Source organism: Theropithecus gelada, chromosome 3 (genome assembly GCF_003255815.1).
Source record: "Theropithecus gelada isolate Dixy chromosome 3, Tgel_1.0, whole genome shotgun sequence".
Classification (NCBI taxonomy): Eukaryota; Metazoa; Chordata; class Mammalia; order Primates; family Cercopithecidae; genus Theropithecus; species Theropithecus gelada.
In genome coordinates this window covers 103,860,129-103,932,217 of record NC_037670.1, presented here as the reverse complement: position 1 = coordinate 103,932,217, position 72,089 = coordinate 103,860,129, and the positions used below count along the sequence as shown (strand labels likewise).

The 72,089-nt window shown below is 35.4% G+C and overlaps 1 long non-coding RNA gene across 1 annotated transcript; it reads right to left on the bottom strand.

Annotated features, from left to right (window-relative positions):
• Window positions 1–17,107: 17,107 nt before the first annotated feature.
• Window positions 17,108–63,615, bottom strand: LOC112621760. The gene is made up of 3 exons (XR_003118765.1): window positions 63,308–63,615; window positions 46,319–46,409; window positions 17,108–17,778 (listed from the first exon to the last, which is right to left on the bottom strand). It is a non-coding gene; the product is annotated as an uncharacterized LOC112621760 (long non-coding RNA).
• Between the last annotated feature and the right edge of the window lie 8,474 nt (window positions 63,616–72,089).

Below are 72,089 nucleotides of genomic sequence, written 5' to 3'. Positions count from 1 at the left end.
ATTATGAATAAAGATGCTATAAACATCTGTGTGCAGGATTTTGTGTGTATTTAAGTTTTCAATTCATTTGGGAACCAAAGAATATGATTTCTGGATTGTATGGTAAGAGTATGTTTAGTTTTATAAGAAACTGCCAAACTGTTTTCCAAAGTGGTTGTGCCATTTTGCATCCCCACCAGCAATAAATGAGAATTTCTATTGCTCTGTCTACATCTTTATAAGCATTTGGTATCGAGTGCTCTGGGTTTTGGCCACTTTAATTGGTATGTGGTGGTATCTCATTGTTATTTAAATGTGCAGTTCCCTAATAACATATGATGGTAAGCATCATTTTATGGCTTGTCATCTGTAGATCTTTGCTGAGGTGTCTGTTTAGATCTTTCACCTATTTTTAAGTTGGATTGTTTCTTACTGTTAAGCTTTAAGAGTTCTTTGTATATTTTTGTTGATAGTCCTTCATTAGGTATGACTTTTGTAAATATTTTGATCTCAGTCTGTGGTTTCTGTGACATGTCTTCCACTTATAAAATTTGAAGCAAATTTTAATTTACAATTTTATTATGGCAAATGTCAAATATATATGAAAGTCAAAAGCAAGGGAAGCCCATTGTATATCTAATATCAACTTATGTTTCATCAATGCACCTTCATATTCTACCCTCCTCCTTACTCTATGAGATTACTTTGAAAATGCAAGGCTTAATTTTAATGTCAGCTGTAAAAATTTCAGAATTTATCTCTAAGAACTTTTTTGAAACTATCATTATTATATAATTACAGCTTATAGAAACTTGACTAAATTCTTTATATCATCAACTATCTAGTCCAGAGTTCTCTCATAAGTATCTTTTTGTTTGCTTAACTTTTCAAAAATATTTGATTATTTCAAGTTGGTATTCAAAGTTCAAACATAAAATTTAATAAACATGTCTTCTAAGATTATCTTAATGTATTCATTCCTGCAGTTTTTCCTGTCCTCTTGCAATGTATTTGTTGAAAACAACTTGGCCGTTTGTATTTTGTGTATTTAGATCTAGAAGCTCTATCTGATTCAGGTTTGGTTTCTTTTTTAAACAAAAATACTTCAGGTATAGTTGGATGCTGGTTAATAAAGAGCACCAAAATTTCTAGTTATCTCTCCTTTTAGTAATGTAATTTTCAATTTCTCATCATCAATTAATGAAATGGTGAAGCTATGTATTTTGTTTTTAATTATAAGATAGACTATATGTGTAGAGAGAAACTTGACTTCACCAATCATTTTGTTACTGTGACATACATTCATACAGGAAATAATAGAGTGATTACTTCCTATTTTTTGTGTTTTCAGAATACTTCGCTGGCTTTGTAATATCTTTGAAATGTGACCATTAGTAGGTTTTTGTTTGGTTTTGTCTATATGATCATTAAAATTGTAATATATTTAACATGTTTCAACTCACTGCAGTGATTCTTTCAATGAATATTTAATTTTTTTTCTTTTTTGATCATAAGGGATTTCTTCAAGTTGGCTCCTGAGTCCTTTTGACTCAATCCTAGTAGTTTTGGAAGCTTCTTTGGTTTCTGCTATGAAAAAATGAACAGGCTTACCTTATATATTTCATGCCTGGAATCAGCCATCTATCCAAGGAACTCTGGCTACTTTTAATGGAGTATGGTATTTAAATGCCAGTATTATTACACCGATGCTCATTGTTACTAGGTTGGTCATTGTGTTTAGGATTTTTCAATAGAAAAAAACTAAGAAATAGGTATTATTGTTATTTTTAAGACAAAATAATTAAATTCACATTTAGGAATTTTTCATTATGTCTTTGATTCAATATTTATATTTTTTCTCTTGAATTGAAATATTTCCCAATGACACTAAAATTATTACTTACATATTTTATTATTTATTTTTTGAGACAAAGTCTCACTCTGTCACTTAGGCTGGAGTGCAGTGGGGTTATCTCAGCTCACAGCAACCTCTGCCTCCCAGGTTCAAGAGATTCTCCTGCCCCAGTCTCCCGATTAGCTGGGATTACAGGTGCCCACCACCATGCCCAGCTAATTTCTGTATGTTTAGTAGAGACAGGGTTTTACCATGTTGACCAGGCTGGTCTCAAACTCCTGACCTCAAGTCATCCACCTGCCGTGGTCTCCCAAAGTGCTGGGATTGTAGGCATGACATTACTTACATATTTTAACACAGACAAATATTTTTCACACACAAATAAATTAGAATGACTGTACCAATATTATTACAACTTAAAACAACATATATTTATTCTCACAATTTCCATGGGTCAAGAGCCTAGGCATGGCCTGGGTGGTTCCTCTATGCTCAGAGTGTAACAGGCTGTAAAAACTATTAGCTTGCCTGCATTCTTATCTGGAGAGCCACTCACTTCTAAGCTCATTCAGGTATCTAACAGATTCTTTATCTTTCAGCTGTATGGAAAAGAGCCCAGCTTTCTTCTGGCTGCTGCCTGAAGGCTTCCTGATGTTCCTTTTGAATTCATAAAGAGCAAATGCAGAGTCTTCAACTTCATGGAGAGCCCAGTCCTTTTTTTAAAGAGATTTCATTTAGGTCAGGTCTACTCAGGATAATCTATTTGATTAATCTGAGACCTTAATTACATCTGCAAAATCCTTTCACTTTTGCCGTATTCTATCTCTAGAAGCAAACCATAGTTTCCACCCACATTAAAGGAAAATGGATTATTCAGGATAATAGCACCAGGGGGAGAGGATCACTGGGGCCACTTTAGTACTCTATTTGCCCCAGGGATAATAATATCTAAAAAGAAATTATTGTTATAATTAAATAATGTAGCATAAGTAAGCACTTGTCAGAGCCTGTACCTGAAATACAGTTCAGGTATGAAAAATATTAGACCATGTTGTGGTGGGGGTTGGGCAAGGGTGGAGGCAGGGGTCTGATGGTGAAGAAGGAATTAAAGATAAATATAACACCTCCTGGAACTTTGACTCAAATTTCAGAAAGAGAGATACAAAGAAGATTTAGTGTAAAATAGATCAGAATATATGAGATAACAGATGTCAGCACACAAGACATTTACACCTTTCAAAAATATTAACTCAAAATTAATAACAGACCTAAATATAAAATGCAAAATAAAATTCCTACATAAGTGGAGAAAAATTTTGGTGTTGTGATGACTTTTTAGAAATAACACCAAAGGCAAGATCCATGACAAAAAGAATTAGACTTCATTAAAATTTAAAAATTCTGCTCTGTAAAAGATACTGTCAAGAGAATGAAAAGACAAGGCATAGATTAGAAGAAAACATTTACAAAAGATATACCTGGTAAAGGACTATTACCCAAAATACACAAAGATCACCTAAATCTCAACAATAAGGAAAATATCCCTGTTAAAATATGGGCCAAATACCTTAACACACACTTCACAAAAAAGATACAGAGATGAAAAGTAAGCATAGGAAAAGTTGCTCCACACCATATGTCATCAGGGAAATGAAAATTAAAACACTGAAATATCACTACATGCCTATTAGAATGGCCAAAACCCAGAACCCTGACAACACGGAATGCTCACAAGGATGTAGGGCAACAGGAATTCTTATTCATTGCTGCTGGGAGTGCAAAATGGTACAGCTACTTTGGAAAACAGTTTGGCAGTTTGTCTCAAAACTTACCATACTCATATATATAATTCCGAAATCATGCTTATTACTGTTTACCCAAATGAGTTAAAAATTTAAATACACTAATTGGCGTGGCAGTGTCCAGGGCTGGTGTCCCCCTTGGAGGCAGGGGGAAGCTGCGTATGATGTCCTTGTGTTTCAGAAAAGCACAGAGCAACATTTTGTAGAGAAGATTGAGAAGTACTGGAAAACAGTACAATCAAGTGCTTTTTATAAATGTTTGAATTTGTTCCTGCACAAGTCCTGTGGGGTACTTAGCTCTAATCTGATCAAGCATTTTTATGGATGGCTCAGATATAGACATACCAGGTGGTTTCATGAAGCAGGGGCAGATGATACTTGTTAGATGATCCTGCTACCAGGGACAGAGCTGGTCTGGAGGCTGCTACAGCTCTACAGACACTTGCTGCTGGCAGCTGTCCACCAAAGGCATCCAGAAGCATTATATAAGCATGCTGTCAGGCAGAGTTTCCAGCTTCATTCAGATGAAGACAACCCTGAGAGAATCCAGTAGATGATTTAAAAAGCCATTGAAGATGCTGACTGGGTCATGAACAAATATATATATACACACACACACACTATATATATATATATAATATATGTTATATAAAATATAAAAAACTGAGAACCTAGAGAGTGAGCTGTGCTAAAGACATTGGAAGCTGAGAACCCTCTCTTCTGGAGCTTACCAGCAACAGTGGCAATTTTGAAAGGTCCACTGGCATTGTCGCAAGAAAGAGGAAGAAATCATGGGAGGAGAAGCTGACCTTGCTCAGAAGGTCCTTCTCACCAGAGTCTTGTTTCCAGCATCATTTATGTTTGCACTTCTAGTTGGTTGTGATGTGAAATTTGAGGAAAATGTGGTATTTTTTTGTTTTCTTTGTGTTTTTAAAGTTTTTTTTTTTTTTCTCTTTTCTCTGAAAGTGATTCATTGATTCTGGAGGTCTCTTTACCATTCTTTGAGTCCCAGAGCACGTGTCCTCTCAGGTGTTAGCCTGTACAAGGAAAAAAGCATAGATAGGTTTTAGAACCAGAAAGATCTGGAGTTGAATCCCAGCTCAGTGGCTTTTCAACGGTATTGTCTTCAAACTCACCTTCCTCTGTGAGAATAAAATAAGATGAAGTTGAAGCGCCTCACACAGAATATGGCACAAGGTAATGCCTGTAAGTGTCCTCTCTCAGGATGCCGCCCTGCCCTGCCCCTTCCTCTGCTCCCACAGTGTTTTGCACATCTCTGCTCCAGTGTGCACTGTGTTGGGTCTTAGTTATTTGTTTGTAAGCTTGTCCTGTTCCTGCTTGTAGCCCCTAAACCCTCAGAGTTGTCACACACCAAGCAGTCTGCCAAGGAGCTGCTCTTCCTGACCACTGTATCTCCGTGCCCAAGGAGGTAGAAACCCTGGGCCTTGCCTTCTAGGAGTTAACGGTGTCCTTGAAGTAGTGCAATACATACTGTGTGAATCAAGGAAGGACGCCAGAGCAGCTGTGGTGGACACTGGCCTTTTCAGGTTCCTGTGCACCTGTGATCTGTCTCAGCCGGATCTTCCCTGCCTTGCCACCATGGTGGAAGAATGGAAGGGAAAGAGAGTAGGAAGGTGGGCTCAGGGAGAACTGGACAGAGTCAGCCAGAAGATACAGAGAGAAGCCTTGAGTATTCCCCAGAGGCACTCAGCCGCAGGGATGATCTAGCATGTGTTTTTAGCCTTGCAATTATATGACTTAAAGTGACTCAGAGACATCTATATGTGTGTATGTACTCCACTGACTAACAATGAAGTAAATATATGAATTTCTGGGAAAAAAACTTATATACACACAAAAGTCTGCACACAGATAATTATAACATCTTTATTCATAATTGTCAAAAAATAGAAGTAACCAAGATAAGATGTGCTCCCATAGATGAATGTTTTAAGTTAAAATAACTTAGGTACATCCACACAATGGAATTTTATTCCGCACTAAAAAGAGATGAGATACCAAGCCATGAAAAAAACATAGAGAAACCTTAAATGCATATTATCATGTGAAATAATCCAACAATAAAAAGATTCATACTGTGTAAGTACAATGGCATGACACTCTGGAAAAGACATTACAATGATTGGTGTTGCTAGAACTTAGTGGGGAAGGAGGAATAAATAGGTGAAGTACAGAAGATTTTCAGGGCAGTAAAACTATTCTGTATATTACAATGGTGTATGTGTCATTATATATTTGTCTATACTTACAGAATGCAGAATACCAAAAGTGAATTCTAATGTAAACTAGACTCTGGTGATAATTTTGTGTCAATGTGGGCTCATCAAATGTAACAAGTGTGCCACTCTTGTAGAGGATATTAATAATAAGGTTATGTGTATCAGGACAGTGTTACATGGGAAATCTCTGTACTTCTGCTTAATTTTGCTGTGAACCTAAAAGTACTCTTAAAAAAGTCTATTTTAAAAATTAAAGATACGTCATGCTAACATAATCAAAGAAAGCTTGAATAACCATATTTCAGACAGAGCAGATTTCAAATTAAGGAAAGTTATTAGGGATATAGGGGATATTACATAAAGATCAAAGGGATGATTCTCCAAGAATACCTGACAATCCTTAATAGGTGTGAATGTGAAAACAGGTTTAAAATTCATGAGAAAATATAGAACTGCAAGAAGAAATAGATAAATCTGGAGTTTCACACCTCTTTGTCAATAATTGATAGATTTAACAGGCAAAAAATCAGTAAGGATATAGTGAAATGAATGACGCCATTAATCAACTAGATCTATTTGACATTTATGTAATACATCATTCCCAAACAGCAGAATACACATTTTTCTCAAATCTATATGCAACGTTCTCCAAGACAGACCATATTTCTGGGCCATAAAACACCCTTTAATACATTTAAAGAATAAAAATTATGCAAAATATGTTCTCAGATCACAATGAAATCAAATTGAAAATTAATAACTTGAAAATATCTGAAAAAATCCCAAATATTGGGAGATGAAACAACACACATTTAAATATCACATGGGTCAAGGAAGAATTCTCAAGAGAAATTAAAAATATTTTGAAATAAGTTAAAAGAAAAACACAATTTGTGGAATACAGAAAAACAGTGCTTACTGGGTAATTTATAGAATTGAATACATATACTAGGAAGCAATGATCTAAACCTCAATAACCCAAGCTTTCTGCTTTAGGAAACTAGAAAAAGAAGAGTCAATCAAATTCAAACGAAGCAGAAAAAAATAAATAAAAATTGTGGCACGTATCAATGAAATTGAAAACAGAAAATTAATAGAGAAAAATCAAGGAAATAAGGCAGTAAAATTGCTAAACCTGTAGTCAGGCTGTGTTAGTTTGCTGGGGTTGGTATAACAAAACAGCAAAGTCTGATGGCTTAAACTGTTTTTTAATTATTTGATATTTATTTTCTCATAGTTGTGGAGGATAGAGGTCCAGGATCAAAGAGTCGGCAATTTTAGCTCCTCCTGAGGCCTTTCTCCTCGACTTGCACATAGCTGCCTTCTTGATGTGTGCTCACATAAATTTTCCTTATTGTGTGCAGAACCCTGATGTATCTTTACGTGTCCAAATTTTCCCGTCTTATAGGGACCTCAATTAGATTAAATTAAGGTCTATCCTGATGGCCTCATTTTAACATAGTCACCTCTTCAGAGCTGTCTTTCCAATTGTAGTCACATGCTGAGTACCAGGAATTAGAACTTTAACATATGAATTTTGGGGGCACAATTCAGCCCATAACAAAACCTAACCAAAAAACAACATAGGGAAAACACACATTTGTAATATCAGAGATAAAATAGCTGCCATCACCACTGTTCTACTGAGTATTAAGAGAATTTTAAAGAAATAGAGGAACAACTCCATACCCTCAAATTTGTTAATATAGATTAAATGTACCAATTTCTTGAAAACACAAACTACCAAAAATAATACAAAGATAAATAATTTGAAAAGGGCTATATGTGTTAAAAAGATGAATAATGGCTGCCAAAGGCTGAGAAGGATACTGGGGAGGTGGGGGAGAAGTGGAGATGGTTAACAGGTACAAAAATATCATTAGAGTGAATAAGATCTAGCATTTGATAGCACCGCTGAGTGATTACAGTCATCAATCATTTATTGTATATTTAAAAATAACTAAAAGAGTATAATTGGAATGCTTGTGACACAAAGAAATAATAAATGTTTGAGGTGATAGATACTGCATTTACCCTAATGTGCCTATTACCCATTATATTACTATATAAAAAAAATTGAGTCAGTGATAATAACCTTCAAAAACTGGAAATCACCAGGCTCAGATGGTTTCACTGGTGAATTCTGCTGAACATTAAAAAATTCTGATTGTGTAATCACTTTTTTCAGAAAATTAGAAGCAGAAGGAACACTTTCTAACTAACTCTGTGAAGCCAGAATTATCCTAACATCAAAACCAGGCAAAAACATTATAAGAAAGAAAAATTATAGAGGGATCTGTTACATGAACACAAATGAAAAGTTTTCAACTAATTATTAGCAAATGATTCTGAAAATGTATAAATAATTATATAGCACTACCAAGTATTATTTATTTCAGATTTTTCAAAGATGGCTCAACATTAAAATAATAAGAGGTAAACAAACAACAATTACACAGAAAGGGCTAAAATAGAAAGGACCATTTTTCCATGGAAAATTGCTAAACAAGCAAGATAGAAAATTTTGATAGATTTGGCTAGTCTTTTTCTGTGGCCTTAGCGGGAAAAAAAAAAAAAAAAAAAAAAAAGCTTACTCCATTCAGGTTTCTGTAAAAATACACCATAAACTTGGTGGCTTACAAATAATAAATATTTATTTCTCATGGTTCCGGAGACTGGGAAATCCAAAGTCGAGGTACCACAGAATTTGTGTGTGGTGAAGGCTTGCTTCCCAATTAAAGGCCATTTCTCACTGTAACCTTCAATAGAGGAAGGGTAATGGAGCTTTCCGGGGTCTTTTTTTTTTAAGGATATGTATCCCATTCATAAAGGCTCAAGACTTCATCATCCCTGAAAAGCCCTACCTCCTAATACTATCATCTTGAGAGTTAGGATTTCAATATATACATTTTGGGGAGACATTGCAGGGCAGGTATCCTTAATTAAATTTAAGAATGTAACGTAAATGCGTGATAGGCTATAGAGGCTTCTAGAATCAAGTTAAGAAAAACAGTTTGAATGCAGTTATCAAAAAGCACCAAGAACAGTAAGTTCACTCATAGTAACACTCATAGTGCAGTGTAAAATGGGGAACTGTATTTTAGGAAATATAAATAGGAGGAAATTCTTACAGAAGGTATCACTGAATTAAGAAATTTGGATATTATCTGCATTATTCAAGTGATATTTGTATCTTCCTGGTACATATTTTGTGGAAGAAATAAGCTTATTTTAAAAAACTGGCCTGGGATAGAAAATTATGCAGATCTTGCCCAGTTCCTGTCCTACCCCAAAGACTGTTTAATTCCTTATTGTGAGCAAAGTAACTTTCCAGTAGAGCCTTATTTTTGTTTTTAACGAATGCCTATTATTATTAGCCAAATTCTAAATTATTGACGCACATTTTACATTAAGGAAACTATTCTTTTCATTGGAAAGAATTTCATACAAATGTCAAGAAATCTTACTTCAGACTTCCTGGCCAATATGGATGACTAGAAGCAGCTAGTGTATGCAGCTCTCATGGAGAGAAGGAAGAAGGCTCTCATGGAGACTAAACACTAGCTCTTCAACTGGAGCATCCAGGTGGATACATTGGGATTCACCAAGGAAACAGCTTGACCCACAGAGAATAGAGACCAGCAAGATGGGACAACTGCCCATCTGTGAGTGACATGGAGCCAGGTTTCCCCCACCATGGAAAAACAGTGAATGAGAGTCCCCAAGGACCTACACTTCTGCAACCCTGGGCTCAGGAGATGCCCCATGACCCCTCACAACAGAGGCCTCCAGACCTACATGGAGAGCTATGTGGGCAGAGACATTGCTTAATCACAGGCAGAGTCCTTGGAGCCTTGGATCCCCAAGAGCTCCAGCACCAACAGCTGCAGCTCCAGCAACAGGGGAGGCTAGGCTCCCTTGCATGCCCCCCAAAAAGGGGCCAAATCCACGGAGCTGAGCTGTAATGGACTATGGGCCTTACCTACCCTGCATCTCACAGGATAAGGCCCACTTGCCTGAAACCCTAGCCAGGTCACCCTAGCTCTGCCTGAGTAGAGGCCAGAACCACCTCTACACTTCCTTGGGACAGCAGAGAGAAAGCAGGCAGGCTACAATTTTGGCTGCTCCACAGCCCTTGCTCCTGTTGCCCTCACGCTCAGGAAGGTTTGTGGTAATTAGGAACTAACGTGGACTCCAAGCATAGTGTAGCTGCCTTACAGAAAAGTGGCCAGACTCTTCCGCTTGAGTCCCCACCTCTGCTACTCTTCATGGTCAGTGCCTCTCAACCTGGTCTCCCAGCACAACCACCTGCCCCCAGCCTAAACACTTCAGTCAGTGGTCCCTCTGCATTTCTCTGAAGAGGAAATTGTAGAGAAATCCCGCCACTCCTCTGCCATTGCAGCTGCAGTGGTACTGCCCTTGCTGTCCTTGGGCTGGGGAAGGAACAAAGGACCTGGCATCTTCAGTACACCACAGCCATAGTATGACAGAGGAGCCCAGTCTTTCCTCCCTATGAGCCACCCCCAACTCTTCACCAAGCAGGGGTCCTGGCTTAGAACTGCAGAAGAGCTTTCCCATCCCTGGGTGAGCGTACCTACTGGTAGTGGCTCCGTGATTCCCTGGGGAGGGGCTCCCAGAGGTAACCAACGAACCCTGCGCCTCTGTCATGGCCACTGTTCTGCTTCTGCCCTCAAACTGGGGAAGAAACAAAGAGCCTGAGGGCTTTACTCATGCTTCTAGCACTACACAATCACCATATAAAGAGGAGCCCAGCCTCTCTTCCTTGTGAACCCTTGACCCCCAACTCTTCACCAAGTGGGGCCCCCAGCTTGGGACAGCAGCAGAGTGGCTCCGCCCCAGCTGAACATCCCAGTCCAGCTGCTCTGTGTTTCTCTGAGGTGGAGCTCCCAGAGCAACTGAAAGCCCCTCTGCCACTGCTGCTGTAGTGATACTGCCCTTGCTCCTCTTGGACTGGGGAAGAAGCAAAGACCCTGAGTGCTTTAACCACATATCCAGCAAACCACAGCCACCCTAAGGAAAAGAGGCCAGTCTGTCTCCCAGAAAAATCCCCTGCCCTCTTTGCTTATAAAGACGGGGCCCCTGGCTCGGGCTTACAATGTACACCAATTGGTAGCAGCTCTGCATTTCTCTGGGATGAAGCCCCAAGAGACAAGTGAAAGGCCTTCTGCCACAGCCATTGCCAAGGTCTTTCATTAAAACTGGGAGAGAACATAAAGCCTGAGCTCAGCTTAGGGATGCAGAGTGCAGCTGAGGAGTGTCAAGTAGGGATCTGCAACCAGCACTTGAGTGGGAGAGGAGCCCACACTTTCAGAGCATTGTGAGGGAGCATGGTTGCAATTGTGAGGAAATAGGAACCATGTGACTGAGCCAAGAGCCTTTAACTACTGGCCATTACACTCGGGCACCATCTACTGGATTACATCCCAAATTTCAACAACAAAATTATTTTGCTGATATACCCCCCTGTGAAACCAAGAGCAAGAATTGAGTTCAAAATAAAGACCTACATAAAACCTTGATCTTCTGAAAACATCCAGAAAAGAATTAAACTGATTGTTTTCAAATTATACCACAGTTAAACATCAACCTACAGAGATGAGAAAGAACATCAACCTACAAAGATGAGAAAGAGCCAGCACAAGTACTCTGGCAACTCAAAAATCAGGGTGTCTTTTTTTCCTCCAAATGATCACGTTAGTTCCCCAGCAAGGGTTCTTAACTCGGATGAAATGTCTGAAATGACAGAAATTGATTTCAGACTGTGGAGAGATCTGAATGGAGAAAGATCATTGAGATTCAGGAGAAAGTCAAAACCCAACCCAAGGAATCTAAGGATTATAGTAAAATGATTTAGGAGCTGAAAGATAAAATGACCATTATAAGAAAAAAAACAAACTGATTTGATAGAGCTGAAAAATACACTACAAAAGTTCCATAATGCAATCACAACTATTAATAACAGAATAGGCCAAACTGAGGAAAGAATCTCAGAGCTGAAGACTGATTCTCCAAACTAAGTTAGACAAAAAGAAAAAAAATGAACAAAAACCTCTGATAAATATTGCATTATGTAAAGAGACCAAATCTATGACTCATTAGTGTCCCTGAAAGAGAAGGGGGATAGAGCAGACAACTTGGAAAATGTATGTTAGTATATTTTTCATGAAAATTTCCCCAACCATGGTTAGAGAGGCCAACATTCAAATTCAGGAAATGCAGAGAACACATTTGAGGTAATATACAAGAAGACCATCTACAAGACATAATCATCAGATTCTCCAAGGTGAAGATGAAAGAAAAAATAATGTTAAGAAGCAGGTAGAGAGGAGGGGCAGGTCATCTGAAAAAGGAACCCCATGAGTAGACCTTTCAGCAGAAACCCAACAAGTCAAAAGGGATTGGAGGCCTATATTCAAGATTCTAAAAGAAAATAATTTCCAACCAAGAATTTTATATTCAGCCAAACTAAGTTTCATAAGCAAAAGAGAAAAATCCTTTTCTGACAGGTAAATTATAAGGGAATTTATTACTACCAGACCTGGCTTACAAGAGGTCCTGAAAGGAGTGCTAAATATGTAAAGGAAACACTGTTACCAACCACTACAAAAACAAACTTAATTACACAGATCATTGACACTCTAAGGCAACCACACAAACAAGTCTGCATAAAAATCAGCCAACAACACAGTGGCAGGATCAAATCCACATATATCAATGTTAACCTTGAATGTAAATGAGTTAAATGTCCCAATTAAAAGGCACAGAGTGTAAAGCTGATAAAGAAGCCAGATCCAACAGCATGATGTCTTCCAAAGATCCTTCTCTCGTGCAATAACACCCATAGGCTTAAAATGAAGGGATGGAGAAACATTTACCAAGCAAATAGAAATCAGAAAAAAGCAGAGGTTGCTGTCCCAGTGTCAGACAGAACAGACTTTATACCGACAAAGATAAAAAAGATGTGCATTACATAATGGTAAAAGGTTCAATTCAACAAGAAGACCTAACTATACTAAATATATATGCACCCAACACAAGAGCACCCAGATTCATAAAGCAAGTTCTTAGAGATCTAAGAAGAGACTTACTTCCACACAATCGTAGTGGGAGACTTCAATACTGACAGTATTCGACAGATCATCAAGGCAGAAAACTAACAAAGACATTCAGGACCTGATGTCCACACTTCACCAAATAGACTTAAGAGACAACTACAGAACTCTTGACCCCCACACAATAGAATACACATTCTTCTTATCTGTACATGGCACACACTCTAAAATTGAACATACAATGGGCCATGCAACAATTCTCAGCAAATTCAAAAAAAAAAAAAAAGAAATCATCATACCAACCACACTTTCCCAACACAGTGCAATAAAAAATATAAAAATGCTAAGAAAATTGCTCGAAATGATACAATTTCATAGAAATTAAACAACCTGCTCCTGAAAGACTTTGGGTAAACGATGAAATTAAGGCAGAAATAAAGACATTGTCTGAAACTAGAGAAAAAAAGACAACATGCCAGAGTCTCTGGAGCCTGGCTAAAGCAGTGTTAAGAGGGAAGTTTATAGCACTAAATGCCCACGTCAAGAAGTCAGAAAGATCTCAGATTAACAACCTAATATCACATCCAGAGGAACTCAGGAAATACGAACAAATCATCTCCAAATCTAGCAGAAGACAAGAAATAGCCCAAATCCATCCGGGAGCAGTGGCTCTCACCTGCAATCCCAGCACTTTGGGAGGCTAAAGCTGGCAGATCACTTGTGGTCAGGAGTTCGAGACCAGCCAACTACAACAAAAAGTAACCCAAATCAGAGCTGAACTGAAGGAAATAGAAGCACACACACACACACGATCAATAAATCCCTGAGTTGGTATTTTGAAATAATTAACATAAATAGACTGCTAGCTAGACTAATAAAGAGAATATTCAAATAAACATAATCAGAAATGACAAAGAGAGCATTACCACTGACCCCACAGAAATACAAAAAAAACCCTCAGAGACTACTATTAAATTGGTGCAAAAGTAATTGCAATTTTCACCATTACTTTCAATGGCAAAAACCAGAGTAACTTTGGAACCAACCTACGATTCTATGCACACAAACTAAGAAATCTTGAGGAAATCAACAAACTCCTGGAAACATACAACCTCCCAAGATTGAACCAGACAGAAATTGAATTTCTGAACAGACCCATAGCAAGTTCCAAAATTGAATCAGTAATAAAAAGCCTACTAATAAGAAAAAACACAGAACCAGATGGATTCACAGCTAAATTCTATCAGATGTATAGAGAAGAACTGATATCATTCCCAAATGAATAAAAATTGCTCTACCATAAAGACACATACATACATGTGTTGATCATAGTATCGTTCACAATAGCAAGGACATGTAATCAACCTAAATGCCCATCAACGGTAGACTGGATACAGATATTGTGGTACTCATACATCACGGAATACCACACAGCCAAAAAAAAAAAAAAAAAACAAACAAAAACACAAGACCTTATTCTCTGCAGCAACATGGATGGAGCTGGAGGCCATTATCCTAAGCAAACTAATTCAGGAACAGAAAACCAAATACTGCATGTTCTCACTTATAAGTGGGAGATAAACATTAAGAAAACATGGACACAAAGAAGGAAACAACAGCTACTGGGCCTACTTGAAGTTAGAGGAAGTGGGAGGAGGGAGAGGATTAAAAAGAACTGCATATTGGGCACCATACTTATTACCTGAGTGATGAAATAATCTGTACAGCAAACCCCCATGACACAATTTACCTACATAATGAAACTGCATGTGCACTTCTGAATGTAAAATAAGTTGTAAAAAAGAAATCTTATTTCAGCGATTGGGCCAGTTGACCATTAGCTATGACATATTACCATTTCAACTGGTTATACTACTTTAATGCTATGATAGCAACATTGACTACTCAGGGTAAAAGACAAAATTCAGGCCATCAGTTATGGTCAATAAAACATGAACACTGTACCAGAAAGTTTCTTCTTTTGTGTCAAGAGAGACAATTTGATTATACTGAAATATTAGTTTGTTTACATAATTGTAATCAAATGTTATCTCATTGTACAGATAAACACATTTTCAAATATAGCAATGTATATACTTTTAAAGAGCATGAACTTACTTTTCGGGTTAGATGTCCAGAGTTTTAGTAGGCATCCCTTGAACGACCACAGTCCAATCACTAATTTTAAATGATAAACAGCTGTGATCCAGAAAGGTCAAAGAGCTTATGCAAGAGGACTGAGATGGTAAGTGGTGGGGCCAATGTCATCACCAAAGTCTTCAGCATTTGAAAAAATGACATTGATACCTGGACTCCTAATGCCCTTCTTACAATGTCCTGGGAGAAGGGCACACAGTTTTTTAAATTCATTATTTTTTTTAGTCTGCTACTAACGTGTACAATGATCAAACAGGAATTGACTATTTAAACTCATTAATATTTTACAGGTCAGAGTATTAGCAACTGACAGCTAGTGAAGTAACACATGGCTTCAATTTGTCTCATTCCGACTGATGATGTGTGCTTTGATCACTTGACCTAGGTGGCATTTTCCAGACTAAAGTTATTCTTATTCCCTTTGTAATTAATAATTAGTCTATCAGGAGAGACACTCAAACTTTAAGAATACACTGTTTCTCATGAAACTTTTAATTTTTTCATACATTAATTTATATCAGAAAAGACACATAGTTTTGTACTTTGTCAATGGGTTAACTCTATATCATTGTATCATTATTTAATTTGCTCCTTAAAATGGTCCTGGTTTGGTCAGTGGGAATCCCTTTACCTAGTTTCAATGTCTTTTCCATGCATCTGCATCATTATTTTAGAGAGCTCACTTGCTTTCTGGCCCAGGATACCCAGGATCGTCTTGTAGTTTTTCTGGCCCAGCCGTTAAGCCAGCATTTTTCTGAGGACACTAGCTGGTTTTTTATTTTTAGTGGAGAATAATATTTAGAAGTTATAATCCGTGTTGGGTATGCTCATTTTTGTTGAGACATTATTGTTCCCCAGCCTTTTCAGTGGACAGGGCTAAGGAATATATGTATGTACAAACACAAGTAGTATAAAATAACTACATATTTAATTGTAGTACAATATATAATACAGTGAAAACTTATGTGTATATTTGTTTCTGTATCCATCTAGATGTTTTGAAAACCATGAATTCACAATGAAGCCTCTGATGCCAGACTATCATCATGCTTTCTTATAATATTTTCCTTTTCCGTATTTATAATTTCTTCTGTAATAGTGAGAAAATTAGTTCCCATTGTTTTCTAAACATACATAAATATATATATATTCTAAACATATATATGTTTGTGTGTATGTATGTGTGTGTGTGTATATATATTTCATGAGTCCTTACATGCATTATCAAACTCCTATTGCTGCCATTGCTACCAGCTTCTCCCAACATGGTTGCCCTCCTCACACTTCTCAGAATTCTGTTGCTCTTTCACGGCTGCCTTCCTCACTACACTCTGGCAATGATACCATGCAGCTGAACTTCACCCTGCCTATCTTTTCCCTTCTCAGCCACTTTTGTGTACTTACACCTCGCTCCAGGATACCCTTCTCTAAGGATGCCCTCCTTATCCTGATCAAGATCTGATACTCTTGCTAGATTGCTTCCTATGCTGATACTTTCCTCACCTTGCTGAATCTCTGGCACTTGTCACTAGATGGTGCCTCTAGTTAACACCCTGTTTTTCCTCCCATCAGGCTCTGACGCCTTGAACTGGACTGCCTTTCTCTATGCATTTTCTTGTTACTGTGCCTGAGCTCTGACAAAACACACTTGGCTGCTCCTTCACCTGCACATTCTCTACTCAGGCTCTGACATTCCATGTTGGACTATCCCTCTCCTCACTTTAATTTGGCTCTGGCATCTCATATCTCTGCAGGGGCTCTGACACCTTATGCTAGGAAGTAGTAAGTCCCTTGCAGCCACTGAGGGTAATATCCCCTTGAAGCCTGCTCTGAAACTCAAAAGGATGAACAGCTGATTCTGTGTCATTTCCTTTAGCTCTAGAGATGTCTGAGGATTTGATTCTTGGCCAATTATTCTTATATACTCATAAAATCATTTTTAAAATTCTATACTAAATTCAAGGGAGATATGAACCTGATCAAAATATGTATTGAACCAGACACTGTCAACATTTTTTATTAAATAAGGAAAAACCAGCTTTGATGACACACAACTGCCTTTGTAGATGGAAGCTGGTCATGGACTCCTAGTCATATATATTGGAAGGGCTAAGTGATTATCTGGTTATAAAGGCTAAAGGGATCCTAGAGCTTATTGGCTTCCCTGAGCTGAGTTTGTCTGCACATATTCAACCTCATTTCTTAGCATAAAATGACTGGGATACCAGAAGCTGGGTCTAGGAATCACATGTTTCCTCTATACACTGGCTGTGGATACTATGTAGCCTGTTTTTTTCTTTTAAGCTTTAGCTAACTAAACTTGGTGCTTGCTAAAGGCCACTACATTTAATAAATTTAATTACTGATTGATAGAAATCCAAGCCTGTAGCGGCTGGTAGAGCAGAGTGGAAGTTGTAGCATTCTTGGCCGATTAAAGAATGCATAACTAAGGAAGTCTGGGTTTAGAAGAAAGGCTGTAAAATCACATACCATATAGTGTGTGCTTCTGTGAGTCATCAAAACATATGCAAAAATTTTGATCCAGTCTTCTGAGTCTTTGAAAAAGGTTGGTTGTGGGAATAGAAGAGACAATTCTGGGTATCTAGCCAAGGTTAGCTTCCAGGCAGGGGATCGGACCTTTGAGTCAGCAACAAAGCAGAGAAAAGTATTTTCTATTAGGAGGTAAAGGATATAAATTAGACTGAATATATACATATATGTGCTCTGCTTAATTGGTTATGGAAGTACTACTCCTTTTTTGGATTATCTACATCTCCAGATTTTAAACAAAATTAGAGAACGGAAAAAACCTAAGAAGTAGATGCCAAACTGCTGGACACGGTGGTTCACACCTGTAATCCCAACACTTTGAGAGGCTGAAGCAGGCAAATCACCTGAGGTTGGGAGTTCAAGACCAGCCTGGGCAACATGGAGAAACCCCCATCTCCACTAAAAATACAAAATTAGCCAGGCGTGGTGGCACATGCCTGTAATCTCAGCTACTCGGGAGGCTAAGGCAGGAGAATTGCTTGAACCCGGAAGGTGGAAGTTGCAGTGAGCCAGGATTGCGTCATTGCACTCCAGCCTGGGGAACAAGAGCGAAACTCTATCTCAAAAATAAGTAAATAAATAAAAGAAGTAGATGCCAGACAATATAAGAATGAATACTTAAGTAAATACAAATATTTTTCACTTAATGTCATAATTTGCAAGTACAAACCAGATATCTGTGCAGAAACACTAACCAAACTAATTTTTAATTATAATCTTTTAATTTTCTGGTAATTATTGATTTGCATGCAGTTGAAAGAAATAGTTCTGAAAGATTCTGTGAATCCTTTACTCGAGTTCCTCCAATGATAACATCTTACAAAACTATAGTACCATATTGCTACTAGGAGATTGTCATTGGTGCTGTCAAGATATGGAACATTTCTATCACAACAAGCATTCTCATGTTAACTTTTTACAATCACACCTGATTTTCTCCTACCTCACCCCTCTTTAACCTTGGCAATCACTAATTTGTTCTCCAATGTCATAATATGGTAAATTTCAAGAATATAATATAAATGAATTCGTATACTATATAACCTTTTGGGATTGTTTCTGTACTCCTCAAAATTATCTGGAGACTTACCCAGTTTTTTGTGTGTAACAGTATTTTTTTTAATCCTGAATAGTATTCCATGATATTACTATACCACACTTTGTATAACCATTCACATATTGAAGAACATCTGATGATTGTTTGTGGTGTTTAACTATTACAAATAAATCTACTATAAACATTAGTGTACAGGTTTTCTATATATTAGTGTAGAAGTTTTTATTTTCCTGGATAAAAGTCCAGCAGTTCAATTACTGAGTCAGGTGGTAGGTGGATGTTTAATTTTTTAAGTAATTGTCAAACTGTTTTGCAGAGTATCAGGAACCATTTCTTTCATATCCTCCCTAGCAACAAAGTGAAATAAATTCTGCACATTCCAACTAGCATTTGATGTTAATATATTTCATTTTAGCAATTCTGATGTGTGTGTAGTGATATGGTGATTTTATTTTCATTTTTTGTAATGGATAATTATTTTGAAAATGTTCTTAGCTGAAATGTATCTTCGTATATGTTGCTCACTCTGTTTTCACTGTTGAGTTCTGAAAGCTTTTTGTTACTAACATTTTCTCACTACTCAATATGTATACTCTTTATTTTTCTTGTGTTATTGCACTAGCAATAACAACTTCTAGTACAATTCTGAATAAGGGTGATGGGGAGATATCCTTGTATTACTCTGGAACGTAGCGAGAAAACATGCAATTTCTTACTGTTAAGCGTGACAATAGCTTTAGGCTTTTTGCAGATGTTCTTTGTCAAGTTTAGGAAGTTTCTCACTATTTTTAGTTTGAGAACTTTTTTCTTTACCATTAATGAGTGTTTAAAGTGTCAAATACTCTTAATGTACTATAGCCTGTTGGTGTACCGAATGCATTATTTTCAAATGTTCAAAACATCATTGCATAGCTACTATAAATCTCATTTGGTCTTGGTGTATAATTCTTTTTATATATTGTTGGAACTGATTTCCTAATATTTTGTTGAGGATTTTTGCATCTGTGTTTATGATAGCTATTGTCTGTAGCTTCCATTTCTTGTAAAATCTTCAACTGTTTTTGTATTAGATTAATTCTATATTTACAGAATTATTTAAGAAGTGTTCCCTTGTCTTACACTTTTTGGAAGACACTGTTATATATACACCCATGAAACTTTCACCTCAGTCACAATAATGAACATATACATCATTCAAAAACTTTCTTCATGCTCCTTTGTAATTCTTGTATCCTTCGTCTTCCCCTCCTCAAGCACTTTCTGTCACTACTCATTAATTTGAACTTTCTAGAACTTTATATAAATGGATTGATAAAAATATGCTTTTCATTCTGACATCTTTAACTCAGCACAAATTTTGAAATTCATTTGTATTATAGCATGTAACAACAGTTAATTCCTTTTTGTTACTGAGTAGTATTTCACTGCAAGAATATATATTAGTTTGTTTGTTCACTAACTTGTTCAGGGACATTTGGATTATTTCTACTTTTTAGCTATTAAAAATAAAGCTGGTAGAAACGTTCATGTATCAGCCTTTGTAACACTTTTCCTTTCATGTAAATATTTAGTTGCAGAATGATTGTGTCATTCAAAGTGTATACTTAACTTTCAAATAATTGCCACACCGTTTTCCAAAGTAGCTTTGCCATTTTAACTTGCCATCAGCATTGATGCAAGTTTTAGTTGCTCCACATGCTTACTAACAGTTGGTATAATCAGTCAGTAATTTTCATTTCAGCCGTTTTACTAGCTGTGTAATGGCATCTAGATATGATTTTAATTTGCATTTCCCTAATGACTAAAATGTTGAGCATCATTTTTCTGTTTATTTGCCATTCTTACATCTTTTTTGGTCAACGTTTGTTAAGATATTTGTCTCATTTTTAAAATACTGATATCAGATATATGATTTGCAACTACATTGTCCTAGTCTGTAGGTTGTATTTTTCTTTTTTAAACTGTGCCTTTGAAAGTGCAGAAGATTTTAGTTTTGATAAAATCCAATTAAACAATTTATTTTTTCATAAATCATATTTTTGAAATCATATCTAAGAAGTTTTTGTGTAACTCGAGTTCAAAAAGCCTTTCTTTTAGCTATCTGTAAGTATTGTAGTTTTGCATTTTATACTTTTTTATGATCAAATTTAAAGGAATTTTTATATGTAGTCCAAAAAAATACTTTTTTTTAAATTTTGCCTATAGATATCTAATTATTTTAACATCATTTGTTTTAAAAAAAGACTGTCTTTCTTCCACTGACTTGTATTTGTACCTTTGTCATAAATCAATTCTCCACAAATGTTTGTCTCTTACTGGATTCTCTACTTAGCTCTATTGATTTATTTTTCCTATCTTTGTGTCAAATACCACCTGTCTTCATTACTACAGTTCTATAGTAAGTCTTGAAGTCAGGTAATAATCTTGATTTTATTCTATAGATAGAAATTAGAGCCAGGCACCATGGCTAACCCTGTAATCCTAGCACTTTGGGAGGCCGAAGCAGGCAGATCAGTTGAGCTCAGGAGTTTGAGACAAGCCTGACTAACATTGTGAAACTCCGTGTCTACTAAAAATACAAAAGTTAGCCAGACATGGTGCACACCTGTAAACTCAGTTACTCTTGTGGCTGAGTCATGAAAATCACTTGAACCCAGGAAGTGGAGGTTGCAGTGAGCCGAGATCACGCCACTGCACTCTAGCCTGGAAGACCGAACGAGACGTTGTCACCACCGTCACCACCACCAATAACAATAACAATAACAACAGATGTTAGGAAGTACTTCAACTTTGTTCCTCTTGTTAAATGTTACTTTTTGCTGTTTTGGGACCTTGGTATTGCCATGTGAATTTTAAAATTGGCTACTCAATTTCTGAAAAAAACTTTCAGTTTTCATTTAATACACACATTAATTTAGGAAAAACTGGTATCTTAAATTGACAATTCATAAACATTTCTCTGTTTATGTCTCCTTTGCATTTCTCCTTTTCTTAGACCTTCATTAATTTCTCTCATAACTGTTTTACAGTTTTTGATTTGCTGGTCTTGCATATCTTTTTGCATTTTATATTTTAATGTTATTGTAAGGGTGTTTTTAAATTTCAATTTCAGATTAATCATTGGTGGAATATAGAAAAGCAATTTCTTTTACTATTTTGATTTTGTATCCTGCAATATTGCTAAATTTTTGTAGTATTTCTAGGATTTTTTAGATTCTATTTGATTTTCTAATATAGATTATCACTTCTGCAAACTAAGATAGTGTTATTTTTATTTTCCAATTTGAATAATATTTACATATTTTTCTTGCCTGTGTGCACTGCCTATACCTTCTATTTGAATATATGTGATAATAGCAGACATCCTTGCCTTGTTCCTAACCTTAGGGATAAAGTGTGTAACTTATTACCATTAAATATGGTGTTAGCAGTAGGATTTTCATGGAAGTTCTTCATTAGGTTGAGGATTTCCCCTTTTGGCTATATCTTTCATCAGAAATGGATGTTGGATTTTTGTAAAAATTTTTTCCTGAGTATACTGAGATGGTCATACTTTTTTTGTTGTTAATATATTTAATTGCATGATATTTTAATTTTAAACTGGGTTTGCATTCCAATGATCAATTCTTATCTTTCTAATATATCATTAATTTCAATTTGCTAAAGTTTTGATTAAAATTTTTGCATTTATTAATGAAGGATATTAGTTTGTATGTTTCATTATCTTGTAACATCTTTGTCCGGTTTGAGTATCAGTGTATTGCTGCCTTCACAGAATGAGTTGGAGAATGTTCTCTGCTTGCAACTTTCTGGAAGAGATTGTGTAAAATTGAGAGGATTACTTTCTTAAATGTTTGGTAGAACTCACCCATATAGTTATCTGGCCTGGGATTCTCTTTTTCAGTAGGTTTTTAACTACATATTTAATTTCTTTAACTGATATAGAACTACTCATGATATCTATTTCTTCTTAAGTGAACCTTCATAGTTTGTATTTTTCAAGGAACATTTTCATTTCATTGAAACTGTCAAATTTAAAACCATAAACCATTTATAAAATTTATCTATTATCCTGTAAATATTTATAGAACCTGTACTGATATCACATCATCTACCTCATTCCTGATATTAGTAATTTGTTTCTTCTTTCTTTCCTGGTAAGTTTGGTGAAAGGCTTATTGATTTGGGGTTTAATCAAAGAAACTGTTTCACTGATTTTTCTATGCTGTTTTTCTGTTTTATATTTTAGGATTTTCATATTTATTTTTATAATGTTATTCATTCTCCTTGCTTTGGGTTTATTTTGCTGAACTTTTCCCAGTTTTTTAAGCTGAAGTTGTTTATTTGAGGACTTTATTCTTTTCTTATATTGACATTTAGTACTATACATTCCCACCATGTACTACTTAGTGGCAAATGACATGTTTTGATAGGCTGTGTTTTTACTGTTATTCAATTCAAAATACTTTTAATTTGTATTCTATTGTTTTCTGTTACCCATTAGTTATTTAAAATTATTCATGTGGTTCATGACATTTGAGAATATTCCAAATGTCTTTCTGTAATCAATCTCTAATTTAATTTCATTGTGGTTAGAGAATATTCTTTGTAAGAGTTGAATTCTTTTAAACTTATTAAAACATTTTATTGCTCAGAAGATGGTCTATCCTACTAAATATTCCAGGTGCACTTAAAAAGAATGTAAATTCTGCTGTTGTTGGGTGGAGTGGTCAAAAAAATATACTTATGTCAAGGTGATTTAATGTGTTTTTATTTATTTTTTTTATAATTTTACTGATTCTCTGTCTACATTTTGTTATTTATTGAAAGAGAGATGTTGGGATCTCTGGCTATAATGGTGGACTTTTCCATTTCTCCTTACATTTCTATCAATTTTTGCTTTATGTATGTTAAAGTTCATTAAGTTAATAAACATTTGGTAATGTTATGTACTTTTGCTAGATTGATGAATCTACTTTTTCTGACATGGTTATAGCCATTGAAATTTTGTTTTTAGTGGTATTAACATGGTCTATTTTTTCTATTTTATTTTAAACATATTTTTGTCTTTATAAAGTTTGTTATTTATGATCATCATATAGTTGTGATGTGTGATTTTATCCAATCTGAAAATCTCCTCCTTTTAATTGAAGTATTTATACCACAGCAGTTTAGTGTGATTATTGATATACATAAATTGTATTATGTCATCTTGCTGTCTGTTATTTGTCTCATCTGTTGTTATTATTGTACACATTTATTGTTAATGTTCTCCCTTTTTTGGATTTTTTTATTATTAAATTTTATTTCCTTTGTTGTTCTAGTAACTTTTTTGTTGTTGTTACTTTAGTGATTAGTTCAGGGTTTAGTGTGAACATCTTTAACTTATCACAGTCTGCCCTTAAGTGATATTATATCACTTCACATGTAGCATAAAAGCCTTTTAAAATTTAGTATTAGAATAACGATGTGTCTTAGATAATTTAGGCTATTTAACAAAGTACCATGGGCCACACAGCTTATAAACCTTGTACATTTATTTTTTACAGTTCTGGAGACTGGGACGTCCAAGATCAAGTCACTGGTAGATGTAGTTTCTGGTGAGAGTCCATTTCCTGATTCACAGATAGTGCCTTTTAGTTGTGTCCTCACATAGTCAAAGGGGCAAGGCTTCTTTCTGGGACTTCTTTTGTTAGAACACTAATTCCATTCACGAGGGATCAACCTTCATGACCTAACTACCTCCCAAATGACCCCTACTTCTCATACCATCACTTTGTGAAAAGGTTTCAACATACGAATTTTGGGTGAACACAAACTATGTTAACTATAAAGTATTTGTGTGTGTGTGGAGCATTGGTGAAGAGTATTAAAGCAATGCAAAAAGATGAGTAGGACTTTGCAACTGCCTTTAAATATGTTATACTGTTGCTTCTGTTTAGAACCATCAGCAGAACACCAAAGTCATATTAACTTGGTTCTTCTGGTACAAGAATTCTAGAAATAGATTGTCTGCACAATGTCTTCAAAATGCCAGAAACCTTATAAAAATACTACATTTGATTAAAGAGAATTTCACTGATAAGATCTCACAGTTTTATGGAAAGGCATTATCTTCCAAGGTTTTATGAACTGTTATTATATGCTATTTTACATGCAAAATGTAAATATTTGTCTCTTGAAAAAAAATTTCCAGGTCCAAACTAGTTTTGAACACACTGATTGTTTTCAATCTTACAGAGTCTCAGTAGAGATTCTTAGTAAAGTTTTAAACATTCTCAGTAAAGAGATCCTGTGAACAAACCTTTTAATTAACTAATTATTTTCAGAACTTATATGACTATATTGCTATATATCTTCTGTTTTTCTTGCCTATATTTCCAATTCATCCTTTTCTACTCTGCTCTCTGCCTTGAAAGACTGACCTGTATGTGTTGCAGCAACAGATTTCCTAGCTCCCTAACTTTACTATGGGTTTGACTTACAACATAAGAAGAAAGACATTCAGGTACTTGTTCCTTCGGTTTCAATTCTACTGGTTTTTCCTGTTTTTGTCCCTGATAGAAAATCATGATTCCTAAACATAGCCTTTCACATATGAATCTTTCTTTTAATGTTTAGGTTAGGTTCTCCTCCTTTTATCTCTTTATCTTATAACAGTAACAGTTAATAACGCTAGGTTACTGTAATTTCCCTTTTGGCTTATTTAGAATCCGTCCATACCTTGGAAGTAGCAAAGCTGTTCCTGAAATGTCCTTCCTGCTGAGGTATTCTTTTTTTTTTTTTTTTTTCCAGAATAACTATTAACATCTATTAGAACACTACTGTTCCAGAGACTATAATTTAGGACAGTTGAATGCTATAAAGGGTCATGGAATATTGTTTAGTAGGCATGGTATTTAGTTTCAGTTGTAATAAAAAAATGGTTTTGAAAACTTTATTGAATTACTTGACCTCTCTAGGATTTATTTTTAACATCTTTACAATAAATTTATCATATTAGGTGATTCCTAGAGTTCTTTTAAACTTGAATTCACTTGAGATGCTATTTGCTTAGCCATTATACAAGGTACTCTATCAGAGCATTAATAAATTTACAGGGGGTTGAGGTAAAGCAAAACAGTGGAAGAGAAGGGTCCACCAATCATTTCCCCCACAAGGATACCAATTCAACAACTATTTACACTAAAAAGGCACCTTAATAAGAACCAAAAATCAGGTGAGCACCACAGTACCTTGTTTTAACTTCATATCTCTGAAAAGAGGCACTGAAGAGGAAAACAAACAAAAAACAACAACAACAAAAAACAGTCATCAATAGCTGACAGCATCCTTCCCTGGCAGTAGTGGCATGCTGCAGAGTGAGTTTCTGTTCACTAGGCAGAGGGACTATCTCAGTGCTGCCCTATTATAGCAGAAAAACAAAACTGGACTAAAGTCAGGTGACTCCCACCCATTGAGGGAACATTTAAACCAGCCATAGTCAGAGGAGAATCCCGGTCTCAACATTCAAACTTGAGATCTCACATGGGCTAAAGTGCTCTGCGACCCTAAATAATTTTGAAAGGAAGTCTAGTCCACAAGGACTGCAAAACCTTGGGTGAATCCTAGCACAGATAGAGGCCCAGAGCCAGCAGACTGGGGAAACATGAGACCTATTGAGACACCAGCAAGGGCAGCTACAGGAGTGCTGGCATCACCCTTCTCCTAACCCCAGGCTGCACAGCTCATGACTCCAAAAAGACACCTTTCTTCTGACTGAGGAGAGGAGAAAAAAAGACTGCAGAGGACTTTGTTGTGCCTCTTGGACACCAACTCAGTCACAGCAGTATAGGTCAGTGGTCAGAGCTATGAGGCCCCTTTTCTAGGCTCTAGCTTCTGGATGACATTTCTAGACACTCCCTAGGATAGAAAGGAAACTAACTGCTGCCTTGAATGGTAGGACCCAGTCCTGGCAGGATTCATTACCTGCTAACTGAAGAGCCCTTCGGCCCTGAATAACACTGATACCCAGGTACTACATCAAGGGCTTTGGGTAAGACTCTGAGATTTGCTGGCTACAGGTGAGACTCAGTGCATTACCAGCTGTGGTGGCTACAAGGCAAGACTCCTTCCCCTTCAAAAAAGCAGAGGGAAAAGTAAAGGGGACTTGGCCTTAGACCTTAGGCACCAGCTTGGTTGCACAAGTGGAGAGCACCAAGCAGGCTCTGGGGACCTCAATTCTGGGACTTAACTCTCGAATGGCATTTCTGGACCTGCTCTGGCTCAGAGGGGAGCCCACTGCCCTGAAGGGTGAATCCCAGCCAGGCAGCATTCACCACAAAATTATTGAAGAACTCTTAGGGCTTAGGGGTACATTGGCTATAGTGTGGTCGTACTCTCCATGGGCCTGGGATGGTAGTGGCCATTGGATGAGGCTCCTCTGGCTTTGGGAAGGCAAAAGAAGAGTGAGAAGGACTGTGTCTTGTGGTTTGAGTGCCAGCTCAGCTGCAGTACAATAGAACACGAGATAGACTTCTAAGAATTTTTACTGTAGCCCCTGGCTCCCATATGGCACCTCTGGACCCATTTGGGGTCTGGGACAAATCACCACCCTGAAAGAAAAAACACAAGTCTGACTGAGTATGGCACCTGGTGTTTTTAGAGTGCCAGACCTTGAGAGAACACAGGCGGTAGCTAGGGAGTGGTTACAGCAGGCCTTGGACAAGACCCTGTGCAGTACTGACTTTAAGTCTGATCTAGTACAGTCATAGTGATGATAGCCACAGGATGTCTGGGCCACTCCACCCCTAGTTTCAGGTGGCTCAGGATACAGACAGAGACTCCATTCGTTTGGGAGAAAGTAAGAGAAGAGAACAATAGTGTTTTCCTGGTAATCCATAGGAGTCTTTTGGACCTTGTCCAGGATAAGGTGGTACTTCTATAAGCCTGCAAAAAGCACAGTATTACTAAGTTTGGTGTACTCCTAAAGTAGATTCAGCTTAGATCATAGCACCCAAAGTCTTTTGAATATTTGGAAAGCCTTCCCAAGAAGAAAGGGTACAAACAAGCCCAGAGTGAGAAAACTACAATAAATACCTAATCTTTAATGCCCAGACACAGACAAACATCTTCAAGTATCAAGAGGATCCAGGAAAACATGACCTCACCAAATAATCTAAATAAGGCACAAGGGACCAGAGAAGTTCTTTTTTTTTTTTTTTTTTTTTGAGATGGAGTCTCGCTCTGTCACCCAGGCTGGAGTGCAGTGGCTGCATCTCAGCTCACTGCAAGCTCCGCCTCCCGGGTTTATGCCATTCTCCTGCCTCAGCCTCCCGAGTAGCTGGGACTACAGGTGCCCGCAACCTCGCCCAGCTATTTTTTTGTATTTTTTAGTACAGACAGGGTTTCACCATGTGAGCCAGGATGGTCTCGATCTCCTGACCTCGTGATCCACCCGTCTCGGCCTCCCAAAGTGCTGGGATTACAGGCTTGAGCCACCGCACCCGGCCAACAAGGGACCAGAGAAACAGAAGTATATGATTTTTTAGATAAAGTATTCCAAACAGCTGTTTTCAGGAAACTCAATAAAATTCAAGAAAACATGGGGAATGAATTCAGAATTTTATTAGATACATTTAATAAAGAGACTGAAGTAATTAAAAAGAGTCAAGAATAAATTCTGGAGCCAAAAAAAATGCAATCAGCTTAATGAAGAATGCATCAGAGTCCTCTAACAGCAGAACTGATCAAGCAGAAGAAAGAATTAGTGAGCTTGAAGACAGGCTATTTGAAAACATACACTCAGAAGAGACAAATGAAAAATGAATAAAAAGACTACCGCCTAAGTTCTCTCAAGACCTAGCACTCTAAAATCAACCAACAGGATCTAGAAAATAGCCTCAAAGGGGAAAATATAAAAGTTATTGGCCTTAAAGAGGAGGGTAGAGGAAGAGATAGCAGTAGAAAGTTTATTCAAGGGATATAATAACAGAACTTCCAAAACCTAGAGAAATATATCAATAACCAAGTACAAGAAGGTTATAGAACACAGGACAGATTTAACCCAAAGAAGACTACCTCAAGTCATTTAATAATCAAACTTCCAAAGGTCAAGGATAAAGAAAATATTCTAAAAACATCAAGAAAAAAGAAACAAGTATGATACAATAGAACTCCCATACGTCTGGCAGCAGACTTTTCAGTGCAAACCTTAGAGACCAGGAGAGAGGGACATGATACATTTAAAGTGCTGAAGGGAAAAAACTTTTACCCTAGAACAGTATTAGATTGGTGCAATAATTAGTGTGATTTTAGGTTTGTGCAAAAGTTATTGCATTAAAAGGGAATGGCAAAAACTGCAATAACTTTTGCACCAACATAATGTATGTGATGAAATTATCCTTCAAACATGAAGGAGAAATAAAGACTTTTCCAGACAAACAAAAGCTGAGGGATTTTATCAAAACCAGACATTTTCTACAAAAATTTCCAGAGAGAGTTCTTCAATCAGAAAGAAGAGAATGTTAATGAGCAATAAGTAATTACCTGAAGCTACAAAACTCACTGATGATAGTAAGTACACAGAAAAACATGGAATATTATAACACTGGGATTAAGGTGTATAAACTACTCTTATCCTAAGTGGAAAGACTAAATGATAAATCATTCAAAAATAAAAACTTCACCAATCTTTGAAGACATCAACATTACAATAAGATGTAAAAAAATAAAAAATTAAAGTGAGAGGGTGAAAGTAATACGGGGAGTTTTTATTACTTTAATTTTTGCTTGTTTCTTTATGCAACAAGAATTAAGTTGTTATCAGCTTAAAATTATAAGTCATACGATAATATTTGCTACCCTCATAACCTCAAACCAAAACCTACAAGAGATACACAAAAAATTAAAAGGAAGAAACTAAATCATATCACCAGAGAAAATCACCTTCACAAAAAAAAAAAGAGGACAGGAAGGAAAAGAAGAGGGAAGAGAGGACAACAAAACAACCAAAAAACAAATAACAAAATGGAAGAAGCTAAGTCCTTACTTATCAATAATAACATTGAATGTATGGACTAATCCCTCTAATCAGAAGACATAGAGTGTTTGAATGGACAAGAAAATAAGAACCAATGATCTGTTGCCTACAAGAGACACACTTTACATATAAAAGCACACAGAGACTAAAAATCAAGGGATGAGAAAAATATATTTCATGCCAATGGAAACCAAACACGAGCACAAGTGACGACACTTAAATTAGACAAAATAGATTTCAAGACAAAAACTATAAGAGGAGGCAAAGTAAGTCACTATATAATGACAAAGGGGTCAATGTAGCAAGGTGATATAACGATTTTAAACATAGATGCACCTAACACTGGAGCAGCCAGATATATAAAGTAAATATTATTAGAGCTAAAGAGAGAGATAGGCCTCAATACAATAATAGGTAGAGACTTCAACTTTTAGCATTGGACAAATCTTCCAGATCGAAAATCAACAAAGGAACATTGGATTTAATCTGCGCTATAGACCAAATAGATATAATAGATATTTACAGAACATTTCATCCAAGAGCTACAGAATACACATTTTTTTCTTCTCAGCACATAGATTATTCTCAAGGATATACCATATATTAGGCCACAAAACAAGTCTAAAATATACAAAAAAATTGAAATAATATCAAGCATCATCTCTGACAATATAATAAAACTAGAAATTAATAACAAAAGGAATTCTGGACATTATGCAATAAATGGAAATTAAAAACAATATGACCAAACTGAATGACCAATGTAGGTCAATAAAGAAATTAAAAAAGAAATTTTAAAAAAACTTCTTGAAACAAATGACAATGCAAACACAACATACCAAAACCTATGGGATACTGCAGAAGAGGTACTAAGAAAAAAGTGTATTGTCATTAGTTCCTACATAAAAAAATTAAAAACTTCAAATAAGCAACCTAATGTTGCATCTTAGAGAGCCAGAAAAGCAAGAGCAAATCAAACCAAAATTAGTAGAAGAAAATAAATAATGAGGATTAGAGCAGAAATAAATGAAATTACAATGAAGAAAATAATACAAAAATGAATGAAAGAAAAAGCTGTTTTTTTGAAAAGTTAAACCAAAGTGACAAAACTTTAGCCAGAGTAACTAAGAAAATATGAGAGAAGATGCAAATAAATAAAATCACAGATGATAAAGGAGACCTTACAACTGTTAAGTGTAGAAATTGAAAGGATCATTAGTGGGTACTATGAGCAACTATGTGCCAACAGGTTAGAAAATGTAGAAAAGTGGACAAATTACTAGACACATACCATCTACCAACATTCAACCATGAAGAAATTAAAAAACTAAGTAGAACATTAAGTAATGAAATCAAAGCTGTAGTAAAAATCTCCATCAGGGCCAGGCACGGTGGCTCATGCCTATAAACCCAGCACTTTGGGAGGCCGAGGTGGTAGATCATGAGGTCAGAAGATCAAGACTATCCTGGCTAATACACTGAAACGCCATCTGTACTAAAAATACAAAAAATTAGCCAGACATGGTGGTGGGTGGCTGTAGTCCTAGCTACTCAGGAGACTGAGGCAGGAAAATGACATGAACCTGGGAGGCGGAGCTTGCAGTGAGCCAAGATCCTGCCACTGTACTCCATCCTGGGTAACAGAGCGAAGCTCTGTCTCCAGGAAAAAAAAAAAAAAAAATATTGGCCGGATGTGGTGGCTCATGCCTGTAATCCCAGCACTTTGGGAGGCCAATGCAGGCAGACCACGAGGTCAGAAGATCAAGACCATACTGATCAACATGGGGAAACCCCATCTCTACTAAAAATACAAAAATTAGCTGGGTGTGGTGGCACATGCCTGTAATCCCAACTACCTGGGATGCTGAGGTAGGACAATCACTTGAACCAGGGAGTCAGAGGTTGCAGTGAGCCAAGATCACACCACTGCACTCCAATCTGGGCAATACAGCAAGACTCCATCACAAAAAAAAAAAACACAAAACAAAACAAAAAAAAACCCTTATGAAAAGCCAAGCACTTGTGATGGCTTCACAGCTGAATTCTATGAAACATTTAAGGAAGAACTAATACCAATTTTACTTAAACTATTCCAAAAAGCAGAGGAATATGGAGTACTTTCATACTCGTTCTACAAGGTCAATAATACCCTGATACCAATACCAAGTGAAGACACATTCAAAAAAGGAAATTATAGGCCAGTATCTCTGATGAATATTGACTCAAAAATCCTCAACAAATACTAGAAAACTGAATTTTGCAATACATTAAAAAGACCATTCATCATGACCAAGTGTGATTTATTCCTGGGATGCAAGGATGGTTCAACACATGCACATCAAACAATGTGATAATCATATGAACAGAATGATGGACAAAACCCATTTGATCATTTCAATTGATGCTGAAAAGTATTTGATAAGAATCAATATTCCCCTATAATAAAAAGCCCAAAGCAACAGTACAGAAGTAACATACCTCAACATAATACAACACCACTAGGATCATACTAAATGGCAAAAAACTGGAAGTCTTTCCACTAAGTTCTGAAACATGACAAGGGTGTCCACATTCACTATTATTATTCAACATAGTACTGGAAGCCCTAGCTAGAGCAATTAGGCAAGAGAAAGAAAGAAAAGGTATCCAAATTGGAAAGACAGAAGTCAAATTATTCTTGTTTGCAGATGATACGGTCTTATATTTACAAAACCCTATTAGAACTGATAAACTAATTCAGTAAAGTTGCAGGATATAATATCAATATATGAAAATCAGTAGCATTTCTTTATGATACAGCAGACAATCTGAAAAAGAAGTAACAATGTAATCCCATGTAAAATAGCCACAAATAAAAGTAAATGCCTAAGAATTACTAAGAATTAAATACCAAAAATGCAAAAGGTCTCTATAATAAAAACTATCAAACAATAATAAAAGAAATTGAAGAGGACACCAAAAAAAAAAAAAAAGAAAAGATATTCAATGTTCATGGATTAGAAGAATCAATACTGTTAAAACGTCTATACTACTCAAATCAATCTACAGATTCAATGAAATTCCTATAAAAATAGCAATGACATTATTCACAGAAATAAAAAAAAAAAACAATCCTTCAACGTATGTGGAACCACACAAGACCCAGAATAGTCAAAGCTATCCTAAGTAAAAAATAAAACTGAAGGAATCACTTTACCTGACTTCAAATTATACTACAGAGCTATAGGAACCAAAACAGCATGGTACTGGCATAAAAAGAAATACATAGATCAATGAAACAGAATAGAGAACCCAGAAACTAATCCACACATTTATATCAAATTCATTTTCAACAAATGTTCCAAGAACATATACTGGGGGAAAGACAGTCTCTTCAATAATGGTGCTGGGAAAACTGAATATCCATATGAAGAAAAATGAAGATATGTACAAAATAGCCATATACAAAAATCAATCCAAAATGGACTAAAGACTTAAATTTAAGACCTCAAACAGAGAAACTACTACAAGAAAACACCAGGGAAACCTCTCTCACAGATTGGTCTGGTCAAAAGTTTCTTGAGTACTACCCTACAAGCACAGGCAACCAAAGCAAAAGTGAGCAAATGGGATCACATCAAATTAAAAAGCTTCTGCACAGCACTCCCATGTTTGTTGAAGCACTGTTCAAAATAGCCAAAATTTGGAAGCAACCTGTGTTCATCAACAGATGAATGAATAAAGTTGTACTTATACACAATGGAGTACTATTCAGCCATAAAAATGAATGAGATCCTGTTATTTGCAACAATATGAATGAAACTGGAGATCATTATGCTAAGTGAAATAAATCAGGCACAGACAAAATATTGCATGTTCTTATTTATTTGTGGAATCTAAAAATCAAAACAACTGAATTCATGCAGTTAGAGAGTAGAAAGATGGTAACAAGAGGCTGGGAAGGGAAACAGGGCAGTGTGGGGAGAGAGAGGTGTAAGAGTGGTTATTGAGTACAAAACATAGTTAAAAACAATAATGCCTAGTATTTTATAGCACAACAGAGTGACTGTAGTCAGTAATAATTTAATTATACATTTTAAAATAACAAAAATACTATAATTGGATTGTTTGTAACACAAAGGATAAATGCTTGAGGGGATGGATATCCCATTTTCCATTATGTAATTAATAAGCATTGCATGCCTGTATCAAAACACCTCATGTACTCCATAAATATATATGCCCTCTATATGCCAACAAAAATCCAAACACAAAATTTTTGAGAGATTAAAAAAAATTGTATCCTTTTTATCAATGAGAATTTGCATTATTTTAGTTATAATACAGGTAGAAGACTCAGAAAACCAAATTCAACCTATTATTTCTACTAATGAAATTTAAAAAAAAGAAAAGCTATCAAATTGTTTGTTTACTTTTGAAAGCAAAACTGTGTTATACATAAAGCCTTACTCATTGAAATTCAGTGTGGGATGGGCGTGGTGACTCATGCCTGTAATCCGAGTGCTTTGGGAGGCCAAGGCAAGTGGATCGTCTGAGGTCGGCAGTTTGAGACCAGCCTGACCAACATGGAGAAACCCTGTCTCTACAAAAAACACAAAATTAGGTGGGCGTGATGGCACATGTCTGTAATTCCAGCTACTCAGGAGGCTGAGGCAGGAGAATCACTTGAATCCAGGAGGCGGAGGTTACCGTGAGCTGAGATTGCACCATTGCACTCCAGCCTGGGAAACAAGAGCAAAACTCCACCTTGAAAAGAGAAGAAAAAGAAATTCAGTGTGTACTCAATCAACTTGGTAAACATTAATTAGAATTTATATATAAGTTGTTACTAATTTAGTGAATTAATTTGGTATGTTTATGGTTCAAAAAACTCAACTAAAGATAAATTGATTTTCAAAATTCAGAAATCCATAAAATACACCCATGTGCACACAAATATACATACATACTTCTTAACAACTCATAGAACAGGGATAACCGATAACTGAAACAATTATACTTGGTTAATCTCAGCCCAATTATGTTGAACCTGTGTGGCATGTTATTGATATTAGTTAATATCTTTTGGACGTTTATCTGGTTACATGTATTCCTATGTCTTCCCTTTAAGATTATTTTGTGAGATGATTTTCTATCTTTGGGATTATTATTTTACATTGGTTTTATAATATTAAGAAGATTGGAGCCCTTTTAGGTTGCTTGTAGTTAAATCTAGCTTCCTTAAAGTTCTCTGTGGTTTATATATTATGTTTTCTCAAGACCATAACAACAAAATAAAATAGTTTAGAATTAGTAAACCAGAGGCAAGAAACTTGGTAGTAAAGTGGATAATTAAAGGAGAGCTATCTAGTAAAAGAACTGTGATAAAAGTCATAGAATTTTTACCAATGCTGCTTCCTATAACTGACAAATTGCTTTTGAATTACTATTTAAATTATGCCATTCTTAAATATAGTCACGTATACCTATTAAACACCATCTGGAAGTTTGTGGGTGGGGGAGTAACTACCAAACTTCTTATATTTTTAAATTAGCTTTAGTCTGAGTTATACTTATGACTTCATTTGTATTAAATATTTATAGAGCACAGCTATTGCTGCTGGATATTTACAGCATTGGACATCATAAATTGAATTTCAAAGAGAAAGGACAAAATCACCTGTCCTTTCTTTGATACTGATACAACATTAGCATTGCCTTATGGTGAGGGATATTAACTATTTTTCTCTCAAAAATGAATCCCAAAGTCACATTTGAGTTTTTCGTATTTTTCTGTCTCCTTGGCTTTTCTAAATTCTCTTTCATAAATCCTCTTTAATAGAATTACTTAAAAGGCGCGTATTATAGTGAATAAAACCACATACTCAGGAGTCAACTTCCTGGATTTGATTCCAATGCTACATTAATGGGCAGGTAGTTAGTGAATATCTCTTTACTTTGATTTCCTTAGTTGCAAATGAGAGTAGTAAGTTTCCTATTAGGAATACACACACATACACACACACACATACAAACACACACGCTCACGCGCTCCATAGCCTTGCTTGACATATAGTGGGCACTACATAGGCATTTGCTATTAATTCTGCCTCCTTTTACCATTCACTTATTCACATTTTCTTTTCACTATGCCTTCTTGCTAATCTGCTTAATCTTCTAAACTTTTGCCCACAGCTTTTTGACTCCATATTTTACCCAAGTTCCTATTAGAAAAATTATTTTTAATTATGTTTAGCTATAATTTTTTTCCTAAAATGTAAATGTTTCCCTTCAGACTAAAACATAAGGGCATTTTATAAGATCTAACATGTCTAAAATAACAAATACTAAATATTGTTAACTATCATTTATTTGTCCTTATTCTATACAACCAAAATAGACAGGAAAATAATCAATTTGTACACATGTCTGTAAGGTAAATGGTTTGGCATTCATCATTTTCTTGATTTTTGTCTAAATATTTTCCTTTGGGTTTTATTGTGAGAAGGGTTTTATAATTCACATTTTCTTGACTAGTTCTGATTACATCCCAGTAAACAGGGTAAACAAGAAAGTGTCCAGCAAATCGTTCAAAACTGTGCTCATCACATTCCTAGCCCACACATTTCCTGGGGTTTGAATGTTGGTCCTCATTTTCTTGAACACAGTTTTATATTGGAAGTAATAAACCTACTTTGTGAAATGTAAGGACATATCCTTTTTGTTTTAAGTTTACCAGAAAGTTTATTTATATATAAATGGATAACATTTTATAACTTATCTCCACAAATTAATGACATGAAATGGGTTTTTTAAAATTTGAAGTGGATAGCAATAATTTGTCCCATGGAAACCTATGCATGATTAATATGAATGAAGTGCCTATCAATAACATGAAGAAGTATCAGGGCTGAGGAAATATCGGGACTGTTTGCATATAATCTTTTAGTGTTGTGTACTGGCTCTGAGACACTACCAATGAAAGCAATGGAATTTTCAAAACTATTTCAATTATCTTGGTGATCTTCACAGCTCACTTGAATCTATCAAAAGAGTATCTCCGGCCGGGCGCGGTGGCTCAAGCCTGTAATCCCAGCACTTTGGGAGGCCGAGGCGGGCGGATCACGAGGTCAGGAGATCGAGACCATCCTGGCTAACACGGTGAAACCCCGTCTCTACTAAAAAAAAATACAAAAAAACTAGCCGGGCGAGGTGGCGGGCGCCTGTAGTCCCAGCTACTCAGGAGGCTGAGGCAGGAGAATGGCGTGAACCCGGGAGGCGGAGCTTGCAGTGAGCCGAGATCCTGCCACTGCACTCCAGCCCGGGCGGCAGAGCGAGACTCCGTCTCAAAAAAAAAAAAAAAAAAGTATCTCCTTTCTCTCTTAAAAATCTGTGAGCTTGTATGCTTTTAGTTCAGTCTTCTGTTTCTGGATGCCAAGGCCTTCTCTTAGAAGGGCATATTGCTACTCTTTAGTATTTTGCTCAGATAGTCCTGTGTCTGCTTTTATTGCTCGGTAATTCAATTAATCCTAATTGTTCTCAACTTTATTATCACTTTCTCCCATGGGAAGTTTCCTATTATAATAATATATTGGATGATTTAAATTTTTTTCATTGACCCTGTAGTAAGACCAATTTAAGGTATTTTACTGAAATGCAAATTTCATACTTTTAAAATTTTACGTACCTGAATATATATGATTAATTGAAAGATGTAGGAAGGGGGAGAAACATCAGGACAATTTACATTATCTTTTTTTCTGAACCATTTTCAACAGACAGGGTCTTCTACATATGCAAATACACTCTCATTATATTGATTTTTTAAAATTCAAGACAAATGGAAACTGGGAAGACAAAAGTCATTAGCACAACTGTTCCAGGCACAACAAAAAATTTATTATATTTGTTTTTAATTCCTCCTCTTTGTTACTCTCTTCTGATCCACAACCAAATATGCAGGACAGGGTATTCATATGGAACTCAAAATTTAGTCTCTGATATTTCACTTTTGTTTCTAAGGATTTGAAGATCACTTCAAAATTAAAACATTACTCTCACCTCTACTGCTGCTGCAATAATTTCAGGGAAGATGAGAGACTTTGTGTGGATTCCAGACAATGAACATAACTCATAGCCTGCTCTAAAGCTCTGCAGGATACTTTCTTTTAAATGTTTAAGATATTAACATATCAGTCATTTTAAAGACTCATAGAGAATGAAAGACTTACCAGATAATTTTTGATGTATGAAATTTAGAGAAATGGGAGGTGAGATGTGTAGAAGGGAATGGAAGCAAGTGTGTGTATTACCTGGTGATGTCACAGCACTAAAAGGGAGAGGAGACAAAGGATAAGAAAGGACCTATGAAGAACTTAAAAGGTCAGTAAAAGGAAAAGGAAACAAGAATTTCATTATTTTTAATTTTTTGTGTAAGAAGACAAATTGGGGGCTTTTTTCTTAACAGTAACACCTGGATGTGGTAATGAATTCACACACCAAGAGTAGGCCTACACTCACACAAATGGGTAGTTCTTTTGTTAATGTAGGAAAGTAGAAAACTTTCCAGTGTTTAAGCTGTAAGTTCCCATGTGTCTCTTTTCATTTTCATTGTATGCCTATTTCAGTAAATTATTGGGTAAAAAGCATGTTTTCTTAAAAAATACACTAAAATGGTTTCAGATGGTGATCATGTTTTTCCTTATTGGATATAAAATAACAGATACACACTTTAACTGTTCCACAAAAATTACAGGTTCCCACACCAAAAATAGTACCCTTAATATGTATGTGTTTTATCTTCATTGCCCGTTTTCCTTAAAATGTTTAGACTGACAGCTCTTATTAATAGGTAAGTTGATTACGGGTATCTTCTTTTCATTCGATTGAATGGCATCCTGCAGTTTTTGAATGAATAAGCTATTCCTACATTTTTAAAATTAGAATATAGAAACTCAAGACATGAAATTGACCATATCATGCATAATTCACACTTGAGTTTTGGGTACATTTTTATTTTTGTATTCATTTAATATTTAAACTGTTGTGTGGCTTATGCTTCTTATATATAAAATCATTTGCCCTTATGGCCAAATGAAGTTATGCAAAAACAAAGTATCATGCAAGTAATTCTAGTCCCACCCAAACAAAGATAAATAATTTCCCTAATTGTGAATGGGAAAAATGACAATTAATTTGCATGAAGTAAAACAGTTTACAAATAGCAATCATGTGACCCTTAAAATAAATATTTGTTTGTATATTACAAATTTTCTTTTGGAAGGTTCAGTTTAAAAAATAAAAAATCATTAAAAGAACTTTCGGGCTGGGCATGGTGGCTCAAGCCTGTAATCCCAGCACTTTGGGAGGCCAAGACGGGCGGATCACGAGGTCAGGAGATCGAGACCATCCTGGCTAACACGGTGAAACCCCGTCTCTACTAAAAAATACAAAAAACTAGCCGGGCGAGGTGGCGGACGCCTGTAGTCCCAGCTACTCGGGAGGCTGAGGCAGGAGAATGGCCTAGACCAGGGAGGCGGAGCTTGCAGTGAGCTGAGATCTGGCCACTGCACTCCAGCCTAGGCGACAGAGCGAGACTCCATCTCAAAAAAAAAAAAAAAAAAGAACTTTCATAGTGTAAAGGGCAAGTGAGAATCAGAGTGGAGGCTTGACTCTAAGCTTCATGAAGGAGAGGACTTGGTCTCTCTCATTTACTATTTTATTCTCGGAGCCCAGAGCAATGCCTAGCTGAAAGTAGTTGACAAATAATTATTAATATAACAATTAACTGTTATTGATACCAGTTGGCTGAGGAAAGTCCTTAAATGTCAGGGGAACCCCATCCCAGCCAGTGTCCAGGCTCTTGACACCATCTCGAAAATGAATTCAAGGATGGGTTGGTAAATACTGAAAGTACAGAGATTGTAAAGTGAAAAGTACGCACTCAAGAAACGGGAGTGCAGGTGTACTCGAGAGAGTTGCACAGTGGAATTTGGGTTTTCTACTTTTATGGGTTTTTTTAACCAACGGGTGTGTCATGCGCGTCTGTGTGAAGAGACCACCAAACAGGCTTTGTGTGAGCAATAAAGCTTTTTAATCATCTGGGTGCAGGCGGGCTGAGTCTGAGAAGAGAGTCAGCAAAGGGAGATGAGGGTGGGGCCACTTTAGAGGATTTGGGTAGGTAAAGGAAAATTACAGTCAAAGGGGGGTTGTTTTCTGGCGGGTAGGAGTGGGGGTCACAAGGTGCTCAGTGGGGGAGTTTTTTGAGTCAGGATGAACCAGGAAAAGGAGTTTCACAAGATAATGTCATCGCTTAAGGCAAGGACCGGCCATTTCCACTTCTTTCGTGGTGGAATGTCATCAGTTGAGGCGGGGCAGGGCATTTTCACTTCTTTTGTGATTCTTCAGTTACTTCAGGCCATCTGGACGTAAAGCTGCAAGTCACAGGAGATGTGATGGCTTGGCTTGGGCTCAGAGGCCTGACAGGGTGGAATATTCATGAAGATTTCTGGAAAAAGGTGGAGATGTCTTGGAATTGTGGTGCCACCCATTTTTACACCAAATATGGGTGTTCCTGGAACTGTCATGGTGCCAGTGAATGCGTGATTTAATATGTTAATGAGCATATAATGACGTCCTAGATGAAACCCAGGTCAAATCCATGCTATGTTGGGTCCAGTCAGTCTTAGCCAGCTTGGGCCACACCCTTCATTTTTCAGTGTCTCATCAGCTCCTAGCTTCTATGGCTATTTCAGCAGTTTACTTTCACTAGTTATATGAAACTGCTGCCTGGAATTTTCTATTCTCCTGCAACCACCCTATATTATTCCTGTCTCATTATCACTTAAACTTATCTTATATATGCTTTTGTAACTTACTGGGATTTATTCTGTGTGGTGGAAAGCAGAGGTATTTCCATACATAGGCAAAATCTATACTTGAAGAGACAAAAGTTAAGCATTCCATTTAGCTGTTACAATCATATCCAAATTATTGCATTATTGATTAAATTGTGATTTAATATCCAAAACAAATTAAATGGGAGATATTATAGGGGCAGCTTAAAATGTTAATTTTATTTGCTTATTCAAATCACTGAAGTGTTATGCTTAAAATAACCTTATTAAAATATGTTTAAAAGTTACATTTATATGTTTTATCTTTAAAAACATGAAAAAGACCCTCACAGTGGATCTTCTTGCTGAGCTTGTTTCATAGAAACTTTTTTAAAACTTCAATAGTAGAATTGTTTATAAAAATTTTGCATATTTTGTTTTTCACATTAACAAAATAAAAATAATAAATGTGTCTGGGCGCGGTGGCTCAAGCCTGTAATCCCAGCACTTTGGGAGGCCGAGACGGGCAGAACATGAGGTCAGGAGATCGAGACCATCCTGGCTAACACGGTGAAACCCCATCTCTACTAAAAAATACAAAAAACTAGCCGGGCGAGGTGGCGAGCGTCTGTAGTCCCAGCTACTCGGGAGGCTGAGGCAAGAGAATGGTGTGAACCCGGGAAGCGGAGCTTGCAGTGAGCTGAGATCCGACCACTGCACTCCAGCCTGGGCAACAGAGCAAGACTGCGTCTCCAAAAAAAAAAAAAAAAAAAAAAGTAGGTTTCTTGCTTAAAATATGAGGGAAAAATCTCATTTCCCAGTTTCTTTTCCAAAAGTCATCTATCTCTTTTTTCAAAATTTTCCTACAAGATATGCATGCCGTCACTGAGTATAAGGTACTGATTGATGAGCACACTGAATAAAAAGCATCTTGCTTTTACAGTTCTTTAGTTACATTAAGATTATTCACATTGATAAAGCACGATACTCATTACCCATTTTGTTTAGTTTTTATTTGCACAAGTCAGAGTCATTTAATTTAGACCATTACAATTAATACTGAAAAAGTAAAAAAGCCTTTTACGTTTTTGTTTCCTAGTTCTCACAAGGTAAATAATTTTTCAATCTGATAAAATTATACTCAATTCAAAAGTATACATTTATATTAAAATAAATAGGGTTTGTGTTTCTTTAAGGTAAAATGTTCATGATTATCATCAAGATATTTTTGCTTTACAGAATGTTGTCTAAACTCTGGTGTTTTTTTTCTTAATGCAAATAGGCTATTTTCCTTCATGAGCTATGTAGATATTTTTGCTAACCCATCTGGTTTAGAAGCCACAGCTTGAATTTTAATGAGGCAATATTATTTACTGTACTTGTTCATGCAAATTTTTCAATGTTTTTCACTGTGTTGGTAATCCTCTCTGTGAATGGGTCAAATTACCTTTGCCTTTCTTGGGAACTTGGAAATAAGTTTTGGTGCTGGATCAGACAGTGAAGTTCAGGGTTGTGAGAGCTTAATATTTACAAATCCAAAGTGATGCACCCTAGATTTTAAACCAGGAGTCAGATTTGTCTGCTCACTGTGGTACTTCCTATAGATAGTCAGATGAGCTTCCGCTGAAGTTTTGTTATTTTTTTTTTTCAGGCTCTTGGGACATTGTTACATATAAAGAAGCAGAAATACCTTAACTAGCACATTTCTGAGTTTTAAAGAGTTAATTCAAACAAATAATGACAGCAAAACTATTGCATTGAACATTTATAATGTTATTGTGAAATGTGTTACATTAGTTGAACTCACCTCTTTGTAAGTCTATTTTGATGATTTTGGGGTTATAGTAGGTCATATTGAGATAAAATCATAGCCTGAATATTTAAGATTTATACTTTTCCTAAAATGTAAGAGTTGGGAAAATATTTTCTAACCTTTACATTGCATGTCTTGATATTCTATCTTTTAGAAAAGGATACTATAGTGTTTTAATGTTGATGCTGTTTCCATTCAGTTAATTTTTTGTTTGAGAGGCAAAAAGGTTTGGCTTTGACTGGAGATTATTAAGAAATGAATATTTCAGATGGTTGCCCACAAGTTCTGTTTTTCTTAGGTACTTATTTTCTGTAAATGAATAATCACACGAAGTTTAAGTCATTAAAATTTCAGTTAATTTACAGAATGATATAGATTTTCAGAGGTCTTAATTAAAGTTCATGGAACTTTAGAAAATTGAGAAATGCCCTCTCTTGACACTTTGTCTACTGAATTATTTGGTTTTCTGATTTAAATTTGTGTTTAATTAGTTATTAGTGTGCAATAGCCTACAGAGAATTGAAGTGAATGCCCTCTGATTGTGAGACAATTTGGCACTTTTCAGGGAGAGTGAATTTAGGGTTTATTGACCAACAGGCTCTAGCCTCTTCTAAAGCATCTCACCTCCCATGATAACTCTCTAGAAATCATCAGTCCCTGAAAACACTGAGATCAGACAGAGCAGAAACCACATGTCCCGTTCCTAGGAGTTTGCAGCTCTGTGACACACCATAGATATTTCGTCTCGTTTCCCATATGTAATCTGTTTGGGTGAAGGAGAAGGGACAAAATGGAGGAAGGTGAACAAGATGGCACAGTCCCGATTGCTTCTGGGTTCTTCATCACCAACTTTCCTGCGCCGGGAATGTGCAGGACAACCGACCATGCGCCAGGTGACGTCAATCCGAAGAGATCAAAACTTACCCAGCCACGCCTATGGAGACGCCCCTATCACGCCCTCATCCTGCCCACTGCCCTTCCCCTTCCAGTAACAATGCATAAAAGTCTGCCACCGGCAGGAGCCGGCATGACTTCTTCGGCCCCTCCGACTTGTGGACCAGAGAACCTCACCCTAGAGCGCCGGCGTGACTTCCCTGGCCCCATACCTGAGGACCAGAGAACCTTGCCCGAGAGTGTGTGCATATTTGCAATAAAAGGCTGCCGCTTTCTTATGTACTTTGGCCTCATGTTTAACTATTTAGCTCTCCCAAATTAAATTAAATTAAATTAAGACATAATCCACTTAGTCTTATGTGAAAAAATGAGCAGGAAGTTAACATGAGGAACTGAACATAAAAGCTAGTGAGTGAACCAGTAAAAAAAATTGAGGTTTCTATCTGTACATCTTTTGGTCTTTGACAGCTGTTCTTTGCTTATAAAGGTGATGCTCCTCTGGCAACACACCCAGAAGTGACCAGAGACTTCCAAGCCAAGGTGAAACACATGCTTTTTTGCTAGTTAGGGGAGTGTCCTTTTACCTGTTCCCCAATATTTGGGAAAGATATTTCAAATATGAGTATTTAATTAAGAAATAGAAACACATACTGATGAGTTAGCTGAATGAGCTCCTTGGCTCCAAATACTTAAAGTCCATTTCATAATATAGGGTTAAGAGTTTAGAAACATTTTTCACAGAGTCCCACACTATATTTTTGAAATTGAGGCTGCTCTTTGAAGGATGCAATGTAATGGTGGCATTTTGGATTAATAATATTCCATCACCTAGAATAGAGCTTATATATTAAACTGTTCCTATGAGGAAAGATTACTTCGGCATTTAAATTTGCTGCTTCATTTTACCTTTTTTGAAAAAGAACAGAATTTCCTTTAGTTGTGACTTTGGATCTTCCTGCTGGGGTTTTACAAATCTGACAATGGAAGTTCTGGCTCATAACCTCAGAAGGTTTTTACAAGTTATAGGTCAAAGGAAACACACAGAGATGCACATAATGAGAACTTACCCTCAGGTACACTAATGGTACAACTCCCTTCTCCTTTCTCTGCCAAAGTCACGGAATACAAGATTCTGTTCTTAAATACTTTAAACCAAATTGTCTTTTTGGGTAGGCAGAATAAATAGGAGTCAAACAGAAGCACAACAGCCTAACAAAGTTTTGCTGAACTCAATCCATAATCAGTCAGTCTAATCTTGGCTTCAAACTTTTAGGGATATAAATGCTTTAGCAACAATATTTTTCCCAGAAGAAATATAACTTAAACACATATTATAAGGTAAGGAGCTTCATTTTAAATCTCTAGTCATGATCACTGGGGAAGACTTGTCAAAAACGCTTCTTTTTCTTATTAGCAACTACCAGGCAGCAGATAGTGTCAGTTTCTTCAGAGCATTTTTATAGAACGGGTCACCTTTTTGTGGAGAAGCAAATCACTTCACTTAGAAAGAAGGTTGTGACTGGGCCCAAAATTTTCTATGAAATGTACTTTCTCATTAAGGGAGAAAGACGGCCAGGAGAAGTCTTTACTTCATTAATGAAAACACATATTAGAAAAACCTAATAAGTCAATTTTGAATCAATAGGGAGTAACTGTAATTTCTCATGTGATTATAAACATTTATATTTGAGGCTACATAAGATTTTGTTTGATAATTTGCTTATTATTTTTTAGATTATAGGCCCATAGACATGACTGTCTGATCTTTTTCCATTTAAGTGTATACATTAGCAGTTAAAAGATGAGAGGCATCGCTGGAGGAGAAGGGGCTCAAAAGACCACAGGGAATAGATTTTGTTAGAATGTGTCAAATATTTCACAGATATTTACTTCAAAAACATATACAGATGACCTATATGATCTAAAACTCTATTTTTTTAATTAAGAATTTTTTGGGGGAACCAATCAATTATGCCATAATTCTAAATGAAGTGACTTGCTTCTCTAAATTCAAATTCAAAATTTACTATTTAGAATCCAAATTAAATTAAGCCCATTATCTTCTGGCTAAAACATCCAGCACTTCAGCAACAAAATACATGTTGAATGAATATATTTTCTTGTTACAAAGGTTGAGTAGAGTTCAGGGTTTTTATTTTTAATCTTTAAGATATATACCTTATACTGAATTCTGATTACATGAATATTTATACATAACATAAAACATAGGAAGATGTCATTTAAAATTGCTAATATGCTTGCTCCAGTGTTAAGCAAGTCAACCAACTCTCTTGGCCTCAGTTTCTTATATGTAGAACAATCTTCTCTGTTAAAATTATTCTCTGGAAAAATCTGAAATTTCTTGATGTTTTTTCCTATTCAGTCAATAATAAAAGTCTATTTTTTTTCTCATCTTAAAGTAAAAGAATAATCACAAGGGAAAACGTTAATATTAGTGATAAATATGGAGCATGGGTTATTAAAGGCCTTTAACGATTTGACAACAGTTAAAAGCCTTTGGGTTGTGGTTCCATTTTTTTTCTAATTAAATCAAATTATCAGTCACAGCCAGAAATGGAATGCTGTTGTAATTTTTTTTGAGGGGGGTGGGCAATGGAAAACAAATTTGTGAGAGTTCAATTAATTTCCCTGCCACATAAATTAGGTAAAAGTTACAGTATTATTATTTTTAGGTAAAGAGTCTCTGAATCATGTTTTCGTTTAATAAGAGACAATGTCCAAAATTGATTCAGCGTATACTCTACCTTACAAAACTCCCTAGGGATGCAGTGTATACAAACCATGCCTTTGTCTGAGGAAAAACTGGTTTACAGAAGGCAGAAGACTACCCCAGAAGTAGATGGCTTTCAAAGACACTGCATCAAAGATGGTTGAGTAAATAACTAGCTTTTTTGAAATATTGGAATCTATACAAGAATTTCTACAGAATTACATGTAGGACTATTTTATTAACTTCTTGTGAGAACAAAGAAAATTCTTTGTTTTATACACCCCACAACTTTATTGATATAAAAGGTTACCACTAATTGGAATAAATTCTTACCTTCCCCATTGTAAGTCAGTGCTGTTCAAAATTTCTGATAATGTGGCAAGAGTAGCCTCAGTTTCATCTATTAATGTCATCTCTTGTGTGCCTGCAAAATTTGCCAGAACTGATTAGAGAAGATATTAAATGATAATTGGACATTTAGTGCTCGTCAAACAGAAAGTGACAGATGGGGCACTAATTAAATTATAGTTTTGACATTATTCACAATGGTTTATGACTCTTCGGTGATGACCTTCATGCATCTCTTCTCCATATTTTTTTTCCTTTGGTGGGAAGGAAGGATAGGATGTTGATTGGTAGAAACAAAAATCATATTTTAAAAACACTGAGCAAAGCAGAGATGTTTAAAGTATGAAATTTCTAAACTTATCTATTAAGATAAAACACTGATCTGTGCTGAAGTGAATAATCATAAAGCAAAAGGAAAATTCACTATGAAACTAATGGAGTGGGAAGAAAATATCTAGGAAATCGTAAAAAATACACAAAGATCAAAACGCAACAAATCTATTTCTAGGAAGGGTAAAGACCTTTATTCTAATTTGAATTAAAAAATATAATTTTGATATCATATATGAGAATGTAGTGCTTTCTGATAATGCCTTTTTGTGTGTTAATTCAAGCTTGTATTACTAGTTACCTCCACCAGCTAAATGAAGAGCCTTGTTAACATGGAAGGGAAGGGGGGGAATTAAAAGAAATTATAAGCCACAGTTGCTAAATCAGAACTGCATTTTCCTTTTCAATTAAAAGAAAAAGCATAGTGTTGATTACTTTCTAACTTTAGTTTCACTCCAGTGTTTAGTAGTTGTCTAAACAAAAAAATTTTAAAGACTTGGATGCTTAGCTTTAGATTCCCATAGTGAACCCGCTCTGTCTAGTGATTAGCTATAGTCTAAATTTAAAATTAAATCATTTTGTATAATGTCTCTTCCCTGTAATTTTCAAGGTACACTTTCTGCTGACATATGCACTGCTTTAGTTACTATTAATGAGATTTAGGTCTGATGACTCATTAGAACCCACTTCCTCTCCTACCCCTCTCTACAATGAGTAACACAGGAGGGAACGTGATTTGTTCTGACTGATGTAAATATATATGAATATATAATTTGTTTAGATTATTCTGCCTAAATATGTAATTTAGACATGATAACCAACTAGCCTATTTAATATAAGGGGTTAAATGGAATGGACACAGTCATGAGATTCCAGTTGTACCTGGCTATCCCTGGCTACTACTGTGAATTTGGAGAAGTATGTCACCGTGTTCCTCAATGAAATGCAAATGTATTCACTTAATACAACTGAACAATAGCATTTAGAAAATTTTCTGGTTAATAGTAGGCTACTCAGGTATTCAAAACTTTTATGATATTTCATGTTTGTTGTTAAATAGTAAAAGTCTAAATACACAGGCTGCAGATACAGGTGTTAAGGATGTTCGTGTATGTTAATGCCTTTTTTTACCTTTTTTTTTTTTTTTTTTTTGTAGATAGAGTTCTGCTTTGTTGCCCAGGTTGGAGTGCAGTGGCACTATCTCAGGTCACTGTAACCTCTGCCTCCCAGGCTCAAGCAATTCTTGTGCCACAGCCTCCCGAGTAGCTGGGATTACAGGACTGTGCCTGGCTAATTTTTGTATTTTTAGTAGAGACAGGGTTTCACCATGTTGTCCAGGCTGGTCTTGAACTTCTGCCCTCAAGTGATCTGCCCACCTCAGCCTCCCAAAATACTGGGAATACAGGCATGAGCCACCATACCCAACCCGTTACTGCCTTTTTATTAAGCATTATTCTACTGCCATTTCTCTATTTCGTGCTAAATATAAGCAGCATGATGTACTCTGCTCTCCTGTTCTTTTAACTCCATTGAGCTTCTTCTTTTCTTCATTTCTTCCTCCCTTCCCTTCCTTCCTTCTGTCTTTCTCTTTCTTTTCTATTTATTATTGTATACAGTTTTTCTGTCACTTCATGACAGGGATGTTTCTGAGAAATCGATCCTTGGCAATTTCCTTGTTGTGCAAACATCATAGAATATACTTACATAAAACTGAATGATACAGCCTACAACATAACTAGACTAGGTGGTATAGTTTATTGGTCCTAGACTATAAGCCTGTGCTAAATACTATAGGCAGTTTTTATAAAATGGTAAATATTTGAACATCTAAATAATAAAAAATGCAGTAAAAATATGGTATAAAAAATGGTACATCTCTATAGGGTCCTTACCATAAATGGAGCTTGCAAGACCGGAAATTGTTCCAGGTGAGTGAGGAGTAAATTTGAAATGATAGGACATTGCTGTATACTACAATAGACTTTATAAACACTATATATTTGGCTACACAAAATTTATAAAAAGTATTTTTCTTTCTTCAATAATACATTAGCTTATTGTAGTATTTTTACTTTATATAATTTTTAACTTTTGGACTCTTATAACACCTAGCTTAAAACACAAACACACTGTACAGCTGTACAAAAATATTTACTTTCTTTATATTCTTATTCTGTAAACTTTCTCCTATTTTTAAATTTTTACTTTTAAAACCTTTTAATAAGACCCCCAAAATGCAGAAAACAAAAGCAAAAACAGACAAATGGAATTACATTAAACTTAAAAGTTTCCTCACAGTAGAGGAAACAATCAGTACAGTGAAGAGACAACCTATGGTATGGGAGAAAGTATTTGCAAACTATGCATCTTGAAGGAGTTAATACCTAAAATATATAAGAAACTCAAACAACTGAATTGCAAAAAAAAAAAAAAAAAATTCAATTAACAAATGACCAAAAGACCTGAACAGATACTTCCGAAAGAAGACATAAAAATGGTCAACAGATACATAAAAAATCTTCAACATTACTAATTATTAGGAAAATGCAAATCAAAACTACAATGAGATATCACCTCACCCTATTTAGAATGGCTATTATCAAAAAGACAAAAAATAAATGCTGACAGGATGTGGAAAAAGATCTCTTATGCACTGTTGGTGGGAATGTAAATTAGCACAGTCATTACGGAAAACAGTGTGGAAGTTCCTCAAAAAATTAAAAATAGAGCTACCATATGATCCAACAGTTTCATTTCTGAGTATATGTCCTAAGGAAATGAAATCAGTATGTTAAGGAAATATCTACACTCTTATGTTTTTTATTGCAGCACCATTTCATCCACAATAGCCAAGATATGGAATCAACTTAAATGCCCATGTACAGATGAGTGGGTAAGGAAAATGTGGTGTGCACACACACATACACACAAATGGAATACTGTTCAGCCTTAAAACAGAATGAATCTCCTTTATTAGTGGCAACATGAATGAATCTGAAGGACATTATGTAAAGTGAAATAAGCCAGGCACAGAAAGACTAACAATGAGTGTTCTCACTCATATGGGAAACTAATTGATTTCATAGAAACAGGGAGTAGGATGATGATTAACAGAGGCAGGTGCGGTGTGGGGAGCAAGGAATGAGAGAGATTGGTCAATGAGTAAAACATTACGTTAGACAGGAAAGATAAATTCTGCTGTTCTATTTCAGAGTAAAGTGAAAATAACAGTGTTGTGTATATTTCAAGATAGCTCCAAGAAAAGATTTTGAGTGTTGTCACTAGAAAGAAATAATAAATGTTTAAAGTGATGGGCATGGTAATTACACTGATTTGATCTCATGCAAAGTACACATGCACTGAAATGTCACACCGTACTCCTGATATAGCTTGAATGATTTTCCTCTCCAAATTTCATGTTGAAATGCAATCCCCAGTCTTGAAGATGGCATCTGGTGGGAGGGGTTTGGGTCATGAAGGTGGATCCCTCATCTCAATGGGTTGGTGCTGTCCTCATGATATTGATTGAATTCTCACTAGATCTTGTAATTTAAAGTGTGTGGCACCTACTCCTTTGTTATTTGGCTCCCACTCTTGCCATGTGATGTGCCTGCTCCCATTTCACCTTCCACCATGAGTAAAAGCTTCCTGAGGCCTCCCCGGAAGCCATGCATGCTTCCTGTACAGCCTGCAGAACTGTGAGCCAATTAAATATCTTTTCTTTAAAGTTACTCAGTCTCAGGTATTTCTTTGTAGTTAGCCAAATGGACAAATACAACTCCATAACTAAGTATATTATGTGCCAATTCTAAATTTAAATATTAATAATTTTTGACAAAAACTAAGATACAAAAACAGTTTACACAAAGTCAGGGTCATCAATATCTCTGTCATCCACATCTATATCTTGTCCCACAGAAAGGTCTTCAAGGGCAATAACATGCATGGAGCTGTCATTTCCTGTGATAACAATGTCTTCTGGAATACCTCCTGAAGGACTTGCCTGAGGCTGTTTTACAGTAAACTTTTTAAAAACATAAGTAGAAGTACACTCTAACAATAAATAGTATAGTAAATACATAAACCAGTAACATAGATGTTTATGTTTTCATATCAAATATTGTGTACTGTATATAATTGTATATGCTATACTTTTACAGAGCTGACCATGCAGTAGTTTTGTTCACACCAGCAACATCACATGAGGAAAATGTTGTGCTATGACATTATATTACAATGACTATGATGTCATTAGACATAAGGAATATTTCAGCTTAATTGCAATTTTATGCGACCACCATTATATAGGTGGTCTATTGACTAAAAACATCATTATGCCACATATAACCATACATTTAAGATATACAGAATGTTTACATATATATATATGTATATATAGAAATACATGGCGAGGTGACTACTACAGTTGAGTAAATTAACATATCCATTGTCTCAGTTACCATTTATGTGAGTATGTGCCCATAAATGTGCATACACTCATCTCTTACCACATAAGATCACCTAAAATCTACTTTCTTAGCAAATTTCTGTACATAATGCAGTATTATTAACTAGAGTCATCATGTGGTACATTGGATCTATAAACTTATTTATTCTAGATAACTGTATCTCTTTACCATTTTATCTGTATCTTCTGATTTCCCCTCCCTCCCACTCCTGACAATCATCTTTCTATTCCTTGTTTTTATATAGTTGATTTATTTCTCTTTTATATCTTCCACATATAAGTGAGATCATGCAGTATTTTTCTTTCTCTCTCCAACTTATTTCATTGAACATGTCCTCTAGCTTCATCTGTGTTCTTGCACATGGCAAGATCTCCTTTTTTTCTTGAAGGTAAATAGTATTCCATTGCGTATATAGAGCACAATTTTTTAATCTATTCATACTGACCATCATGTAGATTATTTTGATATCTTTCCCATTGTGAATAATATTGCAATGATCGTAGGAATGCAAATATCTTTACTTCATGTTTCTCTTCAGATTGTACACATCTTTCACTTGTTATTTCAGTATAGATTTTAAATAAAGATGTTATCCTAGTTTATTATATATTAGAAACATTTCAGATTAGTTTTCTATTGCTACTGTAAAAATATTACCATGTTTTATTACCTTAAAGTAAAACAAATGTATTATCTTTGCAGATAATATTTCCATATAGGAGTTGGATAATAATTCCAACTCCTACAGATTGGAAGTCTAATGCAGGTCTTGGAAAACTCAAGGTATCAGCAGATCTGCATCCCATTCTGGAAGCTGCAGGGTGATATCTGTTTACTTGCGTTTCCCAGCTTCAGGAGGCCAAACACATTCCTTGGCTTGTGGCCCCCTTCTTTAATCTTCAAAGGAAGAAATTTGAATCTCTTTGACCATTTTCTGTAGTCACAGCTCCCTCTGACTCTTGCATTCTGCCTCCTTCTTTCATATTCAAGGATTCTCATGATTATCATTTGCCCACCTGGATAATCTCTGTGTTAAAATGTAAGCAACCTTAGATGAATCTCATCTGCAATCTAATTCCCCTTTGCCATGTAAAAATAACATGCACAGCTTCTGGAGATTAGGATGTGGGCATATTTGGGCTCAGAAGAGTGGAGCATTATTGTGCCTAACACATTCTTAAGTAAATTTTTCTTTCTTCCCCTTGAGTATGAGTAAGCTAAGGAAATATTGCCTGGCAGAGATGCTCTGGTGACTTCTTTTGCTGAATAGGTAAGAATGGTTTTATTTTTTTATTTTTAATTGAACAAATAGCAATTGTATATATTTATGTGGTACAATGTAATGTTTTGATATATGTATGCATTCTGGAATGGTCAATAAGCAATACATTACTGATTATTGAGACATTTCTCAAAGGAAGACATATAAATGACCAACAGTTATAAGAAAAAATGCTCAACATCTCTAATCACTGGATTAAATACAGTTGAAAATCACAATAATATATGACCTTATAGCTGTCAGTTTGTCTGACAATTATTATTTGTCAATTAAAAATATTATGTCTCAATAATCAATCATAACTTAGTTAATATACTTATTATTAACTAAAGTCACCGAGCTGTACAATAGATCACCAGACTCATTCCCCTGTCTAACTGAAACTTTGTACCCTTTGACCAAAGTCTTCCGTTTCCTTATCTGCCCTCTTTACATACAATCCTGCCCCACAACCTCTGGTAACTATCATTTTACTCTCTACATCTATGAGTTAGACATTTTTAGATTCCACATATAAGTGACATCAGGTGACATTTGTCTTTATGTGTGTTGCTTATTTCACTTAGTTTAATATCCTCTAAGTCCATCCATGTTGTCACAAATTACAGAATCTCCTACTTTTTAATGGCTGAATATTATTCCATTATGTATTCTATAATAGACTACATTTTTTAACGCATTGTTGAACTCTTCAGTTGTTTCCATATCTTGGCTATTGTGAATAATACTGCACTAAGCACAGGAGTACAAGCATCTCTTCAACATACTAATTTTAATTCCTTTAGATATATACCCAGAAATGGCATTGCTGGATCATATGATAATTCTATTTTTTATTTTTTTGAAGAACCTCCATACTGTTTTCCAAAATAACTGTACTAATTTACAATATCATCAACAGCATGCAAGGTTCCTTTTTCTCCACAACCTTGCCAACAGTTATTATCTTTCATCATTTTGATAACAGCCAATCTAACAGCTATGAGGTGATATCTCATTGTGGTTTTAATTGTTTTTAATTCAATGATTGGAGATGTTGAGCATTTTTTCTTATATCTGTTGATCTTTTATATGTCGTCCTTTGAGAAATGTTTATTCAGATCTGTTCAGGACACCTTATTCCGTTAATGGTGCTGGGATAACTGGTTAGCCATATGCAGAACATTGAATCTAGACCCCTTCCTTTTACCATATGCAAAAATAAACTCAAGGTGGATTAAAGACTTACATGTAAAACTTAAAACTATAAAAACCCTAAAAGAAACATAGGAAATATCATTCTGGACATAGGCTTAGGCAAAGATTTTATGACAAAGACTCCAAAAGCAACGGAAATGAAAACAAAAATTAGTTGGGGCTTAATTAAACTAAAAAGATTCTACACAGCAAAATAAGCTATCAACAGAGTAAACAGCCCACAAAAAGATGGGGGAAAATATTCACAAAATATGTATCTGACAAAGATCTAATATCCAGAATCTATAAGGAACTGAAACATATCAACAAGCAAAAAACAAACTCATTAAGAAATGGACAAAGGACATACACTTACCAAAAGAAGACATACAAGTGGTCAAAATAACATGAAAAAAATGCTCAACATTATTAATCATTAGAGAAATGCAAATTAAAACCACAATACCTTCTCAAACCACTCAGAATGACTATGATTAAAAGGTAAAAATATAACAGATATTGACAAGATTTCAGACAAAAGCAACACTTATATGCTGCTGGTAAGAGGGTAAGTTAGTTCAGCCCTATGAAAAGCAGTTTAGAGATTTCTCAATAAGCTTAAAATAGAACTACCATTTGACCCAGCAATCCCATTATTGGGTATTTACCCAAATGGAAAATAAATTGCTCTACCATAAAAGCACATGCAAACATAAGTTTATTGTACCACTTTTGGCAACCACTGAGGAACTGGAGAAAAGAAATGTGCACCATGGAATACTACTCTGACCTTAAAAAGAATGAAGTGGCTGGGCACGGTGGTTCACGCCTGTAATTCCAACACTTTGGGAAGCTGAGGCAGGCAGATCACGAGGTCAGCAGATCCATACCATCCTGGCTAATGCGGTGAAACCCCATCTCTACTAAAAATACAACAAATTCACCAGGTGTGGTGGCAGGCGCCTGTAGTCCCAACTACTCGGGAGGCTGAGGCAGGAGAATGGCGTGAGCCAGGGAAGCGGAGCTTGCAGTGAGCCGAGATTGCACCACTGCACTCCAGCCTGGGCGACAGAGCAAGACTCCGTCTCAAAAAAAAAAAAAAAAAAAAAGAATGAAGTCATGTCCTTCACAGCAACATGGATGCAGCTGGAAGCCATTATTCTAATCAAATTAACACAGGAACAAAAAGCCAAGTACAGCATGCTCTCACTTATTAGTGGGAGCTAAACGTTGAGTACATACGAACTCAAGGAGGGAAAAAATAGATACCGGGGCCTACTTGAGGGTTGAAGATGGAAGGAGCCTGAGGATTGAAAAACTACCTATCGAGTACTATGCTCACTACCTTGGTGATGAAAACGTTTGTATATCAAACTCCTACACGATTTACTCATGTAACCAACTTGCACATGTACACTCTGAACCTAAAATAAAGGTTGGAAGAAAAATAAATAATATGACAAATGAAAATAAAGAAATGGTAAAACAGGTTTTTTAACCTGAAGAGAATTAACACTCAACCAAAATCTGAATCTACTGAAAGGGATGAAAAGAGCTAGTAGTGGTAAATGTGTAGATAAATATGAAAGACTTTTCTGAATTTCTGAATTTCTTTTTTTTTTTTTTCTTTTTTCTTTTTCTTTGAGATAGAGTCTCACTCTGTCCTTTGATGGAGTCTCACTCAGGCTGGAGTGCAGTGGCCCGATCTTGGCTCACTGCAACCTCTGCCTCCCGGATGCAAGTGATTCTCCTGCCTCAGCCTCCTGAGTAGCTGGGACTACAGGCATGCACCACCACACCCAGCTAATTTTTGTATTTTTAGTGTAGGGACAAGGTTTCACCATGTTGGCCAGGATGGTCTTGATATCTTGACCTCCTGATCTACCTCCCTTGGCCTCCTAAAGTGCTGGAATTACAGGCGTGAGCCACCGCCCCTGGCTGAATTTCTTATCTTAATTTCTTTAATAGAGAACTGACCTTCTCAAGCAAAAAAAAAAAAAAATTAAAAAATAATATCATAATCCTGGAGTTTATAACATATACTGAAATAAATGCAAATAACAAAATAACAAAAATAGAGGTTTAATGAAATTATGCAGTGATAAATTTCTTACACTTTGCCTGAAGTACTGTAACACAAATTATTTCCAGACTGTGACATTGTAAGAATGCATACTATAATCTCAAAATCAAGTACTTAAAGAACATAAAAAACCAATAGTGGAAATAGAATGGGATAATTTAAATTATTTGATTAACCTGAAGGAAGATACAAAAGGAAAGAAAAAAATTGTATAGAAATAAAATATCAAGCTGATAGTCAAACCCCAATTAAAAGGGCAATTGTCACACTGGTGGAGGGAGGAGTCATAGGTATACTATCTAAAGGAAATGTACTTCAGATTCAAATACAGGCAGATTCAATAGAAAAGTTAGAAAAATATATGGTTATCAAAATATATACATAAAATATAGTGTGTCTATAAAAAGATAAGAAAAAGCAGGCCTCAGGACAAAAAAATATTATAGAGATATAATTGGAAATTTTATAATGATTTAAAAGTGAATTCATGAGGAAGAAACAGGAAGTAAAAACTGACAAAGCTAAGAGATTAAATTTGTAATTGTAGTAGGAAGCTTTAATACCCATTTCTCATGTGTAACCCTGCATGTAGGTTGGTACCCCATCCTCTAAGTAATTCAGATCTACTTCATTTTTACAGTGTACAGTTCAAACAACAAACCTGTTAACTACTCCTTCTGAAACAGTTAGATATTGCATTATCCTTTAAAGAAGGGAGCTCTTTTCCTGTATCTACTCTTTCATTTCTGGAAAGCTTAGCTGAGGGGTTGCCTGTGACCCACTGAGCAAAATCATCCCCATTTGCTTGAGATCTGAGAATCCAACTTTCCTACATAGACTGAATAGCCTTGGATTTGAGAAATCCGATACTCTTCATAGGTCACTGAGAATATACCCTAAACTTTTCTATTCAATCTGCCTGTATTTGAATCTGAAGCACATTTCTTATGGATAGCACACTTATGACTCCTCCCTCTACCAGTATGACAATTTCCTTTTTAATTGGGGTTTGACTATCATCTTGATATTTTATTTCCATACAATTTTTTTCTTTCCTTTTATATCTTCCTTCAGGTTAATCAAATAATTTAAATTATTCCATTGTGTGTGTGTGTGTGTCTGCATGCATGTGTTAAAGTATATTGTAAAAGGTTAATAATATATAGAATGTGGCAGTTAATAATTTACAGACTTTTTAGAGGAAAATTTACCTTGTCTCAAAGTTTTCCTGCAAGCCCAATAGTGTTCAGAATTCAGTTTTAGCAGCAGGGGTGAAAATTACAATCATGGAAGGCAAGTAAATCTTTTTATTAGGTAAAACACATACTATGCAAAAACGATTGGTAATACCTTCTCTGATAGATACAGTAACAGTCACAAAGGCTGTAGAGCACTGCTAAAGTATTTATTTGACGTTTATTAAACAGAGTTTAATGGCAGTGACATTTAAATCTAATTCATCAGTTTAATAGTTTTCATGAAAATGCTTCATTTACTTAGATGCTCTATGTATCTTTCCTATTCCTACTAATCATTTTTGTTCATTTGCTATTGAAGTAGGTTGTCTTGAAATAGTGCATTAGAATCAGAAGAATATAGCTTCGTAAAGCATTATCATTAAAAACCTATCTAGATTAAGAAGTAGTAAGTAATTATAATTTTACAGGATTATTTTTTCATTTGTCTCAATGACGGTAAATCATTAGGCCTGAGAAACCATCTGTATGGATCCATAGATACACGCCAGAGGTCATCTTTGGAAACATAGTCATACATTATTATGATGTCCCTGTTTAAAAAGGGTTTTCTTCCTAAAAAAATCTTTAGTAGTGATCTCTTCTAATGAACATGATAAATCTGACAATCATCAAGGGAGTTTTAGTTTCAAATTTCTTTGCCAAATCAGTAGAACCCCTAGGGTGAAATAATGAGTAGACAAATAATCTTGTTCTGCCCCTTAGGGTAGATATTTTGTACTGATGATATTTCTAGTGCTGACCTTCCACATTCAAGTGTCTAAGTTTATAAGTAATTAATCAGTATTCCCTGGCACTTTGAAGATTTGAGCCTAAATGGATATTTGCTTTCTGCTAACTGGTTTCTAGTATTTTAACTGCCTGGGTGTAGAGTAGTTGAAGGCATCTGATAACTGTGTTTCCTTAGCCGATAAGGACCTCAAGAATGGCTATACAGAGAGGACATAATTTTTAAATATGGATTTAACTGATATAAATATTACATGGTAAAAGGAAAAAATATTGCATTATTAATTTCTAGCAACTTTTTATTTAAAGTTGCTCTAGTACAGTTCGTCTGATCTGAGGAAGTACTGCTCTGTAATTATCCTAGATGAATTGCTTCTTATGGAAGTTATACGTTGAGGTTAGTGTCTTCAGAGAAGGCCAACTAGCTGGATATGAAGTGCCATCAGTTTACAGCCTTGGCCAATTAGCCTCCCTGTAGAAACTGAAGATTGTCAGTGTGCTGAATTTCTTGGACTTAAATTGATAATGATGATTACTAAATTCTCAATGTAGCATAGATTAGAATAGCAGTTTACTTGATTAATACCTCAGGTAGAACAGACAAGTGGTCCAATGGTGTTACTCTCTTTTAAAAAGAAACTTTCATGTGAAGCTGAAATATCAGAATTTGAAAACAGAGCAGGGGGAATTGTTTATGGGATATGAACATTGAATATTATCAGATTTTTATGTATAAATTTACATTTGTCTCAACAACACAGATAGATGTGCTAGGCAGATGTAATATGTTTCTCATGCCTGTTGGGGAAATTTCTTTTCTGAATCATGTTTGGGTGAGTTTTTCCAGTATTCAATGACCTGTTGATAAATGATTAACAGTTGGTTCTTTAAGGAAAACCATCCTAATTTGTAGGTTTGTCATTTTTTGTGGTATAAATATTACCATTATGACTAACTTGAAGCCACCAATATCACTAAAGATGCAGCTGGGATACATACAATCCAGTTCTCAATAGTCGCCATCAGCTGATCCTGTCACACCACTGCAATGCCTACCTTTCAAATATTATTTATATGCCGTCTACTGAAAAGCTACTACATCCTTTGGATGTTATCTTTAAGTGTATACGTATATAAATATAAGTATATAAATATATAAACATATAAATATGTCTGACTATAGTATCTTAATATTTCTTAATTTAAAATGAATTTTCATATCTTTTCTTTGGCCTCTTACATTCTTAACTGATTTTGTGGTTTAATTTTCAGAAGTACTTTTTATTTCTAAGTTCTTAGGGAGTTTCATGGTTATTGCTTCATGTATTTTCAACTCCAGACTTTCTAAAGTGTTTTTCTTATGCTATCTGCATCAGAATCTCCGAGAAAAGAGGACTTAGCATCAGCATTTTAACACTTTCCTTTGGAGAGACATTGTGAAGCTTTGGGTAATTTCTGTTCTAAAAGACCTACCTTTCCATTAAAGATAAAATTATTTGAATATTGACTTTCAATATTGACAAAATGTGATCGAAATACAAGTGGGAAAACAAGAAGTAAGAAATGATGAGAAGTTACTTTTATGATCTCGTGAAAATATAATCTTGATGGACTTGACTTTGGAATAGGAACTAACTTCTGGAAGAAGGCTTTCTTTTCTCTAGTTTTGTCATCTATCACGTAGATAATTTTTGGTGGTATTTCTGAGTCCTCAGGTATAGGAGCATTCCCTGGTGAGGTTAAATTTGTATTTAATTCTGCATGATGCTAATAAGCAGTTAGAATTGTGGAACACTTCCAGCAGGGAGCCCAAATTTTCTTGGTTTATAACACCCAAAGTAATATCTTCCTGTAATTCCTAGATCAATAAAACAAATAAAGCAAAACACCTAAGGGTCCTGTTTGAGTATTAGCTTGGAGTGTGTTAACACATATTTATGTCTTAAACTTATCAGCAGTTTGAAAATTAATGTTTATAAATTGAAAGAAGAAAATATTTCTATTTCTTAACCAAAATTATTTACTTATGGGATGTGTGCAGTTTCTTATGGGCAATGCACCACTTCTCAGAACTTGAATTCAGATCAAAGACCTTCATCCCCCTTTCTTATTCTACATTAATTTTCTCAGTGTGCTTGCTTTTGAAGACAGCAACAAGTAAAATCCAAGCTTTGAAAATACATAATGTCATTGAAAGAAATATACTATGATCCTTTTTTGGTAGAGTCTAAGCATGTCTTGGAAAAGTTAAAATATGTAGGAATACCTCTGTTAGCTTTCTGCAACTTCCCAGGTGACTTAGTACACACTTTGGGAGCCAGAGATTTATAAAACAAATCTTATGTAAATGACAAAAACAATTTTAAAGTCCCTAAACAGAGTGATAAAAAACAACAACAACAAAAATCTAATAAGAGTCAGACTTGCTCATGAAGTTATGATTTTATCAATTTTTCAATAATGTTGAAGGAAGTGATGATAAATGTATAATGATAGTGATAAAAATAGCAAAATAATTATGCACCAGTCACTAACACATATGTAAATGCACTTCTATGTAAGTGCACTTTGTACAATATCCTAATTATTTTTTGTAACAAATCTAAGAAATAGATACTATTATTATGCCCAGTTTTTAGGTAGAGAAAACAGAGACTTAGAATGTCAGCGTCAGTGATTTCTCCAGCTAGTAAGTGATACAACTGGTTAGGGAAAGTGTTTGGCTTGGACTAAGAGGCTATAAATTCTTCCTGAAAGGAATCTGCCATGATCATGAGGAATGGAACTGGTGGGGAGCCTATGGTCTCAGTGAAGGCAGGCAGATAAAAAAGGAAAGCAATGAGAAAACCAAGGATTCCTGACATCATTGGCACATGTCTTATAGGACCGGTGAGAAGAACAGTTGCAAAATCTAGGTAGTTTGGAGGAGTGAGAGCCCGGGTTTGTGTGTGTTGTGTGCATGCAAACACACATAAACATTCAGAATTCCCAGATATCATTTGGCTAGGGTCGTGTCCTATTGCAAACGACAATTAGACAAAAAAGCAAAACAAGTAAAATGAAACATTAGAGACAAAAGGATGGCTAAAGTAATACAATAAAAGAGAAGATAAGGGAGAAGACAAAGAAATGGCAGTAGCTTCTGCTACCTTGTACATTCCTAAACCTATTTATCACTATTGCCCTTTACTTGAAATGTTAAAATTCTTAAACATCTGTATTTCTCTTAAGGTAGCTCCTGTTTCAAACATGCTGTATAATTTAAAAATAAAGTTTGGGCCGGGCATGGTCGCTCACGCCTGTAATCCCAGCACTTTGGGAGGCTGAGGCCGGGGAGATCACTTGAAGTGAGGAGTTTGAGACCAACCTGGCCAACATAGCAAAACCCTGTCTCTACTAAAAATACAAAAATTAGCTGGGTGTGGTGGTGCATGCCTGTAATCCCAGCTACTCAGGAGGCTGAGGCTGGAGAATTGCTTGAACCTGGGAGGTGGAGGCTGCAGTGAGCCGAGATCATATTACTTAACTCCAGCCTGGGCAACAGAGTGAGACTCTGTTTCAAAAAATAAAAATAAAAATAAATAAATAGTTTGGACAAAATACTTATCTTCTTAAAATATTTTCTTCATAGGAGCTGTATGTTACGTCATCATGTGAGGCTGGGTTTTGAGAAAAAAGGCAGAGTTTTTGAGTTGGATGTATATTATTGAAAGCCTGTAATGGCAAGTGCTAATTTGTATTTATGAATAAATGTTAGGAAATAAAATGTCATGTGATGTCAGAAATATAAGAGCATACTTTAATTGAATCGTTAAAGACATTCCAGAGAATTTACTTTAAAACTTCTCTTTCTGGCATTAGGCTGGAAAAGGATCAGAAGCAATTGGATGTTGTCAACTCTCCCCTCTATTTATTCCCTGTCTTCGTTATTCCAGAATACTTTATTTTAGTCATTTGGTACTCAAGACATATGCTATTAGGCTGGAATTTTTTCCTTTATAGAGACAGGGCCCTGCCCTGTCACCCAGGCTGGAGTGCAGTGATGCCATCACAGCTAACTGCAGCTTCCAACTCCTGGGCTCAAGTGATTCTCCCATTTTAGCCTCCCAAATACCTGGGACTACAGGTGCATGCCACCATGCCCAGCTAATTTTTTAATTTTTTGTAGAGACAGAGTATTACTATGTTGCCCAGACTGGTCTTGAACTCCTGGATTCAAATGGCCTTCTCACATCAGCCTCCAAAAGTGCTAAGATTACAGACATGAGGCACCACACCCAACCACAATTGATTCATTTCTAAGAACCGTGAGATGTTTATTCTGATACTTCCCTGTATTTACTCTGATGCTTCACCCTGTTGGTGGGTGACCTTTTGCATTTCTCTACTCCATAATTGAAGTGAGCACAGTTCTTGGCACAAAACAGTCAATTAATAAATAGGTGTTGGATGAATTAATAACACTCCCATATAGATTTCAGTTATTGTCTATATAATTTACTTGATTTATTTTAAGTTGTAGCTGTCTAACTGAGCATCTTCAGGTCAGATTTGCTCTGCACAGGGAAAATTATTTAATGATAATTGAGAGAATCATCTAACTGGAGTCCCTGCTTCCAATGTATCAGCCTCTCTGAACGTCATGCTGCTGTTAACTTATCTCCAGCACCAAGTCCTAAATTACTCATCAGCTTTGCATTCCAGCTACTACTTATTTTGTTGTTTTCTCACTCTGGAAATCTCTTCTCACCTCCCTTTAATTTTTCCCCTTTCAGGCCCATGCTCCCACCTCTCAAATTCTTCTTCCTCCTGGAGGGTCAATGTAGACATGCTCTCTTTCTCTCAGCTGCCACTGATTTGCACAGTTTTAATTACCCCTTTCTTTTTGTATAAAGAGACTTTTGCATTGATTTTTTGCATAACATTTATTTTGCCTTTTGCTCTGAATTTTGTATGAGAGTTAAAATGTTTGTCAAATAAGTGAATGAATGTTCTATCGCTCATTCTCAAGCAGAGTTTGTTAAAGTATAATTCATCATGTAAGGCTCAACTCCATTTCACTTACTAGGTTATGGATATGTAACTATGTTACATTGTTACTGTTTGGGGTAACTCTTTGTGGGGTAAATTGCTGTCCTAACTGGAGAAAAAGTATGAGAATATGACAGACACTACAGTGCTAGATTCTACGTTTTTCTCTCTCCAGTCAAAATTACCTTTTTAGTGTTCTCCACTACTTTATTGCTTTGTTTTTCTTGTAGGTATGTGTGTATAAATGTTTGCAAATACACACACACTATACACACTATACATATATATAAACACATATTCATATGCACACAGACAGAAATGCAAAAAAAGACAAATTTATAACTTAAAAAATACACACAGATGTTTCTCAACTTAAATTGGGGTTTTGTCTTGGTAAGTTGAAAATATAAACTGAAATTACATTTAATACACTTAAACTACCAATATCGTGGCTTAGCCTAGCTTACCTTAAATGTGCTCAGAACAATGACATTAGCCTACAGTGAAGCAAAATCATCTAACACAAACCCTATTTTATAATAATGTGCTGAATAGCTTCTGGAATATATTAAATACTGCATTGAAAGTGAAAAACAGGATGGTAGTATGAGTACTCACCATTAACACCATAGCAGAAAGCACCGTAGGTCTGACGAATGCTTGAAGACTTGAACTAAAGTTAATTGCTGGATGATGGGGTTGCAACAGAGAATGAGTACCCAGTTTCTCTCTCTTCTGATGAGGGTTGAGAATAGCAAGTAGACGGTGCTGAGGAATGTGACACTTGCCTATGGTTTAGCAGGCATAGTGTTCTTTAGGAAGATGCCAAGTATTCAGTGTTTCCTCTTCTGATGATCTGGCTGACTAGGAGCTGTGGCTCGCTGCTACTGCAAAGCATCTTGAGAGAGTATTGTACCACTTATTGCTAGCCTGGGAAAAAATAAAAATTCAAAATATAGTTTCTCCTGAATGCTCACTTTCATACAATTGAAAAGTGGAGAAATCATAAATGAAACCATTATAATTATGCTCGTTCAGAGAAACGCATCATTAGGCAATTGCATTGGGTGAACATCATAGAATATACTTAAGCCTAAATGATATAGCCTACTACATACCTAGGCTATGTTGTATAACCTATTGCTCCTAGGCTACAAGTTCATACAGCATGTTACTATTCTGAATACTGGAGGCAATTTTAACACAATGGTATGTGTGTGTCTAAATGTAGAAAAGATATAGTAAAATAGGATATAAAAGATGAAAAATGGAACACCTGTACAGGGCACTTATCATGAATGGAGCTTACATGATTGGAAATTTCTCTGGATGAGTCAGTTGCTCAGTGAATGAGTGGTGAGTGAATATGAAGGACATTACACTACTGTAGACTTTATAAATACGGTACACTTAGGCTGCACTAAATTTATTTTAAAATATTTTCATTAATAAATTTTAGATTACTATAATTTTGTTCTAAAAAGTTTATAATTTTTTAATTTTTTTCACTTGTTGACTCTTTTATAATAACATTAAAATATAAGCACATTATATAGTTGCACAATATTGTGTTTATATCCTTATTTTGTGAGCTTTTTTCTATTTCTAATTTTTAAAGATGTTGTGTTTTTACTTTTTTAAACCTTTTTCCTAAAAACTACACAGAAACATATACCTTAGCCTAGGCCTACCCACATTCAGGATTATCATTATCACTGTCTTCCACCCTCACACCTTATCCCACCAAAAGGTTTTCAGGGGCAGTAACATACATGGAGCTGTCATCTCCTATGATAACAATGCCTTCTCCTGGAATGCCTCCTAAGGAACTTGCCCGAGGCCATTTAGAGTTAATTTAAAAAAAAAAAAAATATATATATATATATATATATATATATAAAAAAAAAACTAGAAGGAATACACTAAAATAATGATAAAAAGTATAGTGTAGAAAATACATAAATCAGTAGCATAGTAATTTATTATCATCAACAAGTAATTGTACTGGACCTAATTGTCTCTGCTATACTTTTACAAGACTGGCAGTGCAGCAGATTTGTTTACATCAGCGTCACCACAAACACTTGAGTAATGAATTGCACTAAGGTGTTAGGAAGTCTAGGGGGTCACTAGTTAATAGGAATTTCTCAGTTCCATGACAATCTTATGGCACCACCTTTGTATATGTGGTTTGTGATTGTCTGAAACACCATTATGAGGCACATCAGTGTAGAATTTTAAAGGTAAGCAACCTCCCAGATGCTTTTTTTATCTTTTTTGTTCTCTTTTAATCTTACCCCTGCTCCCTGCAAATTATTGTTCAAGTGCTATTTCTCATGTTGGGTGATACTTATAAAATCAGCAGGCTAACTGAGCTTCTTGAGTGTATAGAATTGCTTTTTTTTTTTTTTAATGTGGTTATAGAGATAGTGCTTTCCAAAGAAGAGGAAGTTGGCAGAGGAAGTTCAATATATTGCTATATGAGACCCAAGTGGTAAAACGTGTTTTACTGTAGATTGAAGTCAATTGTATTTCTTGATGTGTCTTTCCACACATTCGTTTTGTGTATGATAATGTCACTCTTGGGCAGTGGAGGCAAAGAGGGGAAGTGAATAGGTAATGATGCTAATTTACCTTGTCCAGGAGTGGGGCAAAAGTGTCCTTCTGCTTTTATTAGGTTAGAAAGTGAAGTGGGAGTTTGCTTTAGAAATACATGGTAAAAGAAAAATTGATCTTTGTCTGTGTTTGTCCTCTTTTGTTGATGTGGGAACAATATTGAACGGCTTTTGGCAACTACTAATCAATTGCTATCTTCCTCCTAACAATCTTTTCTGTCACTGTTTGATAGTCTTTTATCTCTGTTCTCAGTATATCCTTATATTAGTACTATTCATTTACTCAGACATTTTATTGAGTGCTTACCTGTGGTCCACACTGTACTAGGCATAACAAGGAGTAAATGTAAGTACAGAAGAATAAAAAATTTAAAGGTTTTTGCCGTAAAAACACAATCAGTTTTCCTATACTCAAAGACCTGTTGCTCATGAAGTATGTAATTAATATCTATATTGTCACCTAAATAGAAATGTTATGCACGGGACTATTATAAACTTATCTTGCATTATTTATGAACTTTTTAACAAATTGTTTCTAATTTATTTAAAATAAAACATAAAAATTCAACATTTTTAAGCTAAAACAATATTTTTACCACATTGATTTCATTATTAATTTATTTCTTTAAATGTTGCATTAAAATAAACTTCTTATCCTCTTTTAGAAAGAGTCAGTCATTCAGTAAACATGCCTTTATAATTGTGATGGGGATAAAATAATTATATGTGTTTTCACTCCTCCTACACCCAGAACCTAAGGTGATTTTAAGATTTCCTCTTACCTCCTGGTACTTATAGAGTCATGGGGGAATCTGAAAGAAGCTCTGGCAGTGACTCATGTAACAAACTGAACCAGTAGAAAAGAACAGGCACAAATTTGTGTTGGTTAAAATTTGAGGAGGAAAGTTTAGAAAACAAGAGAAATAAGAACATAGAAAGGAGAGAGTTGAAGACAGCTATTGAACATACTCTGAATAAATAGGCGAGTGAAGAATGTTAGGATATTTTTAGAATGCCATGAAATATGTCGACCCTGATCCTTCTGCATTTCACCCTTCCCTCAACACTTTCTCAGAAGGTATCAGCAAACAAATACACATTTTAGTTACTTTCAATGAATTTTGGAAGAAATTAAGATGACTAATTACAAGGTAGAACAACAACAGATTAGGGTTATTTGCATGCCAAAAAGTGGGAAAGCATACTAGGGATGTGATATGAGTCATATCATATGAAACTGTAGCTTTCTGAGGCTACTTATTTAGTAGTCAAAGGATGAACTTTTTATTTCTTTTTTTTTTTTTTTTTTTTTTTTTGAGACGGAGTCTCGTGCTGTCGCCCAGGCTGGAGTGCAGTGGCCAGATCTCAGCTCACTGCAAGCTCCGCCTCCCGGGTTCACGCCATTCTCCGGCCTCAGCCTCCTGAGTAGCTGGGACTACAGGCGCTGCCACCTCGCCCGGCTATTTTTTGTATTTCTTAGTAGAGACGGGGTTTCACCGTGTTAGCCAGGATGGTCTCGATCTCCTGACCTCGTGATCCGCCCATCTCGGCCTCCCAAAGTGCTGGGATTACAGGCTTGAGCCACCGCGCCCTGCCGAACTTTTTATTTCTCATTAAAATATTTAAAAAAATTCATAAGAATAGTTTTATGTTAAATAAGTATTAGAGATTAAAAGGTCCTGCACAGTTTCTGACTTAATTGTCTGGGTGTGGCGCAAACATTTATTTTTGCAAATGTCACCAGGCAATTCTAGTAAGCATCTTTGAACCACTGCTGTGCACCCTGACAGCCTCCATGTCTGGGAGAATTTCTAGTAAAGGTGAAGTGATGACAGTGATTGTGACTGTGCTGGATTTCAAATAGCAGTGGAAGAGGTTTGCCCATTAAAAAAAAATATGCAATCTAAAACAAATATTGGATCTAATGTTTTTAGTGAGTTTTCATTTGCCTTTTAATTAATTACATTTTACACATGCTTTTTCTTTTCATTGCAAAGTCTAAACATTCTTTATAGATTCTGTCTTTAATGGCGTTTTTAATGACATCATCTTCCAAAATTATATAGCTACTCATTTATACTTCTTGTGATGTTTTCAATATACTATCAGTCAGTATCTTTGTGTGAATTAGGAGAGGAAAATAGGGCAGAGGAGTGAGTCCTAATGATCACTGAGTTTTGATATTCCCTATGTTAGTTTCACAAAATTAACTTGTATGCTTTCCAAATATTTATATTTGCTAGAGCAGTTTAAAATTTTTTTTTCTTAAAAGAATGAATAAATTCATTAGTGAGCCAACTATACTAGCCTTTTGTGCTATGTATTTTTAAACATTTTATAAAATATTGACTCTTATGGTGTTCAAATGTTCTGCCTTTTCAGTAATCAATTTAACTCTATTTTTTTCATAAATTTCCATTACACATATATTTTTAAAAGGTTTTTATGCATATTTTTACAACTTCTTAATCTATTCCAAATATAAAGTCACAGCGGCTTTTTTACTTTTTTATGTTATGCATCCTTACTTTCTTTTTCTAATTTTCTTTGTCAGCAGCTTTTCCATTTTATTGATCTTTTCAAAGAACTAGCTATTTGAATTATCTTCTTTAAAAAATTGCATTTTCACCTATATGCAAATTATTACATCCTTAATGTATAACACTTGTGTCTTCATAGTATTTTTTAATTTTATCAAAGTATTAATAGAGATTATTTTCAAATTTATAAATTTTTGATTAGGTAGTTTCAGTGGTTTTGTTTGTTTGTTTTTTGTTTTTTTGTAAATGGGATTTTGTTATGTTGTCCAGGCTCCACTCGAGCTCCTGGGCTCAACCTCTCCTTTCAACTGGAACTGAGCATGTGCCACTGTGCCTGGCTCTAGTGTTTTTTTGATTGTTTAGTTGTGTGTATGTGTTTGTGTTTATGGCAACCTTAATGATTTTTATTATTATCCAAGTGTGTTTTGAATTTTTATATATTTCAATGTGTACATATATGAGCATGCATATACAAATGTATTAATTTCTACGAAGATAAATTTAGGTAGGGGTAATTTAATGATTTGACTCAGCATAATATGAGTTACAATTTTATTGTCTGTCCCCAAACAATGAAGACCACAAAATGAAAGATCACAATGATTAATTCTTCCTTTTTATATTTGTATTTCTGGAAAATACTTGATATAACTTGATTTAATATTTTTCTTGTTTATGCTTGTATACATGTTATTCTTGCCACCATATCATGCTCTTTCCTTCCATTCATCAATCACCGTCATTTACCATTTCTTAGTTAATGACATGACACTCACTCCAAACCACTCCACCTAAATCCAGTACTCATAACAATTTTGTTATATGAACATTTGTGTATTTATAAATGCACCCCCAAAACCACAGTTAAAACCAGTAAACAGCTTTCTGAGCATAGTTTTTGAATACTGGAAACATAGAAAAGTCTTTATTTTGAAATTGAGAATGCACAGAGTCAGAGAATTTGATTTACTCACTCAATATTACACAGCTGGATGGTCATTAGACAAGAATAAACTCTTTCTCATTTTCAGATATTTAGCTTGTCATGAAGAATTATAGATGAATAAATAAATTATATATGTGTATATTTGGCAGCATGTAAAATTGAGGTATTCCACAGAGTTCCCAGGGATATTACATTAGTGCTAAAGAACAAACTAGAAATAAAAATTCAAGTAAAATAGTGACTGTTTTTATACTTAAGCGCTATGATTATTATGTTTCTAATCAAATTCAATTCAAATTGTCCTCATATTCTTTTTTGCCTGCTATTATCTTGCAGTTATGTTGATTTTTTTTTTCTGTGTTTAGTCTCTTTGAATGCAATTTTTATCCAATTAATACTTTTACTGTCCAATCAGAACACTCTCAACATTTTGGTATTTCATCAATAAAATGTCACAGCTCTATCTTGGAGGTTCAAGTCTTTAGCTTCTAACAATGTGAGACTCAGTTGTGAACTTAGTTTCTCTAAGAACAAAGGTTGTAAGTAAGACCATATCAATGAATATGTTAGAAAATATAACACATGCATGCACATATATGTATGTATGCATGCATATATGTATATGTATGCATATGCTATGCTAAAAACAAGATGTTTAAATATTAACTAACTGTGTCTGTGCACATATTTAAAATTAAGATGAAGGTGATATCAGAAAAATACATCAGACACTTGCTAACAATGGCAAAGAAAACTTTATTCAAGACTACTGTAATAGCAGAGAAAGACTACCCTGCAATAAAAGATGAAAAAAAAATGTAAACACTTTGGTGAGCTAATGAAAAGGTGCTATAAGATGTTATAGGGAGGTTGGCCAATATGATTTACTCCACCTGTGTTTGCTAATTGGTACTTACCAATGCAAAGTTCCTATACTCGCATAGAACGGAGGAGAAGGGGTTCCTGTCTTTCTTAACGAGGACATTTCAAAGGAATGGATGGCTCCAGGGTCCTTGAGAAAGACATTCCTGGAATGTGAAGATTTACATCTCAAAGGGAAATAATTTATAATTGCAAGTTTTCTATTGTAGATGTACTAAGAAAAGGGAAGTTAGAGGTCCATAATCAGGAAGAAGACTGTCAAAAGTTTAGTCCAGCTGAGGGGAAAGTTAAGGCCTTCTTGGTCAACCTATCTGTTAGTTAAATAACCTCTTCTTCCTTCATCAGAAGAGCCAGCACAAAATATATTTGATCATACTTTCTATTATTTAGTATTTAATTGGATACTTCTAAGTCTCTCTCTCTCCCCTTTTGGTGTTTATGCTTGCTTTTTAGAATTATCATGGAAAGGAGCGAAGGAGAGATCTTTTTAAAACCAAGGAGGTTTCATAGTGTAGAATGTTTAAAAGGAGAAAGAAGTGTGAAGACAAGTTCTACATTAATTTTTCAACTCATTAAATGTCAGTTGTATTAATTTATATTTTCTTGAACATTGAAATAGGTTTTTGAACATTGAAATAGGTTTTGTTAACACTGCACACGAAGTTTAGAATTGTCTATTCATATAATTTCCAGTATTACTATCAGAACTTTTAGCAATATGGCAAACCATAACTTTCATTAGTACAGTAGTCTCACCTTAATGATCAGAGAATAGGTTCTAAGACCCCCAGCAGATGTCTAAAAACTGTGGCTAATACAAAACCCTCCATATACTTTTTTTTTTTTTTTTTTTGATCATGTAACAGAGAGGGTTACTAAGTGAGTAACAGGTGGACAGCATGTGCAGCATGCATCTCCTGGGCAGTGGGATGATTCACAGCCTGGGTGAAACTGAGCAAGATGGTGAGAGATTTCATCATGCTACTCAAAAGAGCATGCAATTTAAAATTTAGTAATTGTCTATTTCTAGAGTTTTTCATTTAATATTTTTGGACTGTGGTTGACTGTGGGTAACTTAAACTGCTAGAAGTGAAACCACGAATAAGTATGGACTTTTGAGGAGTCTCAGTCAATGACTCATTTTTCATAACCTTTCTCTAAGCACCAAAATAAGCTTGTAAAGTAAGATTCTCCAGCTTTCCAAAAACTGTGTGCAGACACACACTGATAGGCAATAATAGACTATATCTCCAAATTGCTAAAGTTATTTACAACTGAAAATCTGACACAAATACAGATTAAAGAGAAACTATAACAGAATTCAGTTTCAGAAAATAATTTATTTCTTGATTCTCAGCCAGTTATGTAAAACCTATCTATGATAAGAAAACAGCATTGAATAGGGCTATAACTAGGAAGGTTAAATTTGGATAATTGCACAATTGCATTAAAACCATCTATCAAGTCTAAATGCCTACCATTATTTTGGTGGATTCTGATTTCTTTTTTGATTCATCATTTTCAAATGCAAAATAATTGTAGGATTCCAAACTTTTGACCTTTAGAAAATATCAAAAGAAAGGAAAATGCTTTGTATAATGTCTATAGGTGGTTTCTTTCCAAATTATGTGGTGATTTCTTTCTTTAACTTAGTTCAGAACACTTGATAACTAACTAAATTCCCTTAAAAGCTTAAAACAAAAGAACGAACTTCTTTTTAGATTATCTTGATGGTTCTTGATAGATAAAATTTATTTTACCTACGGGAACCCTTTATCACAGTTTGCCTGGCAAAGCTCTCCCTTTTCCCTAGTTTACTGACATGATTATTACTAGTGTCTCTTTCACATTCAAATGTGTACAAGCTTGGATGATAAATTATGTAATCACTCTAGTACAAATTCTATCAGTCAGTATTCTACAGAGAAATAGAACTAGAGGGATGGATAGGTAGGTAGGTAGGTAGATAGATAGATAGATAGATAGATAGATAGATAGATAGATAGATAGATAGAGAGTTAGGTAGATAGAGAGTTAGTTAGACTTTTATTTCAAGGAATTGGTTTTGCAGTGATTGTATGGTGCTAACAAATTTGAAATCCGTAAAAACTTCAGGCTGTAAACTCTGGAGCAAGATGTGATATGTTTCGTTGAGGAATAATTTATTCTTTCTCAGATAAATGTTTTGCTTCTAAGACCATTCAACTGATTGGATAAAGATCACCCTCATCATCAAAAATAATGTTTAATTGAAGTCAACTGATTATAGATGTGAATTACATCTACAAATACCTTCATGAGAACATTTTGCATAAGTGTTTAATTGAATAGCTGGGTACAATAGCCTAACCAAATTGACACATAAAACTAACCATCAAACTAAAAGCAGGAAAATTTTTCACTAGGTTGTTAGCAAT